The sequence below is a fragment of the Channa argus genome, chromosome 14 (genome assembly GCF_033026475.1).
Source record: "Channa argus isolate prfri chromosome 14, Channa argus male v1.0, whole genome shotgun sequence".
In the NCBI taxonomy this organism is placed as follows: domain Eukaryota; kingdom Metazoa; phylum Chordata; class Actinopteri; order Anabantiformes; family Channidae; genus Channa; species Channa argus.
Genome location: NC_090210.1, coordinates 2,841,801 through 2,913,889, shown reverse-complemented (window position 1 = coordinate 2,913,889; position 72,089 = coordinate 2,841,801). Strand labels below are relative to the sequence as shown.

General features: G+C 39.6%; 2 protein-coding genes across 5 annotated transcripts; one reads left to right on the top strand and one right to left on the bottom strand.

Moving 5' to 3' along the window:
- Positions 1-42,711: 42,711 nt before the first annotated feature.
- mylk4a (myosin light chain kinase family, member 4a) lies at positions 42,712-51,881 on the bottom strand. Of its 2 annotated transcripts, XM_067475362.1 has the most exons (14): positions 51,038-51,880; positions 48,684-48,821; positions 48,142-48,238; positions 47,578-47,983; positions 47,113-47,411; positions 46,580-46,685; positions 45,995-46,088; positions 45,543-45,652; positions 45,195-45,336; positions 45,027-45,097; positions 44,785-44,913; positions 44,548-44,700; positions 44,350-44,428; positions 42,712-44,244 (listed from the first exon to the last, which is right to left on the bottom strand). In XM_067475362.1, exons 1-14 carry the CDS (start codon positions 51,542-51,544, stop codon positions 44,191-44,193), a joined length of 2,385 nt encoding a protein of 794 aa, XP_067331463.1. In that variant the 5' UTR covers positions 51,545-51,880; the 3' UTR covers positions 42,712-44,190. The 2 variants fall into 2 exon arrangements, with proteins under 2 accessions (XP_067331463.1, XP_067331464.1); XM_067475363.1 differs by lacking the exon at positions 48,684-48,821 and having other exon boundaries at positions 51,038-51,881.
- A 9,311-nt stretch (positions 51,882-61,192) lies between these two features.
- On the top strand, positions 61,193-70,583 carry wrnip1 (WRN helicase interacting protein 1). 3 transcript variants are annotated; one of them, XR_010910630.1, is made up of 9 exons: positions 61,193-61,892; positions 62,428-62,622; positions 62,874-63,112; positions 64,201-64,424; positions 65,030-65,185; positions 65,711-65,754; positions 66,326-66,387; positions 67,200-67,279; positions 67,399-67,456. XR_010910630.1 is itself a non-coding variant. In XM_067475124.1 (7 exons), the coding sequence occupies exons 1-7, from the start codon at positions 61,197-61,199 to the stop codon at positions 67,690-67,692; spliced, it is 1,884 nt and encodes a 627-aa protein (XP_067331225.1). In that variant the 5' UTR covers positions 61,193-61,196; the 3' UTR covers positions 67,693-70,583. The 3 variants fall into 3 exon arrangements, 1 of the variants encoding a protein (XP_067331225.1); XR_010910629.1 differs by having other exon boundaries at positions 65,711-66,128; XM_067475124.1 differs by lacking the exons at positions 65,711-65,754; positions 66,326-66,387 and having other exon boundaries at positions 67,399-70,583.
- The last annotated feature ends 1,506 nt before the right edge of the window (positions 70,584-72,089 follow it).

Here is a 72,089-nt window from a genome sequence, read left to right as displayed (position 1 = left end):
GTGCTCACTGGGTCCCCAAGCTCAAATCCGTCTACCATGACGGTAGACGGATTTGAGCTTTTTAAACCATTTTTAAATTCACTCTCACTCGTAAAGACGCAAAGCCTGTGGGCGAGCTGCACATTGGTTACATGGGTTTCTGTACCTTGCCAGTCAGTTATTAATAGAACAAGAACAAATAGGAAGGAGGGGTAGTGGTTTGGGTAGGAGGCAGGTTAAACCCTCTGTCCATATACCAAGGAAGACATCTCTCCCTTGGTATGATCAGAATCTACTCCAGGGGTGGTGTTACTTCCCTGGTAGTCAAAGAGGTGGCATGCTAGTCATAACAGAGCTGCAGACGGGGGGGAGTGAAGAACCTCATGCAAACCCAGTCTCCCATATCATCAAGTAAAGTACATCCTCCAAATATTCACCTGACTCCTCACTAATTTATAGTGTTCCTGAACGGGGGGTGAGACCGAGCAAAAAGGGCAACGTGTGAGAGGTGTGAAAGGAGGCTTAGTTCTTTACATATTTTTACCATTTACAGTTACTGTTTTTGAGATGAATGTGTATTTTGGGCACATAGAGAAAACTTAGTCATAGTCTAACTAATATTTACCCATTATTGTCTGTTGTTTTTAAAAAAAATCGTACATCGTGAAGCCAAACTTACAATAGATATGAATACGAGTTTATTATTGAATTATTGGTCAGTCGCATAAGGTCTTCTCAGGACCAGAACACAACAAACCTGAAGAGATGTGTTTGCATGTGTGTGTGCGTGTGAGGCTTGAAGTCTCTGTTTAGTCTGTCTGCGTCAGAGATGCTTCATTACACGCTCATAAATTCAACCACGCTGACACCCCCAGTCTGGCCTCTCACTCTCTATTTCTCTAACTCTTTCTGATGTGCACAAACACACACACACACACACACACACACACACACACACACACAGATCCACTCAAACACACATATGGCAGGACATGGTCAACTTATTTTCTAACATTTTTGCAATTTTAATAGGCCTATACTTACAGCCACAATGCACATCATTTAACAATCTCTTTAATGGCTAAAAAACCCCACTATATTAAACATTCAACATAGAGGACAGTCAAACAAAGATTGTATTTTTTGATAAAAAGTAATAATATTTCAATCAGCAAATTTACCAATTGTATTTATTTGAATTTTTGATTTATAAACAAACAACTTTTAAATAAATGGTAACTGTAACTTACATTCTTAATAATTGGAATCGTCACTGCATACATTTTTCAAGATACATTTTTATAAATTTTTTTTTTTTTTTTTCAATTTATCAAATCTTCAGCTGATCCTGTTGTCACCTGTCCGCAGCCCAGAGCCTTAAGGTGCGCATGTTTACGTAGGCCTCTGGAACAAGCGTCGATCTGAGAAACTTATTTACCTCCAATATGTTAGTGTTGCTTCTGAGAATCTCAGCATATAATAGTATGTACAAGTATAGAAGGTGATAAATCGGAGTGCACCATATAATAACAACAAAACAAATTAATTTGCTATTTCGTAAATCAAAATAAATAAATCAGCGATAGATTTTGACATATTATTTGTAGAGCTCAATTGCCAATTTTCAAAGGGGGTTAAATTACCTATAGTCTTCATAAAAAATCTGCTCTTCACAACAATCTACACAGAAAGACACAATATTTTAGACTTTATATATTTGCGTAATTATATATTCAGCAAACTTCAGCAAAGTTTTTTATATATAATAATAATTTATCGTTCCTCTAAAACTTCTTTTTAAGGTGTAATATTATATATAATATCTGTTATATAATATCTGTTTTTTGAAGCTGTTGCATTGCTGCACTGATGATAATGAACATAGGACATTTAATTGCTGTGCAATAAAAATCAAAATTAGGGACCAATTTAACGTTTCATTTTATTTATCATAAAATTCCCACAATACCGAGCCTGACATGGTTAATCGTTAAAAACTCAAATCAACTATTCGTTGAAAATGTGTCTGTACTGCATTAAAATAATACAGGGTGACTTTAAAAGTTAGCCTCGATTGCGTGATACATCTTCGAAAAAATATTATACCAGTCAGTTTTTATGTAAACAACACAACTTACCGTTTGATATTTGTATGAACGGGATGCTGAAGAAATAAGAAAATACTTTTCCCTACAAAAATAATACATCGCTACAACCACTTCAAGCAGGTAATGTAGCAGCTTTCAGAGAGTTTATTTTGTCTGCTGTTCATCCTTATCCTTACTTATGCTACAATGCATGAATGAGAAAGTAAACACACCAGGGGCACGGGAAAGGAAAAAAACTCGATTAATATTAACTGTTTGTTAAAAAACCCCAAAAAATCAAGAAGCTCTCGTAATAATTTTGTGCAATTACTGCGGCATTGAGCGTTTGAAATGTTATTTTTAATTTTGTAAAATGCAGGATATTAAAAAATAAAGTCGTGACATGTCTATAAAAATCTTTATTTATTTGTGGTAGAAATGAGTGTTTAAGTCGAACGAGCAGACAGTTAAACCAGTTTCCGGCGTTATTTATTGTTGTCAGGGGGGAGGAAATTCGTTTTAATTGTTCTTGTACCGCAAACCAATCTCCAGTTGCGTCACGCTTACAACCGTCTGCAATATTTCCCATCACAGAGCCATTACACATAGCTACTGTACATCCTGTAACTCCCCAGGCAAAAATTATAAAAGGTTTCTGAGGGGTCACAAATGCAGTGCATCCTGGAAAGTGCATCAAGACAGCAGTGTGTGTTATTCACTTGTTTTCAGTGCGTGGACTTCAGCCATCAATTAAATTAATTAATTCATCAATTTTACAAAACAAGGGCAGAATCACATGTCTATAAGGTTCACTTTATTGTGCCTAGTCTTTATGAACAGCAAATGTCGTCAGTTTCTTAAATGTGCACCAAGTGTTTAATATTTGCAAAGAAAATAAAAAATAAGAGGAAGCTGCTAATTTTATTAAATTTCATTAGATTATTATTTATTAAATGTGATTAAGTTTTATCTAATTTTATTAGAAACAATGTTTAATATTGGGTTTAACTTGGTGTATATTTACACTGCATCATAAATCAGCATATCATAGAAAGAGAAAAGTTGAGTTGTCAAATGCCTGTGCAGGAAAGGAATCCCCTATAATTACATTTAAGAGCAGAGGAAGCTTTAGAGCTGAACCCCATCATTTAGTCAGCATTAAATAAACACGAGTCCCATCTGCGTCAGATATGCCCTCACACAGTTGCACTGTAAATAATGACTTTCATGGCCCTGATTAAAATCCAGGGTCATGATCAGGGTAGGAACACTCAGTGTGATTGAAAGCTGATATTAAACCGGGGTTAATCACTACAACACCCAAAATGCACTGCATTCTGTGTGTTTAATGTGTCATAATTAAACATTGAACCTCTTGTTAAGGAAAAAAAAATAAAATAAAATCAGTCAGTATGCCAATTATTCAGCGTGAGGAAAGATCAGGAAGGAGCGTGTTTTAACTCGTCCATGGGCTCAACACAATCCAGTGTCAATAGACTGTGAATTCAGTAGCTTTCTTACAACCGACAGTTACACAAGAAAACCATCGTATAAAGAAATATTTTTACTGGTCAAACACAATGGTATATTAATCAAAGAGAACCCTGTGTTATATACAGGGACATTTGTAGGATTTCTACAGAGCTGAAATGTGATATCTAACACATGTCATGGAATTTCTATTCTTCATCTGCCCCCGCTCGCCTTTGATGCCGAGCCAAAAATGTCAGTGTAATAAGCCTTTAAGAATCTATGAAGATATGCGTTAAAGAAAGGATTACGCTGATTCAGTGACAAACAATTACTGTGCGTGAATTTAAGATCAAAAGCAAAAATGTGTTGGACAGTTAAAGAATTGTCAGACTGTGATTCGTCGGTGTCGGTGTCAGTGTAAACGGCCCCTGCAATTTCAAGTCCAACTCGTTTTTCAAAAGTGGTTGACAAACTTGTATGTACATTTTTGTACTTGATCTATTGAATTTCGAATTATTAAAATAAATTGTCAACAATATTGGTATTATTTTAGCGGGCAAAAAAAGTCTGTCTAAAACCCACATTTATAACAAGCCATTTGGAGCATGGAAAATCCTGGTTTCAAAGCAAAGATGATTTTTTTTCCCCCCAATCTTTAATGTTGATTTACAGCTCAATCAAATAGACATAACATGCCCCTGACGGGCTCTGTCCCTCTCCAGTTGTAGCTTAGTGATTCAGGTTGACCTCAAGGTCAACGTCAACATTGTTTCAAGGTGCTATAGCGCGGCCGAGCAATGCAAATGCTGTATGACACAATAAAGCATTCGAAAACACAGGATCTGCCCATTGAATTGAAAATACGACTGGCCTTAAAATATTTCTCAGAAACTTGTCATAAATTATCCCTTTATCTACTGAGTCCCACTTAAAAAAGAAAAAAGAAAAAAAAATCTCTGCCCAGTGTAGAAAATTAAATCACTGCAAGCGTTCAAAAAATATAGATTGGGCTAGAATTATGACAATATTACCAGAAGTGACATTAATAAGTACATTTAGACTTGTTTTCAATTTTCCACCCACTAATGTGCCTCCACAGATCCCACACTCAGCTGTGCAACGCAACAAATATTTAGACTAATAGTTGGTTACTGTGCTATCTCTGCCACTACAAGCTGTCAATCTCTGCCCTCCGGCTAATTAAAAAGGCCCCAGTGCTTTATTTGTTTGCACACACTCTGAGGGCAGACTGGAACAGTCAGGCGTGGGGGCATGACAAGCACGCCATGCCCCCTTAAATCACTCCCCTGTGCCAAAACGCTGACACCACACCAAGAAGCCTGACAAAACATTCTCCACGTCCCTAGTGTGAGTGAGACACACACACACACACACACACACACACACAGACAAAATCATGATAGGGGTGTTTTGTGGCTACTTTGTTCAACAAGTAATTATGCAGAAAACTCCGTACTTCTTTATTATTATTTCCTCCTGCTTTAGCTGCAATTTTCCCTGTTTTTGTGCTTTTTTTTTCTCCCCCTATAATCACGCGCAGATTTCGACCTTGCTTGCAGCCCATCTCTACATTAAGTATGGAAGAATTTTGGCAAGGCAAAAATGATATGAAATAGCGTCTAATTACTTACCGTATTGACTCAGGCCTGCACCTCATCATCAAAGCAGCTGGCCTCACGCTTTCTTCCCCTACTTTTCTTTTTCTCCGTGGATCATTGCTGCTGCCCCTGAAGCGCTGCCTTCTGGAATTTGGATGTCCTGAGAAGTGACACTAAGATGGAGCTGGCACTGAATAAAAGACACAGACATACATTTTAATTGTTTTGCAGAGGACCCTGGGGCATGGGCTGCTGTGGCCTCATGGCTCTCTGCTGCCACCTGTCTGCCTGTGCAGGAGCATATGAGGAGCAGATGGACCACCAGAACGTGCTGAGTAATGCTCCGCATCATGTAGAAATGGCTAAACTCTGTCTTAATAATGTTATGTTTTGTTTCCAGTAATTTAAATGTTACTGGTTATTTTTTCCCCCCGACTGATACAAAGGGAATATGTTCAGACCATTCTGTTAAACATTTGGTTTCACTGTGTCATGAAAACTGACACAAGGTTTTCTTACATTAGAAGTACAGCACGAGGGCAGCAGCAATCATCTTGTTTCTGATTAAATCTCTGTAAATGGGTGAACCCCTACCTTGCGTGATTTGATAGCTCAACAGGAAGCTGTTGAAACTCTAACATAAATAGCAATCAGGACATGAGTAAACCAATCAGCAGCTTTGTTTCAATATATTCATCAATCAATTAGCAAATGGGTCTCCTTCCAAATGAACACAGCGAATCAAACCATCTCAGGAAACACATTACCGACAATCTACAGTTTGTTTTGCTTCATTGAGGACCTTGGGGCAATTCGTACTCTCAACTTTCTACACTTTATTCTTTACTTTAATTATTGAATCGATCATCCCTATATTCTGTTTAATGAGCATCTTTAAAACGTTTTATTTTGTTGATTTTGATTTCAATGTTACCTTCGTGGCACAAATTTGTAGTACAGTACACTGTGTGGACTGTAAACAATAGCTGCTTTTTTTCTTGGTCATTACTACGCCTGAATGACTTTTCCTGCCTTACAAGGTTTTTCTGACTTTTAAAGACAGCCTGTTGGCCTCGCATGTACTCCAGTCCTACTCAGACAGTTCCACAGCTGTCTTCCAGGCTATAAGCAGAGCTCCATCACCTGCATCCAGCTGCAAACCGCAAACAGATTGAAGTATTCCCCTAAAGGGGGATTTTGTACAGTCAGCCAGGCTCAGAAGATGAAGAAGCAAAAAAATGTCTTCACTGCCGATCAACAGGGGACATTTTGCGCAACCTTAATCTTGTATGCCAATAGGGGGCTGATACATAGTAGCTGGGAATGTTTTCTGAGCATATGACAACATTTGCTCCGCCGCTAAACCTTGAAAACAGACCAACGATGCAACATATTGCACCGATTTAGTCATTTGACAAATAGCTTTGGAATGAGTCTCCACATCCATTCATTCATGGGCAGTTACAATATAAGTAGTGGATCAAGGAAACATGGTTTCTTATTTTAAGGACAGGAAATGAAACAATGACAGGACACAAACTTATCACATATTGAGATGATTGTGGTAACTGTGGTAAGACATGCTGTGTGCATATGTCTTTATTGTCTCTCTATGCTGAAATGCTGCTGTGGTCATCCCATTGACAAGATTTTCATTGTATCTGTTGAACGGCTACAGCTCATGTTTGCATGTCTACAGGACCAGAACATGAAACCCTATATGACTGGGGGCATTGTTCCTGAGATTTATAATTTAGCACTTAAAGCACTTTTTTATTTTGTATTTTTTTTACTGTGGTTTACCATGTTTTTATACGTGAGACCTTTGCCAAATCTCTCTCTTGGTATTAGACGGACAGGATCGGTCTTCTTTGGCAGCAAGCGTTTGAATTCTAAAGTTACGAAGCTTTTCTTAATTCTTGGGACTCAGGTGTGCAGCCAAGCCTGTAAAGCGAATCGCCCAGATCCATTGCGTTCCCAAAAGTCAGTTTGTAAGAATCTTGGTAGTGTTTTTAATTTTTTGCCCCCCACTATGGAGAAACTACTGATCTTTAATTAGTTTCCCACTGTGCGTTGGATTATATAGGAAATATTTCAACTTTGTAAACATCCCATATTTGAAAGTTGTTAATTGGACAGATTTCCATATGGATCTTCACACACTTGCTCTAAAGTACAGCATTCGATGTAAGAACAGCTCTTCTGTGTTTTGGACAATTAGCACCCAACAGCTATGGAGGCTTGTTAAAACAACAGAGTGATTGCCCTCCATTTAAATTTTCCTAAACCCGGCAAACTCCAGTGTGGAACGTCTGTCTGCAAAAGCAGCACAGTTGAGAAAACAGGATTACTCACTATGGCAACACCTGGAAGTAGCATGTGAATGCAAGAGAGAAAAACGATTCTGGTTAACTGCCACAGATAATGGCACTGGTATATTTTGTCTTTGTCAAGGGATAACACAGTTATTCCACTATTAACCACAACCAGCTCGTTTTTTTTTCCCTTTTTTTTGGGGGGGGGGGGGGTCTACTAGCGAAACTTTTGACACGGTGTTAGAGTGAAGTGTAACACAAGAGTTTCCAAACACTAACAGGGTCAATGGTGTGGAGTGACTTATGAGTCCTCAGAGTTTTTAATTACTCGAAGAAGCACAGCATGTCAGTGAGCCCAAGCAATAATGTGATTGTAAAAGGAAAGACATGAAAGGTGAAGACAGTTGGAAGTGTTTCATTATAATAGTGACATGCTGATTAGTCCATGCATTCTTCTGTGGAAACATATTAAAGACACATTGCTTGAACATGTTCTAGGCCAAACTCACTCTTTGGGTAAAAAGAAAGACCTGACAGACATTAATTTGAATTAGAATTTGCTCCAGCTAAAGAAAAGCTCAAAGTCCAGTGTGTTGCCACAGAGACCGAACACAACCTGATGCACTGACACATGCAGGATGGAGAACACAAATGCATTAGTTGCATGTCTAAAGCAATAATATCCCAGGCACAGTGGTGACGTGTGCTTCCCGATGATAGATTATTTCCTCATGTATTAAAATTGTTAATAAATGACAAATTCACAATGTTGCCCTGCTAATGTAATCATTCAATACAAGAGGTAAAGTGTGTGATAGAGGTGTTTTGACAGTTTGTAGGTCAATAACATAGGGAACTCTGGCAAATATGTTTACTTGAATAAACTGGAGATACCACTAAAAAGTTGGGTGGGATCTGTAGGGTCTGCAGTGTACAACTATTCCAACATTTTACAGAACCATATTTGGAAGCACACAGTACTGCAGTGTTGTGTACATTGTGTACCAGTGTCCAAGCCCTTAAAGACAAGACAGGCATTATTTGCTGCAGTTTAAAAGTTGGAAAAGTGTCGTATTAGTTTTATGTCCATGGAAAATCCATATTTCTCATGTTGCCACAGGCTTTTTGAAGAGGATGACCCTCTTGATTTATCCATCATTCCCCCAGGCTGCGGGTCACATTCAGGTGGAGCTTCTGTTTGACGCCACAGGGCCACGATCCCAAGTCAGCAGTCCTCTTTTTTTAATAACTCTGTGACCCAAAGGTCCCAGACAGTACGCCAGCCTGTGTACTGGAGCATGTGCTGCTTTCAAAGAGGCTTTCCGGTCCATCACTGGACGCGTTGTGCCAAAACGACTGCAACTATCAAAAGAGACGGCGAGTCTGAGGTGAGAAAGGGCAAAGAGATGTACAAACAAAGCGAGCAATGAAAGATAAGGTGTCAGACAAAGAGATAGTGAGAGCGACAGAGTGAAAAATTAGTTATCGCCTGGTCTATTCATCACACACTCAGGTCAGAGGGGTGTGAGACGTAAGTTGGCAAGGCTAAGAGCAGAGGCTAGTTGGAATATGTGTGGGGCCATAGGAAGTGCTGTGTTGGGAAGATAACAGTGTGTGATTGTATATGTGTGTGTGTGTGTGTGGGATGGAGGGGACAGGAGGCAGTGGAGGTGGGGAGGGGTTGAGAGAGTAACAGTGTCCTCAGCCCTGCCCTGCTTTCCTCTATTCACTACCCACATCCTGTCCGTGTGCGGCTTCTTAATGGCTTTTAATGAGCCACCGATGAATCTCCCTCTTCCTGCATTCGCACCATATGCCAAGCCAGCAAGCAAGTGAAAGGAAAAGAGAGGGAAAGATGGACAGAGAGAGCTAGAGGAGTTGAGTTAGCGGGGATGAAATTCCACGGGATGATGACCGAGGGAGCGCGTTATGATGGAGGAGTCTCACACTACTGCAAATACTGTGCAATTCACCAATACCAAAAGTCATCTTTGGTAAATTATACATAACAATTTGAATCTTTATATTGGTAGAGAAAAGTATCCAGTGGTTAAGTGTATTCCACCTCACTCAAACAAATATTTCACAGAGACATTTTTAAAAGACCACCTGAAGAGCTGTGCAAATTGTGGCAGAGTGCAAATGGTCTCTAGCTTGTTTAGAGTTATGAAAGTCTTAATAGCATTTCTTGGTAACCACTTAAAAGCTTGTGTGCTGTCTCTTTCCTTACTTTTATTGCAGTATATCTTGGTTGGGTTGGTTGTGTCTCGTCATTGCGATAGATGACAGGTGAGATGGTTTCTTTGATCCCACTGACACTAATTGAGTTAATGCTACTGAATTTTGAAATGGGCTGACATCAGGTTTTGACTTTGCCTGTTGTGTGTGTGTGCGGGGCTTCAGACGGCAAGAAAAAGGCCTGATGTCATTGATTGCAGGAATGCGTGTGTGCATCTGAGAGAGAGATAGAAGAATAGAGACAGAGGCAGTTATACGACTTGTGGGGCCTCGAGGCTGCTCGGGGGAATAAAAATTAAGCTTTCAACAAAGTAGAACTGACTGTTCACTAAGCTCAAAGACAGTGTTGTTGTACCTGTTGAGCTCTCACAGGGTTTATGATTTACAGTACTATTTGTTTCCATTGGCAGTTTTTTAAACAATATCCCCTCGACTTCACACTGAGTCAATGCTAATTATAGAAAAATAGAAAGAAGCGGGCTGCACAGTGGTTAGAATAATAATGTTATTATGTTCTTCACATATCTTAACTATTATTTACTGGCAACTTTTTTAAGTTTTATACTGTATTTGTTTCTTTAAGAACATAAATGCGTGTGGAAAAGCCTGAAGCCTGCCAGGTCACCCCTTGGTTGTTTATGGTTTCTAAGTCATGACTGAACCATCCCTCTGCTATGTGATCACACGCCATTTCCGACCAAATGCAGACCATCTAATGCAGTTAACCGCGCATCAAATTCCTTGTAAATGCATTTAAATTCCTCTGTCAAATAATCGATCACAAAGGAAGATAGAAAAACCACCTCTGCAGGTAAATGTGTAGACTACAATTGAAATGCTGAAAGATGGAATTTTATAATAAAAGATTTCAAACGCTTATGTGAAACAGCTACCATTTTTAACTTACGGCACAAGTTTTATTATTACGGTTGCAGTTTAAGTTCGGGCTTTTGTTGTTTTGCGTCATTTCAGGTGTTTTGGTTGGAGTTTCTGTGATACCACAGTTGTCTTGAAACTATAGCAGTTGGAGAGGTTAGAGTTGCAAACTGTGCACTAGTAATTTATCCTTAACGGCAACATTTGTAGTGACAGCAGACGTCCTTCCAAAGGTCCCAGACAACTTCTCACAATGAGAGGTTGAGGCAAGCAAAGTATGTTTTACCAGAACAAGGTGATGCACGGTGAAATGTTGTTGTTGAAAAGTTGTCAGGCAGTTACAGTTGCCTTGAAACTGCCCCCCAGCCCCTGTTCTGAAAAACATCCACTGTAGACTCTCCATCAATGTAGGAAAGCATCATATTATAAAGTATGATATCTTTTAGGTAAGAAAAAGGTTTAGGAGATTTCTAGTAAGTCTACGACTACAAATGTAAAGCACACAAATGCTTGTGTGCTAAAATTAACCCACTGAGTTTTCAGCGTTTAGTGCTTTTAGCAGAAGATGAGTAATAGAAGAAACAGTTGCTTTTTCATTCCTTAAAAATCTGCAATCATTTCTTTGGGAATAACTATAGTGGTGACAGCACCCAACAGATGGTGGTTAGTTTAACATTAGTCATAATAGTCACAGCAGCAATGATGTGTATTAAAATACAATATAATAGCTCCAGCAGCAGACAAGTACAGATTCAGGTGGGGAAACAAGGAGAAGGAAATGTGTGTGTGTGTGTGTGTGTGTGTGTGTGTGTGTGTGTGTGTGTGTGTGTGTGTGTGTGTGTGTGTGTGTGTGTCCATGCACCTGAGTGTCTTGGCAACCCTCAGAGGAAGGGTCCCGGTCATCGGACATCCCTGTTGCATGGCCCACTCCCTGCAGCACACCCCCTAATCAGAGGGAACAAAGGGGGGAGGGCGTGTTGCTGCTCTAAAATAGCACGAGGGGGAGGAAGACTGGAAGGATGTAGCTTTGTGGTGCACATATTAGTTACTATCAACTGAAGAAGCAGTAAACCAAAATAATATGGCTGCTGTCCTATAAATGCAAATTCCTCATCTACAGGAAGGCAAGAGAGTAAAAGAGGACAGAACGTAAAGCTTGAAATGTTGTTCATAATGCTGGAGCATTCATAGTAATAATATCCTAATCTGTCTTATTATTATTATCACTATTCGGATTCTGTCTTCTGTACATTTTTTGGCGCCTAACTGCTTCTGCATACTTTTAACTGAAACACCGTTCAAACTTCAAAAACATTCAACGTATGAAGGACATTATTGCTTATATACAGCTTTTTAAATATCGTTTATCCTTTTTAAGATTTCTATACTTTTAAAAAACCGATGACGTTACCGATGACATCATCAACGACGTAACATAATTACCATTGAAGCGATGATGACATTGATGACAGCGTCGATGACGTCATATAATTGCCTTTGACGTGTTTGCCCTTTTTTTAAGGCTATCTAGCACTGAAGTTTGCCTGGCATATATGGAAGCCATCGTTCGGTTCTCTTCAGGAATGCATTTCTAGTTTTTTTTATACTTCATAATAAAACCGCTGAAAGGAATTTCTGTTTATGTCATCAAGAAAAAACTAAAGAATCCACTCAGTCGAGCAAAGATCCTTACTAATAAGGTGTTTTAAGTAATCTGTTAACAGTATACGTTCATTTGCTAGCTTTTGAGCAGATTCATTCTTGTTTATTAATGTATATCTGAAGGGTAATTTTGTGTGTTTGTCTGCGTGAGCATGTGTGTGTGTGTGTGTGTGTGTTCCGTTCTGTGCAACTTCCTTAGCTTTTCATTAAGAAGTGACAGCCCGATAAACTGTGGCTCTAGTCATTGCATCTACTTCCTGACCCTACAAGCGAGTGTTTTCCCTGATCGACTTTTCCTCTTAGACACCACACAACATGGGAGAAGAATGGACATAAAGCGACATAGTTTCTGGGGAGGACTGATTCACTGACATGAATCTGTTGCATTAACTGCAGTAAAAGCACAATAAATGTGTCCTTAAGCATGTTTCCGCAGTGATTTGTATTTGCAACCCTTGCTGTGATGTATCTGTTGCATGTTGTAAAAGTTATTGCCCTTGGATGCTCGCAGGATTTTCCATCTCGACGACACGTGCAAGCTTTGTTGTAACTTACTCTGAGCAGCCTTCTTCTGTCTCCTGTTGCTCTTTGTCATGATAAGTCACTACCATATGGAATATGGAAAAAAGGCCATCAAAAGCAAGAGATGATAAACTGGACAATAAGCGGGGGCCACGTGGTCCCCCTCCTCTGTGGGCTACAGATTAGGCCTCCTGCACTTCCTTTGGAAAACAGGCACCGGACCCAAAGGAAGCTCCTGTCATCTGCGCTCCCTCACCTTCATGGCCTCTCCTGTTCCAATTCCTAACTCCCTTTCTCTACCAATTTCTATCTCCCTCTTTCTCTATCTCCCGCTCCCTCTCTTTCGCTCTCTCAGTCTCGGAGATGAAACACAGGCCTCTCCATCCACAATTTGCCACTATACTCCACCCAGATACCACAGGCCAAGATTCATCAGGCTACTGCCGCATGTCACGCCGACACTTTTTTTCCTCCTTTTTAATACCACGTGCTAGATGGTAAATGGATTTTTAAAAGAACCGTCTTTGTGGATAGACTTAATGTATGACATGTGTGTAGGAGGGCGCACTGTAATTAAGAGGAACAAATCTGTGCACAGCACAGCTCCTGCTGAGAATATCCTACCTTCTGCTTCCAGGGCCGATCGGTCAGTCAGTGAAAGGTGGTGGGGGTCATGTGTTCAACAGTGATTGAGCATGGACACTCCCTCGACTCCACAGCCAAATCACAGTTAAAGTCATCGCACAGATAGTCTTTTTGTTGCCTCCACCCTTCTGCTGTCTTGGGGTAAATCCAGACTATTATTTTAGGGCTTTTAATATCAGAGTAGTACTGTGTGTGTGGTTGCATCACACATAGACTGTGATACACTGAAATGTTTCATTCGGCAAATTTGTTGCTATGTAACTTTGAATTGTCAAATTGGCTCTAGCTGCTGCAGATGGCTTCAAGCAGCAATCACAAGGTCATAAGGCAAAATCCTCTTTTGACACAGCTAAATGCAGCATTTTCTGCTGCCTCGATGCCTTGGCTTTTCAAATACTCACAAGCCTGAATTCCATTTCTAAATTGATCACAGTTTTCCTTGCAATTCTCAATATAAATAATTGCTCCTTTTCCAAAGTTCTAATGCTGTATCTTGTGTCATAATATCATTTTATTAAGTCATATGCTGTGTTATGGTGATTGATGGACCTTCAGATCTGTTACTTAATCTAGACTTCCTGGACTGTTATTCTGAACATCCACTTGCTTGCTTTGTGACCAGTTGCTTTTAGTGGTTAAATATCCGTGGTGCCATTTCAGTCAGTCAGAAATCTGACAGCAACTGACACAAGAGGAAGTAAAGAAATGGAGCTACCATCCTGTAGTTACTTCTTTTGGCCACAACGCTTCTGTGCAGCAAGCAATACGATGTCTCAGGACGTAAGATTGGTCTCAAAGATTTCTCTTGTGCATTTCAAATGTGTTTTTCATAGTTTTGCTTTTCATATCTGTCACATCAATGCTGGTCTCACCAAATTGCTGAACTCTAATAACAGACGGGATCATCGCTCACATACAGATCAGTCGGATTAAAGACGGTAAATCTATTTTTAGTTTAACTTTGGCCTACTGTACTAAACATAGCAGTTGCCACCCACATTTTCCTGCAATGAGAAATTAATAGCCACATTTTGGGTGGCCGCATGCTGGCTATTGGACCATTGGCTTATTTTCAGTCCATTACTATGTTGTTAAAAAAAACATAGTTTTCCTATAATCATTTGAAACAGTCTTCATTTTGTTGAATTTGCACAGTATTTTCAAATGTACTCATGAACAGGCTTTCACTGATTCATGTGACCGTACTTGAGGCTATATCCTGTCTGGCATACACAACGCCAAAAATCATGCTGCAGTCACAGACCAATAGTGATTGACATGCTTAGTGTCACATGTGTGGTTATTATTCCATCCAGGGGTTGCATTCTGGTCTTTGTAGACATGACAGGCATTTCAGAAGACTGCAGTACAGTGGGCTCTATTTCCAGTAGAACCGCCACAGACAATTTTCATCTCCCGCTGGCCAAGTAGTGCGCCTGGTGTGGGTGCACATGGAAAGCCTAAGTAGGTAACTCTGTCAGGCTTCCCTGCAGACCCAGTGGCCACTAAAGACTGGCACAAAGTGCCCCCTTTACCACAAACACTGCCACAGGTAATGTTTTCCTGAAGTCATGCCAGTGTTTTAAGAATTTCCATGCCTTGAGGGAAAAATCCCAGTTCCTCAGTCCCGAAATACAAGCAGTCTTTTCAGCCAAGACCAGCACTAATGTAGTCCGGCTTTACAGACAGCAAGCAGACTAAAGCCCTCCTGTCTTAGAACCAAAGAGGTGAGAGGATTAGGGCTTGCCACAACATTTAACGACACTGAAGCCTGTTTGATTCAATCAGGTTTGGTAAAAAGCAGGCACCGAGGACTCTGATCTTGCCACACAATGTGTAGTTGTGTTCATGTGTACAGGCGTCCATGACTGATCGGGTAGGGCTTGCTTGCATTGGTGTGTCTGCAGGGACCCTTCTGGCACCTTGCCACACATCAGCAAGTAGACAAGACAGATTGATCTTGAAGCAAATGTCAAAATGTCATCATGTTTTCCCCTGACAAATTTGACAAATTAACAGGAAAAGCCCATCATTTGTAATTAACCTGCACCTCTGATGAGATTAAAGGTGATGTAGTGGCTCTTTCTCAGAAGAACTTACATAATGTCTAAAAACGCCGAACCACCCTTTATTAACATATACGCTACATGAACAAAGCTGTTTCAAAAAGTTCAGACCTTGGTGTCCCTGACTGGAATATCACACATGCAAATATCTACTGTATATGTTTAAGAGTAAATAAAACTTCTCACTAAGATGTGTCTTGCTATCATTCCTTCCATTTCTAATGAGGCAAAAACCAGACCTCAGCCAGACACCTATACACCCTATCCATGTGGAACAGGTTCCATAATTTGACAGGGTCTGGGCCTCAATCTGGTCAGGCCAGAGCGGAGAGCAACGTCATGTGATAAATGGGTCTTATCTGGAGGTTGTGCCATTGGGAAGCTGACTCTGTTTCCCTCCGATTACATTAGCAGGCAGGAAAATGGGACGAAGGGGGAATGGCTGGAATTCCATAGAACGAGGGGCAGACGCTGATTTTCACTTGTTTGCCGACTGATAAAGAGACCACAAGGAGGCAAGGGAGAGGTGCGATACATACAACCTGGGTACATTTGAGGTAGGATTTTAGTTGATTTTAGTTTTTGCTGACTATGCATAGTACCAAGCACATTGTTGAAAGATAAGGTCCAGTTTATCCGAGGATACACAACCTATTCACTTTTATTTACTAAAGCGGGGTTTGTATTCCTACCACTGAAAAGGAGATACAAAATGTGCTGCCATCCCCTGGCCTTTGACCCTGGGATAACACCCTGGAGTGTTTCAAGCCAACATCCTGGTGACAGCAAGAATTCCTTCTGTTGATTCATTGCCAGGCACCAAATATATTGTAAGTAGCATTCACCCAGGTTCATATTATTAAGACTTGAATCAACATTACTGGACTAGAGCAGCTATTGTCAACAGCTTATTTGCACCAAATTATGTTTAGCAGAATGTTAAACTGTTGCTAAAACTAGCAAAAAAGCATCAAACGCCAAACAATTTTGACTGACTTACAGAAATGTTACTGGACTTTAATGAAAGCATAGTTTTATTTATATGTTTTAGTAACAATCTTGTCCAAAGTCATGAGCATGGTGGTCATGTTAACCACCCTCTGGCACTGCTTTTCCTATCCTCACTTCCTCAAACATTGCCTACGACCTCGTCTGCCTCCTTTACCCAATGGCTGTAGGTTTCGACATGCTATACATGGATGTACTGCAAAAATACTGAGCTATGCAGCGTTGTGCAGTTATTATAAAATGTCTAAGTGACATGACTCCAAACTTCCTTAGTCCAGTACAAGAGAATCTAGGCAGGCTGTGGATTTGGCAGAGAAGCCGTTTACAGTTATTGTAAAAAATAAGATAAGATAAGATGTATGAGCCTATAGCAGCAAGCCTACTTAATACCATTAACATTTTCAGAACTGGTAAAAATTGAGCATGTGGGGCCCTATATCTGGGCTTGCCTGGACCCCCAAATCACTAATTCTGCCCCTGTTGACATGGTAGTATGGGCAAAAAAAGTAAAAAGCAAAAATAAAAGGGAAAAAAACTTTGCATTTAGTATAACTAGTATTTATTTTAAACACAATCATGCTTTAAACTGTGGCACCATGTGATCCCATCTGCACTGCTAACATCTACATTACTACTCTTTCAACCATACATATAGAAAAGGAGAAAGACGTATGTTTAGAGCTTTTTGTTTAGTTTTTTTTTTTTTTTAGGAAGATTGTCTCGTACATACTTGACTGTTGTTGTCACTACGGTTTATTGCAGCCTTTTTGCTGCTCTCTGAGAAGTCCTCCTGCTTTTTTAAGACTTTGGACAGATCTAGAGATATACACAGAGATATCATTTGATACTGAGAGACAGGGAGAAGAAGGAAGAGAGCGATTGTGATAAGAAGTAGCCAGCAGCCCAGACAAACATGGTGCAGCCCTTCCTTGCTGACATCCTGAGGAGGAAGCTGCGGTTCTCTGGCCCCTCTTCTTCAATCCCTCAGAGACCCGCTCCTCCAACAGGTCATCAAAATGAGACAGGATCAGCTCTTATTAACACTTTCCCTTCCTCTTTTTTCCTCTTTCTCTGACTGACTCTCATGTAGTCATTTTTCTATTGAACTCAAGCTTAAATCAACATCGGTGTGCTGTAAGCCTCCGTCTGTAGTAGTAGATATGCTGAACTTTTTTCTCCCAACATTGTCTTTCTGCAAAAACTTCAACATACCCCCATTCCTTTCCTTTCCTTTCCCGTCTCCACATCACTTATTTTCCACACCTGCTTGTCATGATTCTAAGTGTAAACCATCTACCATATAACAGCAGATAACCACCAGACACACAGGAGAGGAAGCAGAGGGAAAATCTTAGTCCCAGTTCCATAAATCACCCTTCAGACAATCAAGTTAATTGCCGCTCAAATGGCTCCTAACGAAGTTCTAATTGAATAAGGTGGCTGGTGCATTTTAGCAGTGCAGTAAACTGAACTCTGGAAAGGATATCTTGGAGTGTGTGTGTTTAAGCAAGGCAGGCTTGCTGGCACCAGAGACACAGTGGTAAACGGCTCAGTTTAGCATTACGATGGTGGCTCCCTGTGGGCCTGTCCTCCACTGTAGCAGCAACCTGAGGAATTGCAGGCACACAGAGAAAAAGGCTGGAAAATAATGAGTGAGACCAGAAAAGAACCAGGTTGTGCCAGTAAAATATGTACACCACAAACACCCAAGAGTAAGCAATTTAGACACAAACTCGCAAGTGCATTTTTTTTTTCCTGCACAATACAAACGTGTCTGTGCAGTTTATGTCATAAATGTTTATAGATTTCTTTATTTATTACATATTTCTTTTTGCTTTGAGAGAAACAAAAATTTAGCTTTCAAACAGTGAAGGGTTGATAGACATGTTTTTGAACAAGGCATAACCGGCCAAAACATAGAATAGATCAAAAAACAATGACCAAACCTTTTTATTTTTTTTTTATTTTTTTTATGTTGGGGAGGTATGACGGCCATGTGTTGTTTTTCTCCCTTCATTTCGTTCCCACATCTAATGTATTTGTCCTCAGGCATGGTTATCTGCCCTTTGCATGCCTGTCCAACACAGCAGGGGTCCCCCGGGAGAACAAACCCACACAGGCGAGTATGGACCAGTCCCTTTCCCTCCCCATTCCCTCTCCCTCTCTGTCTGCCTCCTCCTGTCCCACCATGTTCCTGCCTGTATGCCCTGCCAGTCTGCCTTATGACCTGGTCACTGATAAGACTAGAGGCCCCGCAATGCCCAGCGCCCGGTGCCAGCATTTTCGTCTCATACAAAGCCAGTCATGCTGTGTCACAGGTGACATCAGCGATCAAAAACAGCAGCCTAGCTGAAAAAAAAAAAAAAAAGAGTAACAATTGAGAAAAGGTAGTACAGTCCACTTAACCCTGTCTGTGGCTTATTTCTTACCACAAAAGACTTTTTTAAGATAGGCGGTGGTTCTAATGCAGTGCAAATCGTCTTCCTGGCTTACAGAGGGTAAATCTTTTAAAATATCTTCACTTTTCCTCGTGTACCACCATCACATTCATATTTGTGGTTTTAAATGAAATGTGTTAACAGTTAATAAATGGATTTTGGCGCCTACATTTATGCCACCCCAGAATGAATTATATTAGTTTTCCTTAACTGTCCCTTTAGCACTGTCAGGTCAATACGCACTCCAACGGCAAAACTAATGGTTGCAGGGTTGGCTGAAGCCTATTTTGCTCTAACTAAACAGTGGCATGCTAACATGCTAACCTACAATAAACACTGGTGCATTGATGTGTTTGAAGAGATATGGTGCTGTAACTTTTATCCATGTGACGTCTTCCCAATGTGAAGTCTGGATTGTGGAGCTGGAGTGTGGAGACAGGGCTCACGCAGAAACACTAGTGCACGTGCAGGCCACGCAATGCAGAAGCAAATCTGGGAGCCAGAAACATTTGTAGGTTAGGCACCAGGTGATCAACATTGGTCCGAGTGACTTGATGACTTGATGACTCCCAGTTCCCGGTTTCTCATAATACACCCATGACTTATACAGTACCTGCTAATGTTGGCATTGTTAGTTGGATTATATTAGTATGCTGATGTTAGCATTTTAGAGCCACTGGCCTGGCTGTAGATTTTTGTTTTTTCTCCCTTTCTCAGTGATGTCATTGTGACATACGTAGCACTTGTCTGCTGCAGAGCGACACCTATACAAGCAGACACACACTCTTACTCAGACATGTTAACATACAACCCTTTATTCTCTCCCTCACTCAATCACTCAATGGTTCGCTCAAGCGCACACCTATTAAGAGAAAGAGTGTGTGGTGTACATCTGGTACAGTTAAGTGTAGTCCCTGTTACTATTTGGCTGGACGCATATAACAAGGATCATCAATCTTCTTCAGGGACTATTCAAAATTTGGATTAAAAACACCTGGGCTGACTCATGAGGTGGAAACACGCTCCGAGCCTGTCAGAACAATGAAGAGTGGCCAGTCTAACACAACCTCAGACTGATAGAAAGGGAGACCTGGGCAAGGTACAGATACAGGCTGGTGCTGCAGTGCTCTGGGAGCTGTCTGAAACTTTATCCCTTCTTGCAGAGCACCACTGGAAAGGAAAAGAGGAAACGGGATAGCACATGAACCTCTTAATTTAAACCCATAATGATTCTGTTGGAAAGGGAAGTAATAATTGTGCGCCAGCAGTCAAATATGCACAATTATTGATGATAAGGCTGTATTTACTGTGCTCCCTGCTGTTCCACAGTCGAAGCAAAACATAAAAAAGCAGTGAAAAGGATATTGCCATCATTTGTGGTCTATATTTGCCTTCCACCCTGAGCTGTTCTTGGCTCTCGCAATCACTAAATCAACTGCAGAAACAAGAAAGGTGAGACCTGAGTTAGAGTTTAAACTGTGCCCATGTTGAAAGGCTGGTATGATCCACAGAGGAAGGAAGAACAGGCAAGGTGTTTCATGTCAACCCTGTCGCCCAAAAATTGCGTTTCTATACCACTAAGCTGTATTCTTCATTAGGTTTTCTAAAGTCAACATAAAGTTAGCCGGTAAAATGGCCACGTCTCACTTCTTCTTCTTCCCTTCTGCATGTTTATCACCACCAACCAAAGAGTAGTGACACCATGAGTGTCTTATGGTTGCTGGTTGCAAGTTTCAGGCTTTCAGCTAGTGATGGGAGGTCTTTTTCAAGATTTGGCTTTTGACTCGGCTCCTTTAAAGAGCCGGCTCATTCGTCTCCAAAATGGCTCCCAAAAAGCTCTTAATTTAGTGTCACTCTGATCCTTATATTTTAGACTAATTTAATAAGTATGAACGTGTGTTGTTAAGCAATGATTTATTCAGCGTTTTCATAAAAGCCTTATATTTATTCTTTTTTTTGTTGTTGTTGTTATAAAAAATATTACGATTATTAAACATTTTAACCAAACCTTAAATGAACAACTGAACACAGAACCACAGCAAATAAATATATAATTTACGTAATGGTATGATCCTGGTCCGGTCCTCACATGTGATTGGCCGCATGGTGTGAACATCAAAATAAAGTCCCGTCCGGATGGATTATCAGCATGGCTGAGCAGGAGCAGCTGAAGATTTGGCCCTCCCCGACGGCTCACGCACAACACATCAATACTTTAAGCTTTGTTCAGCACAAGACCCTTTTAAAGGTGTTTCAGTGTCATCTCCAACTGTGACTCAAGGTTAGGAACTTTAACAGTCACAAAGGTTCGATATGTGTCCTTGAGCAAGACACTGAACCCCAACTTAGCTGCTCCCGGTGAGTGTAGGCCAGATGCACAGCAGCTCCCCCATCGGTTTGTGATTGTGTGTGTGATTGTGAGTGCGAATGGGTGAATGAGAACCAATGTAAAGCACTTTGAGTGCCAAAAAAGTGCTTTGCATTAAGTGCAGACCATTTACCATTTATCATGCCCATTAACTGTTAGAACATTTGGAGACGCAGATTGTGTCCCAATTGAAAGCAATGACAAACTGCAATTCTCTGCTCAGCCGGAGAAATAATGACGGAAATGATCAGAAACAAAACCCATTGATTCAGAGTCAGTGAGCTTTTCCGAGCATTCACAGAGAAATCCAGAGCCTTAACGTGAGACAGAACCAGCGCTGTCTGTCTGACATTTTTGATTCTGATCACAAATGTTTACTCTTAGTACAATTGGACAAAAGTAAACCTGAAAAATATCAATGCATCTATAGAACTAAATGTACCTTAAAACATCTTTGAGACTGGTATCGGTGCAAGTTCCGCTTCTTCTTCAAGTTACATCCGTGCACATAATCTGTTATCATGTCGGTATGACCTGAAACACATTGGTTCTCTTTTTAGCCCATAATTAAAAAACAATGAGGCACAGGAAAAACATGAAGATTAGGAAATCTGCCTATCACTTGCTTTAGACATGTAGTTTGTGGTTGTTGCCACACGAGACAGGTAAGAAAAGATACTGTACTTTATCTTTTTTAAGTTCAAATTGTCATAAAATGTAATATACCTGCCTTAATTACATTGTTTGTTAAAGCGCCTGGCTTTCTGAAAATGGACAGTGTGTGTTAGCAACATGCACGCTACAAGGTTTCACAGAGACTTTTCAAACATATTCTTTCAACAATAAATATAATAACCCTATAAGGTTGTTACAGTGCCAAGTGCTGGGACAACTTTGGCTTATACTGCATCCTCTGTAGTTCCTCCTTCAGTCCCTGGCATCTCATACTCTTTCTTCTTGATTTTCCTGTCACTTGGAACAGTTAAGTCTATCATCACTGCCATTTTTTGTATCTTATCTACTACCACAACGTCCAGTTTATTTGCCAGTACTTTCCTGTCCATCTGGATCTGGGAGTCCCACAGGATTTTTGCCTTGTTGTTCTCTACAACCTCCTTAAGAGTCTCTCATCTGGACTTGGAAGGGTCTGGCCTATACTTGGTCTTGGTGTTCCTGCACACAATGCCAGCCACTTGGTTGTGCCATTCTTTATATGTTTTTCCTGTCAGCATCTTGCAGCCAGCCACTATGTTTTGGAATGTCACTGAGGCTTTTTTGCACAGTCTGCACCTGGGGGGTCCTGTCTGGTGTGGTAGACCCCTGCTTTTGTGGCTTTGCCTCATGGTGCCCTTTCTTCTGTTGCTATAATCAGTACCTCAGTGCTGTCTGTTAGTCCATCTTTTTATAGCGCCCGGTACGATTTCTTTTCGTCAGCCACCTCAGCTATCTGTTGATGGTACGTCCCATGCTGGCCCTGTCCGCCTGTCTCTGGGTGTTGGACTACAGAGAGATAGATAGATAACACAAAATCTCTCTCTCAGAGAGACAGAGCTAGAGGAAGTGAAGAGGATCAAGATGAGGACAGACACAACATCCAAGTCTTCAAAGTCAGAGGTGTATATTTCAGAAAAGAGCTACTTGTATTCACTAGAAACAAACAACAATAATACTTTAATCTAGTTTTAATTATTATTCTCATAACACTAAAAGTACATGTTAATACTAATTTTTTGAAAAATGCTATAAAACCAAAGGCCTGATACTTGTTAAAACTAATAATTAACTTGTTTTTATTGTATTAGAAAACAATTATACATATGTGTTTACTGTAGTATTCGCAATGTACAATACAAAATGTCAACAAAGGCATCAATTTCACACAGAGTATTTTTTTATGCAAAGTGAACATCAGCCAGACTCTCTACTCTTCTACTCCTGATATGTTGCGCACATTTCTTACTAGGGACATCGTTAGTAAACATGTATCTTATATTGCACAATACTCATAAAAAGAGCAGTTAACTTTCTATCACATCTAAATGCATTATAATGTAATAATTTTTTTTTTGTTTCTCCAAAGATCAGGGAGAAATTTTTTTTGTCATGCTCGACCTCTGTGACTTTGGATGAGACAAATACATAAAAGATGGACAACACACTCAATGCAGATGGACAACCAGAGCAAGGTATGATATTACATTAAGGTGTAGCTGAAAAAGACATAAGCACAGTTGATATTACGGGGACTAAAAACTCTTGGAAACAGAGAGAAGAAGCACCTAAGAATATAGGTGTATTTTTTTTAATAAAAGGATTTCATTATGAAATGCTACACTTCATAACTTTAAAAATTGAAAAGCCAAGTGAAAGTTAATAGATTTTTAAAATCATACTTATCATACTACATATTGTAACCAGTGTTTTTGCAGAATACCAACAGCTGGATATCAAAGGGTTTAATGCAATAGAGTCATCAAGTAATGCCATGGAAGATCTTGGACAGTTTTTTTTTTTAATTTATTTTTATTTTTCAAATAAAGCTGAAATACTGTAGTTATTTCAATCTTTACATTTTAGCAAAAAGTCTTAAGCAGGTTATGGAGGTGAGGAATAAGACAGAGTCAGCTGACATGTCTCATTAAAGACACAGAAAACCACTCTTCTGGATTGTACTTTTATTTGTAATAAAATTATTGTTACAGTGACGGACACTATGAAAGCTGAAATGAAATTTCCTCTGAATGTTTTGTAGGGCCATGGTATGGAAGCTTTGTGGACGCAGCGGGGCAAGGTTTGCATTCTGTCATAAAAAGTCAGGACAGTAACAGTTTGAAATACAGCATTTTCAGCGAACTGTCAACACTAACGAACAAAAATACATCTAACTTTGTTCGTTTCACTAATCTGAAATACCCAGTGAAGTTTGCCATTAGCTAAATATATGTAAAGCTTTCAGCTTTTCTCTTTATCAAATTGCAGCATTGCATCTTAACCCAATGATAAAATCTTTTTTAATCGAAGCTGTGGAATTCATTTTTGGAAATGACAGAACCTGCATGGTTAACACTTATTCTATAAATCTATCCTATTTTAAGTGTAGCTCCCATAAGGAACATGGAAGGATTCGCACAAGCCTGTCTTGATCAAGAATGGAAGTAAGGGTTCAAAGAGGAAAAGGGAAAAGAAAAAAGGAAAAATCAACTTCCAGGTAAATTTTAAACTTATTCCAATTTTAACTTTATTAAATGTAATAATGAAGGATTATTATGAACAGAATGTGTATGTTTGAGTATTATAGAGAATATATTGCTCCACATTGGTTTGTTACACGGTATTGTTTAAACCTTATAAGCAGCTTTTCCATTTTAAAGAAAAACATTTGGATCACACAGTTATTTCTTAGCTTTTGCTTTAGTGTGGAAGGATGGTATGTAGATGACCTAAAAGTACATTTACAAGTACTGACATACTCCATCGAGATATTTTATTCAGTAAAGGAAACAACACAAATAACTACAACATTTTCAAAATATGAAACCTTCAGGCATTTGTAGATATAGCAAGTTATGGTTAAACAATTATCCCAAACAGGTTCAACCCAAATCATGAAATTGAACAGACAGAGCTAAACTAAGACGTTGAGGTTTCTGCAGGACACATAAATCATATTAAGTTTGATCTTACAGCAGGACAGATGCTATGTAGATTCATTTATTCCCCACCATGCAGCACTACTGTCATGATCTGACCCTCACATTCACTTCCTGCCCTGGACTTTTATTTTGTTCCCCTTTTCTCCACATCCTTTGCCCAGTTTATTTCTGCAGCTTTATCAGTCATCATCAGTCGCAATTGTTTTCACCTGCTCCCCTGCCTATTTAAACCCAGCTCTCCCTCTGTTCATGTTTGGATCATTATCTTTGTTTGCCATTTCCCTCCATGCAACATGCTGTCTTCTAGTTTACCTCACTCCCTGTTTTTGTGGACTCTGTTTGGTTTGAGGTCTGATTTTTAGTTCTCATTCTGTGTTAGTCCTTTCCTTTGTGTGGGTTTTGATTGGGGGTGTAATTTGTTCCTAGTGTTCATTGGTTTAGTTTATAGAGTTACGTGAATGTTTAGCCTTTCCAGTGTTTTTGTTATTTCCCAGTGTCGTCGTTTTAATCCCCGTTTAGATCACTTTCTCCCTCCTTCAATTCCTAGTCTGAGTTTATTCCTCGTTTTCTAGTTTTTGAAGTATTCTCTCCGAGTTTTGTCCTCTGTTATAGGAGCAAGTTTTTGTTAGTGGTTTTTCACTGCCTTGTTTGATAATCTTAAATATAACTAATTCTTCTAACAGAACCCCTCTCGCCTCGTTGCTCTCGGCCCCACCTAAAAAAACTAACCCCTACAAATAAATCTACGAAACTAACAATCCACTTGATGTTTCAAGTGGATTTGGAGAAGTCGTCAACAACAATGCTCATTTATCACCACAAGCACAGTACTGAAACATGAACATTTAGTTGACAATTGTTCAGGATGCACCAACAACTTGAGATTTTAATGAAGACCGGAGTATTTTGTTTTAAATCGAGTTGCTCAATGTGTGAAATTGTAGGGGGGAAAAGTGGATAGGACTGATGAGGATAAAATGACCAAATGGGATCACACAGTGGATCATACAGTGGCCTTCCAATAAATTCATTCAGAAATTGAATAGTTATAAAGTATATTTCAAAAATGTCTTATTTACATTATACATAAACTTTTCACTTATAAAGTCACATTGATTTCAGCATTTTAATTTCCCACTGTCTAAAACTACGAGCTTCAACTCAAAAAAAACAAAAAAACAAAAAAAAAAGTCACTATATTTGCTGCTTTGGAGCTTTGAGTGTCTAAAAGAAACGGACACTTTTCTAGGAATAGTCTCCTACATGAAAGAAAGAGGTCTAGTACTGGTATGCCACTGACTAGGTCAATGTATTTATACTTTAATACAAATAATCTAGTGTAATCTTGGAAAGTCTTTAATTGTCCGTTGGACTGGGAAGCCAACATATGCACTGTGAGTTCAGACATTTTATAAGTGCTTTTTGAAAGTGCCTGTCATAAATACAGGGTGTACAATGAATTGCGTCAGATGGGGAAAAAGGATTGTTTAATCCAAGGACAATAGTAGCTTGGAATGACTGGTAATAGAAAAACTGGTTTTATAGACGATGGAGTCTAATGGGACATTTGGTTGCCTTGTATGGAGAATTTGTTTTTGAGGTCACGTCGTGCCGAATGTTTGTTTTTGTGTGGCATGTTGTGAGGATCCCCTGCCTTTCTATTGGGGAGTTGGAGTCTTGGCTTTGACTTTCTTTCACAATTCAGAAAAAATCCACCACAGTAGGTCCATGCTGCCACCAATTTAAATAACATTTTAGCCAAAGCAAACAAAATGCAGGTAACCCATTATAACCACTGTAGCAGGATAAGCACACACCTCACAACATGGTTCCTCTGGCCCTCAACAGTCAACATGGTGTAACAAACTGTCACAGTCTCAGTGCAGTGATTATCATTAATGCTATGCACATGTCTCTGAATGCAGACCATTAATATTGCTTTTCTTAATACTGCAGAAAATGTGCATCTTGCTCACATTGTTGCCCTGCAGACAGGACTTTATTTTGATGGGCACACCAAGCGGCCAATCACATGCGAGGACAGAATAGGATCGTACCATTAAGTGAAAGTAGGAAGGGGGGGGGCTGACATGTCATACTGTTACGACTTTGGCCTTTATTTATTTGATTTGTTTGCTGTGGTTCTGTGTTCAGTTGTTCAATTAAGGTTTGATTCAAATGTCTAACAATAGCAAATGTGTATTTTTTTGTAACAAAAAAATGCATAAAAATAAAGCTTTTATGATAACACTGAATAACATATAATCATAATTGCTAAACTAAGCTAAAATATAAGGCTCAGAATGCTACTAAATTTAGTGCCAACTGGGAGCCATTTTGGAGCCGTAAGAGCCGGGGCTTTTAAGGAAGCCGAGCCAAAAGAGCTGAATCTTTGAATCAATTCCCCCTGAAAGCAAGATGATGGTGGAAAAACAGTCATTAGATATACAAGTAGTGGGGAAGCTAGATGCAAACGTACGTGTGTGTGTGGGGTTGAGAGACATGCTTTGACCCCGGTCAAGTCACTTGACTTCCCGACACCTCTGCCTACCCCAGCTGTATCAACACATTGCTGTGGCAGTGGGCCGGGGGTGTGTCAGGAGGCTGGCTTTAGCCCATCACACAGAGGCTGGACTGACTGTTTGTGTGAGTATGGGTGGAGGGGATCGAGGGTGGTCGAAAAGGACCTGCACCCCTCTTGACAACACCGCTCTATGGAATTCAAATTATTCCTCTCCACACCTACAGCCCCCACTGGCAACTGTGCCCTGAGACAACAAGCATCTGGGGTCAAGGGCAAAGCAATCATGACCACTGCATAGCTCTTAATGGGTTGCTGTGTTTGGTAACAGGTGGAATGGTGCTGCCTCTAAATTGACATCAGAGCAGGTCTTTAATGTGCAAGGTTGTAATGCAATATTACAGCAAGCTGATGTTGCTTTCTTCTTCTGGACAAAGTTCTGGTCTTTAGGCAAGTAAATAAATTCTAGGTAGGGGATTTCACTGAGTTACAGATGGAATCAGTAGCTACCCGAAAGGTGACTGCATGGCAGCTCTGTATAATTTGTGCTCAATTGCTTAGTTTTTAATGCTCAATTTATGCTTATTAATACTTGCTAATCATACATTCTTTGCATCAGCATTGGCAGGTAATATGTTGCATGACCATAATTCTGTGAACTCTAAATCATAGATAAAAGGCTGCGGATATTATTTGTCCCTTATTGGAAAAAAATGTGCATAAATTTGCACTTAGTACTTGAACACTCAAACAAAAAGCTGGAAAGTAAAATGACAGCTAATTTCGAGTGAATGATTTGGAACATAAATCATAATTTTCCTCTTACCCATCTGAGACCTGAGCAGTTTATAGTATTCTTTGCATCCCGCTTTCATGCCAGACTCACTGTGGACAGTAGCTGGAAGAGGATGTGGATATGGGTGGAGGAAGAGAGTGGAAGAAGTGGACTCTGGAAGGGAGGGTGTTTGTCTAGACATATAATATGAACACCAGATATCTGTGGCATATGGTGTATCTCGCCTTTGGATGACAGTGAGGAAAGACACAATGTCACGGCTGGTTTGGTTAAATACTGAGATTTAAAAGGAGCTACGCCATTTAATAATCCAACTACCTCGTCTGACCTGCCCATGGAATAACTCCTCTGTCGTTTTTTATAAACAGATTAGTTAAGATGATAAGACTTTGCCTTTAGTTCCAAGGGTGTCACAAATGTGACACCACTCAAAGACTTTCTGTACAGGCAGCTCTGCTTGAGCAGCTGTTAAAGACATGATGTGTGTTTGATTTCTATCCACTGGGTCCCTTTTCAGATGGATTTAAGAATGTTGGATGCCCTCAGCTGTGACATTTAAAGAAACGAAAAAAAAAATCTGCTACTTTGCTAATCCTCTCTGAAACTCTAATATCATTACTGCAGTAAATTCATCTTGGGGGAGGAGGAATGAATGGGCCTCTTTGTTTTATTATTATTATTTCTGGCATTGAGAGCCACACACATGTCTGTGCAGCGCTGACCAAAGGTCTATACCCAGATGGCAAAGGTGCTACAACTTATTGTACAACAAACACATCTTTCAGGCTTTTCAGCCAGCGCTGGCCTTACTACGGGCTGGGACAAGGGCCAAATAATGCATTACCTCTCACCGCCTAACCTCCACCGCTTCCATCCCACACAGTTAGCCCTCCTCTGAACAGGAGCATCCTAATTCCAGTGATTTACTGTTTAAGGGATACTACAGGTTTCCTTGTCCAGAGTACACAGAAGCCACAGTGGGACACAGACCTACTGTGGATAAATGCTATAATGCAATAGCACAATGTGTAGGGAAAAGGGAGCATTCAAACTTATAGTTGCTTATCAAATATTGCTGTTGGGTGACAAATGACTATTTGGACTTGAAAGCGCTGGTGGGGCCTTGAGTTCTTGGGTGTGTGGTTCTTTACAGTCTGTGTTCTGACATCTGGCAGAGTGAGAAATTAACCTGGCAAAAACCCGCTCTGCACAAAAAAGCAGTCAATAACAGGAACTCAATCAAACTGCCCTGGTTTCCGGTAAGCTATGCACTCTGGACTGCCTGGTCTGACAGAGGCTGGCTTGCTGAAAGACTGTTTGGCTGCTGGTCGCCCCCCACCACAGCACAGAGAGCTCTCAGTCGGCTCCATTGTACCACATTCATTTATACGTCATCTTATTGAGGTTTTCTTTTATTCAACTTGTTAAAAAAAAAAGCTGCAATGTTTTGCCAAAGAAAGTACTAAGCCCCAACACAACATAAAGATTCAAGTAATCCTGTGCTTTGCTTTTTCAGACATGAGAAGTGATTAAAAATAGAAGATTTTTGGAAAAAGCTTCCTGCTTTGTATGTCATAAAAAATACGTTGGTGGAAGTGCTCACTGTTAAAGTGATATTCAATCTTTTTTTAAATCCTAAATCTTTTTGTGTGTTTGAAAATTGCTTTCACAAAGAACAGAAGTCGTGGTCAGAGTCAATTCCCAGCAATTACAACGAATTCACAGAAAGAAAACATTCATAGAAACTTTTCAAACCACTCCCGTTACGTGATTCTCTTCCATTTTCAATTTATTTCAGAATTTTCCAAACTGCATTGTGGCTTTAGTTTAAGTTTGTTAGGATCCTCCTCTTGTCAATGGTCAAGACATCTGAACTGTTGAACTGTGAGCTGCGATTGATTCCTACTGAACTGTTTGGAATGTAATGTAGATGTACTCTTGATGGCTTTGAAGTCATTTTGCCATCTGCTTTCCAATACGACTTCAGTTATTCCTGTGTAGTTGTTGATATTATCGCTTTCATAAATCCCACACAGTTTTTTTTCCCCACACTACAGTTTGCAATCATTGGGTGAGCAATGAAATAAAAAAAACGTAAGGAGCTCAATGTTGATACAGATACAGAAACAGATACAAAAACATTAAAACACAATGGTGGTGGGGAAAGAGTTTGAGGGGGAAGTAGTGGTACACATGGTACCTAATGTCAGTCATTAAACCTCCAGAGTGACGAGCAGTGTCAGCAGGCTGGGCCTTCCCAGCTTGGATTCCACAGGTCTTGTCATCACCTATTCCATGTTTAGTCTAAATGTCACTGACTATCAGCTTAGCAAAACACAGAAATATTCATCTTTTTCCCCCACAGACAAAAGAGGGGACAGTGATGTGAAAATCAAATCCAGAAGTGAGAAAAAAAAAAAACGTAACAGAGACGTTTACTGGAATGTTGTATATATTGTAGAGATTTGTGTCAGTTTTAAAAAAAAACTGGCTTCCTTGTGGCCAATGTTGCTCACAACCTGTCAAGACGTTCTTTGAATTTGCTCTGAAATGCAGTGTATATTTATTTTTTACTCTAAATTTATATTATATTTAGTCACTGTAAATTGAAAGACGGAGTTTATATTGTTTAACACTACAGACAATGTTTTGTCATTTGTAAAATGGTCACAGATTCTACAGTACAAATAGCATTTTACATTATTAATAAGTTTTTCTTCGTTTCGATTCAGCAACAGTACATTTCTGACATGTTTCAGTGTCTTTTGTTGACATGCTTCAATATAAATAATATGTTAACAATAGTAATAAATATTTACCTTTCACCTTTACATTTTTACTATTGGAATAGCATGTGTCAACTTGTAAACGCAATAGTTGATTTGCTGCGTGCATGAACGTGCACGTGCATGACTATACTGATATCATTTGTATCAAGTACACAAGTACTATACAGTATGTTGTTGCATTTCAAATGTAAAAATTGAAATTCATTTTGGTTCATTCTTTATCTCAACAATTTAAAGACACATTTGAAATGTCGCTGACATCGAACCTGTCAAAAACATGTTAGGTTGGAGATTGAATTTTTTGCTGCCTTTAGCATGTTTAGTTTGTGTTCACCACCTTAAAGAAAATCTATTACAAGTGTGCAATTTTGCTGATTTTGTACAGAAGAGGAAAAGCGTAATGGCTTTGCGTGGAACTGAATTTGAGAGCTGCTGAGCAGAGGTTCAGGTAACTAGACAGCTGCATCAGAGTGTGCGGTTTTGGGCCTCAAGCTTAGCCATGACCCCTCTGGAATGGTCTGCAGCCTCTCATGTCCTTTTTATCAAGCTCCCAGAGTTATTAACACCTACTTATTAGATGTCATAGAGGCGCCACCCGCTGGTAGGAAACCTAATCTACGTTTAGTACCATCGACGCATCCAAAATGTATTCAGTGTCCTTTTATATTCTATGTATAGTGACAGAAACAGAGCTGGTGTCTAAATACTTCACTGAATAACATGCAGTTTCCATAAAAGCCCCACCTCGTTACCTCGAACACTACCACACACACGCACACACACGCACATACATACAGACCACCACCCTCTCTCTGTAAACTTTCTCACACTCTTTCTTGCCCTACCATGTTTAGAGCCACGGCTTCGGACTAATTGAATAAGCAGCGACCCTCAGGGCTGCCTCTCTGAGGGATTAGGATATGATCTCCAAAGAGCACTCCTCTGAGGGCAAACACAGCCAATTTAGAGCCATTTCATGCTCTGCGCTCCAGCACACGAGAGGCCATCATGGTGGCCCCACACACACACACACACACACACACACACACACACACAAACACACACACCAGAGAAAAGTAATTCATGGGCTCTCAAATCAAGCTTGCTTTAAATTCTGGTCTTTCTCTTATGAGACACAGCTGCTTTTTTCTTCTCTTTTTGTGCCTCTCGTTCTCAAAATACCACAGAGAAGATTACGTATCGAAAACCAAATCTACCTGTATAAGTATATGCAAAACACTTGAATTGAACGAGTTGATCTTACATCGATTAATTATAGAGTTATTATTGAACGTAAGATCTCAAAGGTAATGTGTTATAAAACAATGACTTGTAAACATATTATAATTTTGAACATTTCTGTCTTTTCATAGACTGTACTTCAAACTTGTAGTATTGTTGGAGTCACCCAGCAGTGACCCCTCCGATGCTTTCATCCCTCTGGCTCCACACCAAAACTTTGTTTCCTCAAATTAATTGTCTGAACCCTTTTGTAATGATGCTTGCTTCCAGTGCATTTATTAAAGGTCTATCTATGAGCTCTTGTAGTAATGGTAACAAGTACAATGATTTCATTTTCAGATAAGAATCTCTGGAGATCTTATGACTCACTATTTGATTATCGAAAAAACAAAACAAAAAAAAAAAAACCCTGCAGTCCACAGTATGCAGCACAGCAGAAAAAGTCTCAACATTTGCTTCATCTGGAAATCTTGTTTTGTTTTTTTATATATCAAAGTTGTTTCAAACATTTAATTCTTCTTTTATGCAGTTTTTAAACATACAGTGAGAAAAGTCTTTTGATTTACTCGTCCTTTAGTGTTTCCTGCCTGCTCTGGCTTTTTACTCCCTTTCCTAAATATGAAATTCATAAGAATTCACATCACCTGAAACACCATTTCTAGGGGCTCTAGGGTTCAGAGGAAGCAAGTCAAACAGTGTGTGTTTTATTACATGCCTCAGTAATCCAGGAAAGGGGAAGCACATGTCTCAGTGAAATATGATCGAATTCAGATTATCTGTGGATATTTTGCCCCGTTTTAACCTCTCACATAAAATGAATCATATAAAAGTCTCTTTAAATTCGCTATACATTATTTGTTATGCCTTTAGTCATCATCTTTCCAGGGCACCCAGCACAGTAGTTCATGTCTGTCTTTCTTTTTCCAGCAGCCTATTAGGATCGCAGCTTCCCCCTGTGGTGGTATATTTCTCCCCCTGGCAGAAAGAGAAGTATGCCATTAGTTCACCAGATCTGCCATTGCTGTCAAAATATGTGCGGGGAGTAGATCTATTAGATACCTATATTTCCTGGTAGAGCAGCCTCCATCTCTGCCTTTCCCCTTGGCAGATTAAATATAGAGACAAAACCCAGATGACTGGTTCTGAATCTAAGAAAACATGGACTAAGTACACTGCTTTGGATGTGGATTCTAAAAGAAAATAATGAAAAAGCCACTGGTGGAAAAAATCTTCCTCAAAGGACAATTCAATTGAGAAGAAGCAGTTTGCTGTCATGGTTTGCTGTGATGCCAATTTTAGATTTTTTTTTTTTTTTTTTCTACATCTACTGTTGAGTTTTATTTGTTTTTCGCCCTTTGTAACATTTTTGTAGGAATTCAATTTTACAGTAAATTCTTTTTTTAGTGACAGAACCAGTTGCAAATCCTTTGTGCAATGTCACCTCATCTATGTCAAGAGAGCAGAACAGTTGGAAGCCATCTCTGATATTTAGTACCAGGTTTCAGTTCCACAATGAAGCAAGCCTGATTCCTTAAGTAGCTGAGGGAATGGTGCAAGAAAGATTTGTAATAAAAGCCCGCTCAGGTAAATCACTTTTCAACCTGTCATCACCCGCAAGGGTAATATTATTGGAAACAGACGGTGTGTATAACATGTGGATATTGGCTACTCGTTTCACGGTCCCTTAAGACTTGGGCACCGGTGAATTCCACACTTCTTTGTGAATTATCTTTAAGCCCCATTTTGGCAGACATCTAAATGTCTTTTTTCCTCTGACAAATTTTTATAGTTAACTCTTTTGTGTATAAACTTAAATCAAATTGTATAATTTTGATTATCCATTGTCAGTTATGACAGAACAATTCAGATTATTTATTTAAGTAAAAGTAACTAAACCACACTGCAGAAATATGTTTTACTAATGTGAGTCTGCACTAAGCGAAAGTAAACATAATGTTTTGCAAGAAAGACTCAATGCAGAAAATGTTTAATAGTATCACCTATTACTGGATTATTGTTACTAAGGCCTAGTAGCATTTTCCAGTTGCAGGTGTTAAGAAGTTTAATCAAAGCCGTGGAAAAATTACAGGTTTTTAAGTGACCCAGTTTCAGTCAACAGTGCCATTACAATACTGAACTTCTTATTTTGACCCAGTGTTAAAGACAAGTTAAAGGTGTGTGTTACAAACTGATGAGAAACTAAAACAGCAACAGAAAAGAAATGACATGCAAAACAACACATTACAGTCACTGCCAATGAGGCGCTGAAGTGGATTTTAACATTTTCCAATCAGTCATGTAAAAATAACACTGATAGTGTGTGACAACAGCCATATCAACCAAAATGGGTAAGAAAATCAATTATTTATCTATGTTATTTCTTTATTATTTAGTGCCTCCAATTTGTAATTTAGTAGAATATATGTTCTTAGTTACATTGTACCACTGTCCAAACACTAAGTTTGTCAGGTGAAGGAAATAAATAATTATCTAATTTCAATGCTACATTTTAACAAGTTTCACAAACCTAAAATAATCAAATGTAATTAAGTGGCTTCTTGTTTGTGCTCTTACAAAATGAGTTCAGCCCTCTGTCTGGCCACAGCCTTATGCACTAAGCTGAGTCCCAGGGCGGTCTGCTGTTTGTGTGAGCTCTGAATCTACAGGCTTTACAGGCTTTCCTCTTCCCCAGGCAGGGTGGAGAGGCTGCTGACTCCACATTCTCATCTCTCTGTCCGTCTTCCTTCATCCCGCCATCCCCCAGTGTCCTGTTTACTCTCTGCAGCCCTGCGGCCGTGCCACCTCGGAGACACTCCAGACCACCAAGGCCCTGGCGGCCGCCTCGGATTGGCCAGTGGCGGCCCTCACCATGGGAACATGGGTGAGAAGTTCTGCAGTGTGTGGGGGAGTGGCGCTGACAATGGCTTAGTGGTGGGGAGGAAGGAGGATCAAGGTATGATTAAATGTGGCCGTGTCTTGACATTGAAAATTGTAGAGAAGATGTGGGCCAGGTGAGCTGTTGCACAGCTGATCTGCAGCAGTGGATTTTTGTATTTTTGACTTTCGATGTCGATGACCATTAAAAAAAACATGAAAAAGAAATGACATTTAACTGTGACTGCCCAGAGAGAACTGATGTCTCAATTATAGACTCACACAGTATGAACTCGTTCTTTTTGCAGATCATACTGTTACATTTTTTCTTAGCTAGGGCTGGCAGGAGGTTTTTATACCATCCTACTTAAATTTCCTCTATAGCCATGCATGTAATAAGAGATGTTATTTTTGACACTGAGAAATTGAGAGGGAAGGTCATGTTGGCCTAATAATGTTCTGGGATGCTCTCCAGAGCTTTAGTCGCCCTCTGCTGGGCGCATTCTGCACCGTTCCCTCTTTTCTCATCAGCAATAATGTGGTGTGTTTGCCCAGAACTGAGGCCTGCCACAAAAGCAACCACAGCAAGCTCCATCATGACATCTATTTTTACATGGGTGGTCCCCTTTACATTGTTGAACTCAGTGACAGCAGAATGTAAAAAGAAAACGCTGTTTCAATTTCGGGCAGTAAAATGAGTTCTGCTTAGGTCAGTCTGTCAGCAACCCATCAAAGCAAACAGCACTGGCCAAGCTGTGCATGCAGTTATTGAAGGGTTTTCTCAAAACACTCACTGGCAGGACATTGTATTCTCTGGAAGGCTGGCACTGCGGAATATGAGGGAGTAAAGGGGATATTGGGTTCTTTGTTGGAAGCATTGTAAATGAGTAGTACAAGAGCTGTTGGGGGGCAGAGATCCAGATTGGGATAGTAAGCAACTGCCGGAGAAAAGGGAAATGGGGAGGGGAAGACTGGGGGGATACAGGTGTGTATGCATTAGCTTTAGTGTGGAGCCATTAGGCACTTTTTTTTTGCTGAGTTCCTGGAAAGTGGGTTCCTGCTCTGAGGTAATCAGCATAGTGTATTCCCCCCCTTATAGACTACGGGGAAGGGGTCTGCTGAGACAGCATATAGAGAGAAACCGTGAGGTTACAAAGGGTCCAAGCGTTTTTGTGTGTTTTTTTTTTTTAATAAGATGGACCACTATGCAACGTGCGGCCTCCTAAAACGAATTACTGGACTATGATTTTCATGTTTTCTGCTGCTCATAAACCTTTGCCCATAAAAGGAGCTTCCCAGACCAGGCAACAATGTAGCTTTCACTTCCGATGTTCTGTCTCCACCAAGACAGGGCAACAGACAACAAAAACAAGCTTTGAAAAAAAAAGTGCATTTGTATTTCAGCAGAAAAAAGTGGAAAAATGCAACTGCAACAAAACCTGGAACCTAGAGGGAAAGGAGGGGGACCGTGACTCCAAGTGTTTGTGTAGGGTCTTCAACATTTTGACAGCCACAGGATATGTGTGGGCCATTGTTAGTCACTCCAAGTGCTACCTCAGTGGTACAATTTCCTCCTCTCCCACCAACCTCTATGCCCACACACACACACACACTCACACACACACACAGTACAACACACTCTTTTTTGCATCATAATAGTGTAATTTGTTTAAGAGAATTAAAAAATACATTTAATTTGAATACCAAAATATCATTTAAAACTTCTAAGTCATTTTTGTAATTTTTCTGCATTTGCTGCAGTCACTGGACACTTACTTTAAATTTCTTAAATATATGCTCAACTTTTTTAAATAAAAGTTTTATAAAAGTAAGATTTTTACCTTGAATTGGTTTGACTAATAAATTAGTACACAATACATTAAGAATAAAATGAATTAAAAAATGTACTAATATAAATAATTCTGTTCACCAAAATGATATCTAACACTTCTTATATTTTTTTTTTCATTAATTTAAACTCCCAATACTTTACCATGATAATGCGTTTGTTACATAGATATTAAAATTTTGTCTTAACAGTTTAAAATGTAGCTTACTTTGTAGAATATTAAAAGCAGAACTGCACTTACGATTAGACATCAATAATTTGTGGTGAATTTAACTGGTATAACCAACCTGTGGTCAGAAACATCTACCTGTATTTCCCAGCTGCACAAAAATCCCCAGCCTCTACCAGTAAGAGCATGAATATTATCCAAAACACCCCTGAATAGACACAGACATAGTAGATCTTTTTAGCCTGCGCTGGTTACCACACAACACATAAAAACCTCCCCCCTTAAAATGGGCTCTTTGTGTGGTCAAGTGAATATGTCCTGAAGAATGAACCGCAGCACTGTGGCGCTTTTCCTGTTTCCCCTGTCTAAAAGCAGCCGGGCCTGAAATGAAGGGCAAACCAAGAACAAACCAGGCAATGAATTTTTAGCTTAAATATGGTCAAATATCAGTGACTCTCCCCCCCCCCCCCCCCCCCCCCCCCCCCTTTCCCTTTGGTGTAGTCCAACTTAATATAATTGATGTTGATTGACAGTGACACAAATAAAGTCATTTGATTTCTTCGGGTGTATCATGTTCCTCAAAACATGTCGAAACCACATAGAAATAATCGGGACAGAAATTAAACGGTCAGATCTTCTGCATCACCTCAGGCTGACCCGTGTCTCTTAATATCAGGGCTTTGTCATCCATTGTATCCTCCTCTCCTCTGTTGAGCTCCATCGTGGGAAACATTACACACTACAATAGCAGCAGCAGCCCTGGTTGCCATTTGGGTGCCTTGTGCTGTGTTTTTGTTGGCCATGCGAGCAGTTGTTGGGAGTTAGACAGAGAACAGGCTAAGGGGTCTTTTCCCCTCAGAGCAGACCCTGCTGCAGAGTGACTGAGGTTCAGCTCATCGATCACTGTGCACTAGGAGGGAGGACAGACGCTGTGGGTGGTGATGGGAGATCACAACTGAGAGCTGTACAGTATAGATATGTATGATGTTTAAGTATGTCGACCATTTGTTATTCTGTATCGCATTAGCATTCTGCAACCATGTGTGTGTGTGGGCGAGGGTGACGTTGTGGGAGTAGATAAAGGGCGTACAGTAAAACATGACAAGGGTATGTTGTGGACAGGAAATCAGACGTTTGCACGGCTAAGGGGTCTTGATGGAATTCATCTGTCTGGCAGAAAAGATCTGCTGTGATAAAATATGTACACAAGCAATACGTTTGTAACTGCACACAGCTTGTCTTAAGAGACTAACCTCAGACACAGAGCACATGCTCCCTTAGTATGTTTGAAGAAGATGCTTGGCTCCATTAAGTTCCCTCAGCAAAGACTCCTCAGCAAGAGCTAAAGCATTAAAGAGCGAAGCACGTACACGCACACACAGATCTGATGGATTATGGCTCTTTCGACCACAGAGGCCTCTCAGCAGGGTGGGCAGACTGAACAGAGACCCCGTGCAAGCCATGAGGTGAGCCAGAGGGATGAGTAAATACAAAGTTGATGGAAAGGGCCCCATTGTGGGATGGCCTGACCAGCAGTAGGGCCCAACGTGGAGATGATATGGAGCCAAGCAGATGACCCAACAGCAGGGAACCTCCAAGATCATTAAAGGCTTCAGCTTGGCCATTTGATCAGTGTTGAAACCACCGTCTGTAAACACAGCAAGCTGCTGTGTTTCCCCCTTGTCTGGAAATCAATCTGCGTGTGGGTGGAAGATGACTGTTTTCATTCCGAAACTCATGTTGTACTGTTACTGAAAAAGTGGTCACAGTATGCAGCAATATATGCTTCAATTTTCGGATTACGGTTGAACATCGGCAAATAGATATTTTTTAGCAATTATAGAATTTAATGAAAAGCCGATAACCCCTCGCAAAGAGAAAAGTTGCTTTGAACTTTGCTTTGAAACTGTGATAAAGCTTTTCTGGCAAGGTGAGAGCAACGAGAATAAAAATGCAAACACAACACTGAAATTATAAGACTTGACTTCCAGTTGACTGATGATGTGCTTTTTAGCAAGCAATTAAATGTTCATGCATCCAGCAGTTACAGAGCATGAACATTATCATTCATGTGGTGGATCCTCCTGTGATCATTCTCCCTTATTTAGCAGAGCTGTAGCATCAGGAGATGCAAACCAGGCAAATGTTTGGGCCCCCCAAAATATTTAGAACAAGGGGCCTCAACTCATACTGCCATGTTTTGCAATGACAACTACAAAAACCCTTAAACCTTGAATAAAGACTGCTGCTGTTCCAAGAGCTCCAGAAGTGGAGGATCTTGCAGCTGTGTGACAGCTGGATACTGTTAGTTAGAACGGTCAGTTGGTTACCAATGTCTATCATACTTACACAATGAGAACTTTTCTGGTCACCAAAAGCTAAAGACAAAATGTGAAGAAGAGGAAAAAGGCTGCAAAATAGACCCATAATCTATTATTACTGTTTGTAGGTTTTGGTTTCCACTAGCTCCTGAGGAAAATATCTGTTACTTCATTTGCAAATGCTCCAAAATGTTCCCCAGCTAGTTGCTTACCTACCAACTTTGGCCAGTTGATGAGTCAGTGAGATGAACAACTGCTGATTAGAGGCAGGAGAACGAAGCAAAACTGTAGAGTTACAAGTTATCTAGCACTTGCTCTAAAGTTCTGTAAATACAAGAGGGCTGCCACATTTTAACACTAGTTCTCTGTACACCAAGAATTACAAGAAGCCCCTTTCACACTGTCACTAAAATCTCAATGGATTTGCACTTAATCAGTAATATCCACAATGTAAGAAAGTCATAAAAGGATTATTGGACACTGGGTTCTTATTGGTGGCAAAGCTGAGCGCTGTTCAAAACAGATCACTCACCCAGCAGGTTCCCAGTGCTGGACGTGACGACACATGTACTGACATTAACTGAAGATAAATGTGGTCTGTCCTCCCCTCTAAGCAAATCAGAACCACCTGCCCCCAGGCCCTGAGAAGTGGCTGGTCCTCTCACTGGACTTCCAGAGTGAGAGAGAGAGTGAAAAAGGGAGAGAGAGAGCGGCTCTTGTTTGGACAAACGTCAGGGCCAGCTCCAGGGCTCAAACATGAAACAAAGAATAGAGTCGGGGATCTTACCCTTCACATAGCCTCCTACAAGCTCGGGCCCCATCCCCTCCCTTCTCAGCGTGGCCTAATATTTTTTAATTACGTTCAGGAAACTCCTGTTACAAAGGACACTTTCTTACTGAATCTGCAGGGAAACTGTGAGGAGATCTGGGGTCACCCTCCACTTTTTTCTCCCTTAGTCTTTACTTACAGAGTTGGTTGTAGCTGTATCGACTAGCAAGCTGGAGTGCACGCCACCCAGAGAGTGGGGTCCCTGTTGACAACCTACTTTCCCAAAGCCAAGATGGTACCTGATTCTTAAATGTCAGCCCCCTTTTTATAGCACCAAAACTACAACCAGCATCCTTAGCCCTTATAGGCTCCTAAACCAACATCAATAGCAGCTTCTGCCTTGGTTTCATTTCCATATATCTTATAGCAATGGCAAAGATTTAGAGAAATCAGTAACCTTTTTTTTTTTAGCCTTAGTTCTTTGCTCCGGTGGTCTCTAACTGACAGGAACTCAGGCACTATTTGTTATCTTTGGGACCAATAAGTCCATCTGGTTTTAGTTTGGCTTCTCGGGATTGCCCCTGGAGATGTGGATGGAGGGGACTTTAGATGGTGGAGGGGCAGCCTTCAGGAGATTTTGTATTTTTTTTTTCTCCACTAAATTGAATTTCTCACCATTCCAACTTGGGACTTGGACCGGGAGTATAGCGAGAGCTTACGTTCAGCTTCCAATGTTCAGGCTCCTGAAAGGCTATGCAAAAAAAACTGAGAAAGAGTGAGAAAAAAAACTCTTGGAAGAAATCAGTATCACCTGTTTTGTTAAATGACTCTCATATTTGCAGTAATGGCTATTACCTGACTCCGATTGTGTTTTTAATGGAAGAATGTATGAACTCTCTCTGAACCATTCCTCATATGAAGCCTTTTTTTTTTTTTTTTTTGTCTGATAAAATCAAGTGTGAAAAATAAAGCAGTGTTCAAATTCATGTTTAGAATGTTGTATTCACTTACAGCATAAAAATGTTTATGGTTAATAACTATACATTAGATTAATGCTCAAGAGTAGTCATAGCAGTTTTGATTTAGGGAACTTTAAAGAAATAGTGTAGGTTTAAAAAAAAAAACGCAAATCAAACTCTGGTTACCTGATCTGATAGAACCCAAACCCTGTTATTATCCCTTATTTACTTTCTATGCCAGTTTTTTATATATAATGTTCTGGACATTTTCCTAAGGTGGTTTTGCCCTTTTAGCCGCACGTCTCGGTTCTTGTCCATTTTCTAAAAAACGATACTCCACAAATGAAGACCAAGCTCACATCGCATTCAAGTTTTCACACAGACTGCGTCTCGTTAATCCATCTTTCTTGTCGCTGTCCAGTGCCTGCGACATAAATTTAAGGGAATGAAATTGTAAATAACCCAAAACTGTCAAGTATTATATTGACCCTTACAATTGTATGGCCATGATAGTCTCAAACAACTGGGTGTAAATGGGTTTGGTGGTATTTCTGTACAATTAAACACATGTTTCCCATGGTACTCGCCCTTAAAGTCTGCCCTTAACCCCACGCTAACTCTGTGGGTTCACTAAAATAACACCTTAGGGTCTTTTAAGGGATAGAGCAGGCTGAAAGTAAAGGTTTACTTTGTAGACATGTAGCTTGAAAAGGAAACACACTCTTTAAACTCACATTACCTTTTCCTCACTTTCATTCTTCTTAATTTTTTGGTTTCACTTGTATAAAAATTCCTCCGTATACACTTTCCTCTCTTCAGTAACAGTCACTCAAGCCCCCACTCCCTTGGGCCTAACATCAGTCCAATCATTCAGTTTATTTTCTCAGGTGAACAAAACAGTTTTGCTCCCTCCGAAGCTCTTTATTAGGCTCCTGGAATCAGCTGTACTTTCATCTTGAAAGTACAGCTGATTCCAGTGCACTCACGTGTTTGTGTGTTTAAGGGTTAACTAGAGCCAAGTTAAGATTGTTACGTTCTAACAAAAATAGCTTGTCGCATTGTCATAGATATAAAACCATGTTTTAAAAAGACTGTATCTAATCACACAGAGCTTTTCCCTCCAATAAGCCAACAAGGATTTAAAAATGTGAAAAATCTTAACTGGCTATCTCCGACCTGATATCCCCCGGAGTAAACTGAGATTCCTGCTGAAAACATTTGGCCGCGTTTAGACTTGCATTAAGCATTGGGAAGCGAATATTAAAACATTAAAACTGTTCTTGTTTACAGATTATTTCAAGATTGTCAATGCCTGAGAATAGCAAAAGGGCAAAAATTTAAATCCCTGTGGTCAAATCGAGAGTGAAAATCTCCACTCTTAATCCATTTGAATTACAAATTCAGGTCACACAGAATGTTTTTAATTCCTCGACCTGTACTGTATCATGTAAAACCAATAAAAATAAACAAACCCTGATTTCATTTTGGTTTAATAGCATATATACTTTCAAAAATACATGCTGGATTTGAAATAGTCAACACTATATCAGGACATCTTAGCACTCTGTGTTCAACAACAGTTACCTTAAAAATCTATCATAAAGTTCAATTAACACAACTTAATTAACTTAATTAACACAACAACACTTTACAGGCAAGGTTAGGAAATGAGTGTATTACTTTTATATATTGTATAGTGAACCTTCACAGAAGGTATTTCAAAGAAAAGCATCTACGGTAACATGAATGTGCAGCCTGAGTGGCAGTAGAACAATATGACAGATTGAACATACAGTACAATTAAAAAAAGGTTTTAAAATGTATTATTCTGTGTGTCAAGTTTAATTTCTATGGCGGATTAAGCACAAACACACAAGACATGCAACAATTACAATAATACACTTGATAAGACATTACCTGTGTCACTGAAGTGTTAGTTATAACGTGAAAACAGAAGATGTTTGGATAGAATAAATGGATATATACCGTAAATATATATATATATATAAACACAAGGCTAAAGTAGATGTTGTAGGCATGAGGAGATCTGACCACACAATCCTTGTGCATGGAACTAAATGTGTAATCTATGCTTAAATAAATTATATTTTAAAGTGCACGTACAGTACCGCAGCTCATGACACACAAATTCTGTTCTCCATACATGCAGCATACATCCACATTTTTGTAGAGTCAACCTCATAATATATGAGGAAATATTCATTTAATCTACAGTTTAGCATCTATTTATAACACAGATTAAAACAGTCACATACTATGGGTCATGCTGTAGCAGTTAGGATACTTTATGTATCTAAACATATACGTTCTTATCAAACCTAAAAGTAAAACAGCAGCAAACAATGACAGTAGCAATGTGTGTGAGGGGGAAGCACTCACTGGATATTTGAAGGTGAAGTATACGATACAATGTTTTATTTTAATTTTCTTCATCTGTTTTACTAGCACTACAGTTTTCCTACTTATTAAAGGCAAAAGCAGCAAAGTATAATGTTCAGTGGAATTAATCACTCTTATCTTCTAAATAAATGAAATTTGACATTGCATTTTTGCTTTAGTGATGTAAATTGGTTACATGAAACAGGGGATCACATGTCAGGAAAATGGGTGACGAGGTAGCCAGAATTTCAGCCCACTGACTAATAATTTGGGTCATTTATATGGACATGAGGCTTGGTCCAAACTAGAGCCGTCACAACACACCAAAATCAAAAGACAGAGCCGGACGGTTGATTCTCAGATGACTATTATTGTATGTAGGCAGGTGCTGAATCCCTTGTTTCTGCTGCTACTCTGCAGAAAATTTAACACATGCTTCCCCCTTGTGGATGTTTTAACCTGATTCCCACGTAGGATTGAATGTGATACTTTCATCTCTTCTGAGGAGCTTAAAGACTTAAGTTGGCCACAACCGGGAAACACAGACCATCCTCAGCTATCAGTCGTAGGGACACATGATGATCGCCGTGATCGGCACATAGTTTTCTGTAAGAATACTACAGGTAAATAATAGTACTTCAACAAACGATCACAGGAAGAGAAAGGTTACAAACAAGTATTCAGAAACATTACACAATTTGAGTGTTTTACCTTTGTGTGAAGTTGATGATGAAGCATTGGGTTAGCGAGCCAAGGATGTCTTAAGGCCTCCGACGCACTCGTTCTCCAACTGAAGACAAACACAGTAAATACTTTTCAATGTACATTGTAGGCTGTATGTCGCTGGTAAGTGTCACCAGGCCTTACTCTCAGTTTGTGACAATAATACAGACAGACACAAAGACACACCATTTGTTTGCAACAAGTAGCCTGGAGATGAAATCTTTGGCTTCTTCAGACGTATCCACGAACTCTTGTTCCTCAAAGTTCCACTGACAGGCCAAGATGTTGTTGAGAGTCTCGTTGTCGTCATCGCCGAGGAAGGGGGACAGGCCGCTCAGACTAACAGGAAGAGGCAAAAAACTTATCAACAGAGGTCTTTAAAAACACGTGTGTGTGGGTGTGTGTGTGTGTGTGTTTACTTACAGCATGTAGGTGATGACGCCAAGGCTCCACATGTCCGTGTTGAAAGACACAAAATCATAGTTGATAACTTCGGGAGCGAGAAACTCTGGAGTTCCAAAATTCACTCGCAGCTTCTCCCTTGGTTTATATCTATGTGAGGACATAATTTCAATTTGTATATTTAATGTACATTTTATTGTGTATAATTACAGCAGTCGATAAAACTATCACCAAGTAAAAGAGAGGCTATTTGCAGTACTTACATCCTGGCAAGACCAAAGTCGATAATTTTGATCTTGTTTGTGACTCTGCTCACACAGAGAATGTTTTCTGGCTGAAATGTGTAACAAAGCCAAAAAAAGAACATTTTGTTTTACAAAAGGCCATAAAATACAATACGGTGATGACCCCAGTGTGAGTGACCATGTTACCTTTAAGTCCAAATGGAGGATGTACATTTTGTGCATGTACTGCAGTCCCTCACAGATCTGCTTGATGAATACAACAGCATCCAGCTCCATTAAAGTGTAGTTTTCATCAATGATCCTGTCAAAAAGCTCCCCTCCACCAACACTAAGGTTGAAAAAAAAAAAAAATGCATTCAATCAAGCATCTCATAGTATAAACTCTTAGTATACTCTCTTTGTTAAGAAAATTTAATTTATGTGACCAGAAATTCTGCCGGACTTCAGTTACGTACGTCTTCAATCAGTGATTAAAGATATTCATCAAGGTGTTTGCAAGTTAAAACATGCTGAAAATATAAAGAAGGATCATACTATTCAAGCACAAGGATGATGTCATTCCTTGACTCATAAGCTGCGTAGAGCTGAATCAGGTTGGCATGATCCAGGTTATTCATGACCTGGATCTCATTTTTCACCACGTCCTACCAAAAACACAGGTGCGGACAGACAGAAAGACAGATGGATGGAGACAAACGCGGACACCATAGATACACAGACGTGCGAGCGAACACACACAGATAGAATCGAGAGGTGTCAGCTGTTCTCTGATATGAGACAATGCATCTTCTGTTCAAGGTCGAATATTTCTCGCCTAGGTGAGAAATATTCCTTCTGCTCCTGTTCTAAGTGTAGCTTTGCAGTAAACTGGTTTCTGAAAAGTTGTAACTAGGCCCCTCTCCTGCTTTTTATATCACGTTTCTCTAACTGCAATATTCAAACTATGACTAATTCATATACAATTACACTGTGCACTGGTGCTGTACCTTTTCTTTCTGATTCTTGGCTTTGATGACTTTTGCTGCCAAAGTGAGACCTGAGGAGTTTTCGACACATTTGTGCACCTGGCCGAAACGGCCCCTACGACAGAAAGAGAAAGAAATTGGAAAAGCCAACATCTGATAATATACATCCAAGAAGACTCGATGCTGATGTGAAACAGGACAGAGATGGTGTTTTATGTAATTTTCCATGACAAAGCAAATATCAATAATGCTTCAAACAGGATGTTTTAGGAGAGTGGTGTGGCTTTTCTGCTATTTCATTAAACCTGAGCTCGCCTGTGTCTCCTCTTTGAAGACTTGGATTAACACTTAGTGATTAGCTACCAGCTGGCACAGGGGATACAGTTTCACATGCTGTGCAGTCCTAAAGTAAAAATAGCTGCCACGACTCTGAAGTTATGAACCAGTGGACAGGAGAGAAGACAAGGGGAGGGTTACACAATTAGGCTTTGTGGAGAATGAGAGTCTCTTTCTCAGGGCCTTTAAACTGTTTCAGATCAACTAAGCATCACTTCCATTTTGTTATTTTTTTACACTGAAGAGAGAGCTGAAAAGTAAAGCACTCACCCCCCCAGGACCTCCTGCCAACTGATGGTGTAAAAGTTGGAGATCTGGTTGGGTTTGGCTGACACAATGCGATGATTGAAAGGAGCCACTGGAGGAGGAGTGGTGTCTAAAGTAGGATTGGGGGGACAAGAGTAAAGATATAATCTGTCTAAAAGACGGGGAGGAATGTGAGAACACACAAGCTTGAGTGAAGCTTGTCAAAGCATACGTGGCAGCCACAGTCACATTTCCATTAGATAAGAACATTAGATTATTTACTGCTATTATTAATGCACTGGGTATGTTCTATAATTCTTCATTAAGAAAAAAAGGCTTTTGTTCAGGCAAGTTTTACTTTAGGAGTTTACTCATATTTATGATCATTGACAGGCAATTACTGCAGTTAATATCAAGATAAAATTTAAAAATCACAATGACATTTTGACTGATACTAATATGTTTTTAGTACAAAAGCTTACCAACATATTCACGAATACTGTGTGAACGTAGATATAAGATAACTATAGGTTGGAAGTGGATGAGCTTCGACTTACCAATAAAGTATTGCTCAGCGATGTCATCATCCTCTTTTTTTACATCATTTTCTTTCCACTCTACCATTTGGTTTTGGTTTAACTCAATTTCCACTCCATTTGCTGTGAAGATGGCCCAGCCCTCAGACTCAAGCTTCTGCTCGTCCTCCTCACCGTCTTGCTTCCTGTCTTCCTTCTCTCCCTGCTCCAGCACCACATGGCTCATTATTTGCTCCTCCACTACAAAGTGTTCCTCAGTCACAAACGTCGTGATAGCTGGGCTGTTGACCTTGGTTGTTTGATCTTTCTGTTCTTTGGTGCTGAAAAATAATTGATGGATTTCATTATCCGTATTCATGTAGAATCCCATGGCAAATTTTTCCTAGTATGTCTTTTAACATTCTGTATTTTTGTTTTGAAAATAATCAAAACTGTAAATTGTCACTTTAATAATCTGGGGCATCTGAGGGGTTAAACACAGACTACCTTGTAGGAATTGGCTCTTTCTTGTCATCACAGGCAGGTACTTCAGCTGCTTCTTTGTCCTTCTTTTCCATTTTTAACTTTTCTTCCTCTATCTCTTTCACTGCATCCTTCAGATTTAGTTTGGGTTCCTTCTCAGTAATCACGTCAGGTGCTGTTTCTCCACATCCCTCTTCACTAACCTGCCCGGCAACCTCGTGTTTTTCAGTCGCAGCCACTTGGGACTCTTTAGGCAAGTAGTCCGCCAAGGTGCAAGCAGGAGCATCAGTTTGGTGATGTTTAGGGGACTTTCCAGCCTCCAGATCCACATAACCAGAGGTGAGCTGGTGACCTGATTTCTCTGCATTTTGCTTGTTGAGTTTCTGCACCTTTTCAAGAAGTAAAGTCTGCTTCTTCAAGGAGATAGTGTCTATAAAACAGAATTTGGATTTTAAACATTTCTCATCATTTGTATTGTGTGTGCATGTACTGTAGCTGCTGCTGTTTGTCACTGATTCCATTAGCTGGCAAAAAAAGGTAAAATAAGCAGTAACATACTGTGGTTCTCATGCAGTTTTCAGTACCCACCAGCTGTGTCTGGTGGCTTTGTCTTCTTTTGAACTTTCAGGCCCTTAGAGCTCAAACAAGGTTTCTCTGCTCCATCGTTGCCTTTGTGGTCTTTCAACTGAGAAATGCAAATGACAACAGTGAAAACAAACTCTGGACACTTTCATAATATTAATGTTTTTTTCCATTACTAAATTATTTCATGGAATGTGTTATAGAAGTTAAATATAGGGTTTTCTTCTTGATTTGGACTTTGACTTACTCCTGTCTAAAATAAACAATTGTGCTTATTCACATGGTGCTATTTACTATTCCAAAGCTAACATGACAAGCAGCAATGTATTTTCAGTTGCCAGTGTAATTTGGCACGGGTCCGTTGTGATCATGTAAGAAAATTGTACATGTTGGGTATGTAGATATTTCTCACAATATTATTCACAGTAGGATCCTGATGCATTAGCTAAAACTTAAGAAGCAGGTGCCAGCCTGAGGCAAGAAATGCAGAAGTTGGTAAAGTATACATATATTATTAATCAAAGACACATTAGGCACAAACATCCTACCTGATTGCCACTTTTGCAAGAGGCGAGGAAATGCATTGGTCCATGGAAATGTATCTTGTGAGAGGGCTTCAGAGTGCTGGGCACACATGCAGAGGTTATGTCTTGAGTCCCTTTATTGGCTTTATTAGGGGCGGTATGCTAGTAAAAAGACAAGATGGTAATGTTTAGTAGTGTTATATGAATGCACATGGAATACAAGTAACACTTGATGGAAAGGATGAATGTCAATGATGCACGATGATGGAGTAAGGTTTGCACATAATGCACAGAACAGATGGACTGACAGCAGCAGGGCAGTGAATATATAGCTCATCACTTGTCACACTCTACAGTGGAATGCAATGCTGACCCTGAGCGGAAAATTACACAAGCGACAGGAGGCTGTTGTTCAAATTTCTCAGCTGAGGAAACTCCCTAAACACTCTCTGATCAGGTTTAACATGGAAAATACTGTCTTGAACCCCCCCCTGGGGGTCTCACATTTGCTCTCTGAATGATGTCGTGAGGTAAACAGCCCGTGAGATATTTTAAGTGCAATGTGACAGCCGTGTTTTAGAGCGTCCAGATCTCCGATTGGCACAGTGGGCGAGACGAGAAGAGGGGGAGCACAGTCAAGACAAAATGCTTGTAAGGTATCTCAAACCTTTGGAGGAGGAGACAGATCGAGCAAACACCTGATGGCAAAGTTAGTAAAATGGGAATTATGTCATAGCCATTCCATTAATTTGGGGCCATTATTCAGTATAATCTAGCCATAAATGTATAAACTGAACACTTAATTTGATCGATTTCAATAAGTGATGACTTAATTGGACACAAAAGAGGGTTGTACTACTGCACACTGTGCATTATGACATGTGTAAATATGTGACAACATTATCACATGATGCCACAACTACTCATGCAAGTGCATTCTTTGCTTGGTGATCAAAGAGGAAAAAATGATCTGCAGTTACGCAAATGATAGCTGTGTGGTGATGTCTGTAAGTGCAACTCACCTCTGATACCAAGCAGCACAACTGGCCTATAAACAATGTTATGGTCTGTCTTATGCTGAGAAAAAGACAAAGGTCTCATGTTTAATTTTAAGTGGCTTTTGTGTCACGAGGAGGCTTTTAAGTTTAACAGGCTTCAAGAATATATACACTTTTGGAGCTTTTTTGCTGCGGGCAATCCAACCATGCCAAAGTCACAATTCTAGAAATTAGGTTAAAACTGAAATGAAAAAAAAAAAAAATGAAAAAAAAAAAAACTGTATGCAGTATTGAACGTCAGTCTTTAATGTAATCTGTAAATCAAAAAGAATTTGAGTCGAAATAAAACTTTATGAAGAGCTATTTTGCATTGCAGGAAGTTCCTCAATTTGCCAAGTATTAACATATCTGAGTCTTTATAACACGCACTTTCAGACAGAGGTGTAACCACTGGAAAGTTGTGATGAGATAAATCCCAAATAACTAGCAGAGAATGGAAACTGAGAGGAACAACACTGCAGCTGATCCACAAACGCGCCGAGCTTGTGAGAGAAACAAACAGCGAAAGGGAGAAGGGGAGAAAGACTGACTCATTAAAATTTGATGACACCTGACTCCTGGAGAGCTGAAAGGGTTGAAGCCCCTTTAAGATCAAAAACACGGCAGCCCTGATCCAAAAACGGCATTTCTAAACTGGGCCGCTCACATTTCACCCCTGACTTTACACCGGCTCTCTCGTGCTCTGCCCGGGGGCTCCCAGACCGAGCCCCATGCCAAGGAACGCATGTTTCCCTGAGCGGGGGCAGATATCCGAGAAGTATAAATTTGAGTTAAATCGGGACTTTATATTAGTTACAAGTGATATCATGACTGTGCAGTAAGTTCCTAATTACTTTACCTTCAATCAGCAGTTGGCAGGTGTAAACATGCCCAGACAGTACCTGTTAACCCCTGACTCATTAATGGAGAATTACACACACACAAGCCAAATTCCACTCATAGGCGAGAGAAGAGTTTGAGTGGTCAGCTTTGGTGCTATGATCATTTTCACATGTTCTGCCAAGAACTGCAAACTCATAGTAAGACCTAAGGAATCACAGTCATCACGATAAATACACTGCATAGTGTCTTTTGCAATGCTGACAAGGTGTAGATTGAGTTTTAATAGTGACGGATGAGCTGCGGTAGCCGCCAGCACTTTTGGATGCCTCAAAATGATAAACGCGCTCTTTTAGATATCAAATACAGTTTTCCGAATGTGCAGTGTTTTAAACTTCAGACGCTAAACTTTATAAAACAACAACACAATATGGCCCCTTCACTGCACACAGAAAATATATTTTAGATGTTGAACATGTTACTTCGGGATCTTAATCTCACCTTATCAGAGGATTTCCTCTTAATTGCTTGCTTTCCTTTACTGTCTTTGGGTTTGGAGCTCTTCTGAGCTGCAGGGCCTTTGAACATCAGCTCCATCACCTTTGAGCTCTTCACTGTCTTGCCAATAAAGCTGATCACTTGCTGCATGCTGAGGACCAGCTTTTCCATCCCTTCGATCTTCTTGGCCTGTAGCTCAGATCTCTGATTCACTACCGACATGATGGTGCTCATCTCCTGGCATATCCCCCTCACCTCTCCCCCTATGACCTGAGTGTGGTTCACTACCCTGGGTGATAGACGAACGTCCTCTTTGTCAATCTTCAGATTCTCCATATCGCTTTCAATGTCATCAATCTCCTGAGACATCCCATCTAGTCGACTGAGGACCTTTTGTTGAATGTTGATCAGTTTGTCCATTTTGCTGCTCAACGACTCAATTTGAGTTTGGATGAGGTCAAAGCTTGTGCTGTTGCCATCTACTTCAGTGTTGATCACCAAGGCACTCATGGCTTCAAGTGATATAGAAAAATGACTTCAAGACACCAACTTGAGACAAAAAAAAATTACCAATAAAGTCTGTGAAACAGATAAAAAAAACGTTTACAAAAATCGCAGCCAGCTCTGTCCTTCAGTGCTCATTAAATACAGAAATGTGAAACCGACTTCAAAAATAAAATAGTCAGGATCAAAAACCAACCAACTACCAGCAATGGAGCTGAATATTTTAAACCTCAAAAACCATAAAGCTGAAGTTTACTGAGCTCTGACTTGATTTAAGACAAAAATCTTCTCTATGTGTCACTTTTTCCCTGGCTCCTGGTTCTCTCCACAGTTGAAGTGACATTAAGAATGGAGTGGGCCAGTGTAAATGGACAGCCTGAATGTAAATGGACAACCTACGTCAGCAGGGGTCAAGTGTTGAGAGTGGGGGCTTGGCACTGAGTGGGTTATGAGACATTTGAGAGCCTTAAAGTGTTACGCTCACCACTGTCTCACCTGCTGACTGTCAAAATGATTCCTGTACACAGTTCATCTTCATCATATCAGGTTATGGGGGATAATGCTTAATTATAAATGTTTCCACCCACAACAGCATCTGTTCCACATTCTTGAGTGGACTGTGCACAGGTGCGCAGAGGAAACATTTGGCATTTAAAAGAACTCATTCAAATCGCTGTCGTAGCACTGAAGAGTCCGAAGGATTCGGCTGCAGGTTATTTTGTACACTGGCTGTTTGTGTACAATTGTGAATGAGAACCATGCTGCAATGCAAATACACTCCTTATCGCTTGGATGCCTGTAACTTACACTCAGCATCAGGGGAAATGTACGAAAGGCTGTGGTTTTTTTGCTGAGAGAACCTATAGCAAGTTGTTTAGCCATTCTGCTAGAAGAGATGGGCGATGATACCAACAAAACCTCCACTGATAACCTCCTTAACTTAGATCATGTAGTATGATTATAATGCATGTTCCCTGTATGACTTATTCTACAGTACAAACAAGTATTACATTCCTAAGAAAGCACTGAACTACATCAGGGAATACATGCTATAGTCCAAATTATTAAAAAACGTAGATGTTGCAAAATAAATGTGGTTGCTTGAATCAAGCTGTTTCCTGATAGTTCTACGAACTTTTATTTTCTTTACCTTCACAAACTTCCCTAACTAATTTTGCCTCCGATAATTCACAGATGATAGACCTGAGAAGGAATCCAGCTTTGCTCAAGCCAGCATGAAATACTTTTGACAGAGGCAAACAGAGGCACAGACTGGAAACCAAGCCAGTGTGACCCCAGCCAATCTTGCCTCACTACAGTCACCCAAGCCAAGATCTGGTTTCATGGGTGCAGGGACACGGAGGGATGTGAACTTGGCAGAGACGATGTATTGGAACTGAGTGGGGGAAGGTGGTAGGAGGAAGTAAAGGGAATAAGTTTACCTGTCAGCTCCTATTTCATGACAAGTAATCATTGCATATTATAGGTTCTCTTTCCTATTCAGATAACAATCAGTGCTGTGTTGCACAAAGGCGTTTTTTTTTATTTTCTTATACTGGGGGGCTGGGTGACCCACAACATTCCCTTGTAAATGTATTCACATTTGAGTTCACTTGCACATGTTGGCTACAGTAAAAAAGATATAGTAGCTCTGACAGGGCAGAAACAGACAGGAGCGAACCAACCATCAATCAATGTGGGAGAGACAGGGACACCCACACCTGCCCTTGGATGCTAACAGATGACAGACGATGTACTATGGGTCATTTGCAGCTTGTCATGTCACTGGCTCACGCAGTATCGTGCAAGGCAGACAGTGTTTTTTTTAATGCTGGAAGAGAGAAAAAGACACGGATTCTGCAACAGAGCAGTGTTAAAGCCAGTTTGCATTGTCTCAGTGTACATGGGTGCCTTAAGGTTATAAAACCCTGCAGGGGATATAAACACCCCTCGGGCCTCTGAGGTTTATGACATAAAGCAAATATCAAGTTTATATCACTTACACTTTACAGCGAAGCTAATGCCAAGAAAAGTAACAGCAATATGACCAGTACTAATAGTCCTCTCTCACCTTCTCTGCCAAGTCCAAGCATGTGTACACACAGCTGAGAAATCACTGCCCTGTCTACTGCTGCGTGATGGAAATGTTACTCAGTAAATGTCACAGCAAAGTTATCAGGATGATTGGAGACATTGTCAGCTGCAAGAACGCTCAGAGCCTCTGTGTAATATATATATATATTGAATAATTCTAAGTTTCTGGATGTGTGGAAAACATTTAAAAATAAATTGATATACAGCAGAACACACAACAAAATAAAAATAAAGGCCTTCGGGAAATTTTAATTCTGAACTTGAATGAAAATGCAGTGTTTTTGTATTTTAAAAAGAACATAGCTAAGTACTCTACTGTATATGCATTTAGAGTATATGTAGTAAGAGAAACAAGGCACGTTACTAAATAATATGACCTGCATGACCCTATGTGTTTGTCTGGAATTCAGGGTAAGGTGACTCATTAAAAGTGGTACAGCACCTCAGTTTCAGAGAACACAATGTCCTGTGTGATGTGGCTGCTCTCCAGTCACCTCTCCAGTGTCCACTTACACATTGCACAGGCTGCCAGTTCTGGCTACGCTTTCTCTTAGAAACTCGAGGGCTTAAACCATGTGTGGCAGACAGGAAACTTCACTCCTCGTGCTAATGTCTAAGACATAGTAAATGGTCTGCACTTATATGGTGCTTTTCTACCATTTGGCACTCAAAGTGCTTTACACTGCTTCTTATTCACAATCACACACACACACACACACACACACGTCAAGCTGCTATGCAGCTGGCCAACACTCACAGGGAGTTGGGGCTTAGTGTCTTGCTCAAGGACACTTGAGACACGTGACCTGGAGGAGCCAGGGATTGAACCAACAACCCCGCGATTGGTGGACGACCACTCTACCTCCCTGCGCAACAGTTGAACACATCTCTTGTGTTGTTCTCCACATCATCTCAGCTTTTTCTATTTCACGAATACATTTCAATGATGCATTTTGACAGACTATTTGTTTTGTTTATACAGAGCAGGGTTATGGAACTGCAGGTTACATTAGGCTGAGTAGGAAACTATCAATAAAAAAATTCTCACAAAGGAATAAAAAGAAATTCCCCCGACCACAAGAGGAGCAGGTGTTTGTCTTTGTAAGCAAGCAGAAAATAATTGCATCGCAGGGCCAGTGTTATCTGTAACGACTGCCCTAATTATTATGTTCTCCACAATTATGTGGTTCATGACTGATCCAAAAATAGTTTGAAAAAAGCTGACATGTTGTTTTGTTGGACCAATTCCTTACCATGGACATGACTAACTGTTTCCTATTAGACATGGTTTGAGTAAGGACGTCACATTGAATCTTATGTCACTACGTACTGCTCAGAGCATATTCAAACAAGCTGTAGTATTTTTGTTTCCTTCTCGACTAAGTAATCTAGATGTGCTAGTACTTAAATCTGAGTCCCTCTGGGTTAGGAATATATTCATAGATGCACTATTATGAGTATGGAAGGAGCGATTTACAGTCAATTAAGAGTTACTAACAGAATGCAAAGAACTCTTAGCTGGATACTCATGGACCCTCTCCGATAAATGTCAGTGCTGATCTCCTAAATACCAAGAAAGGAATGGAAACAAGAGATGGTGAAATAACTTCAGCTTATCTGAGGTAGACTATCAAAGTATTAAAGACAACTACAGAATGTGTCTATTTATACCATAATGCTAACATAGTATATAATAAATAGGCAGAATTGTGTCTGTATAAATAACAAGCATCTTACAGTGAAATAGCATTCAGTCATTTCTCGTGGTTTGAAGGTAACAAATGTGAGATGCAGACATTAAATGGCAAAAAGCTTTTTGCATCAGTCGATTACAATTTCAGGTCTCTTGCATTTCCAGCTTCATGCTGTTTGACACTAATGTCACCACTGAAGCAATGTTACATTAATGTTACAGTATTAGCAGCCATGTGAAATGTTCGTCACTAGATGGCAGCAAAAGCAAGATTTTTCAGCCTGTCTTTATGAAAACACTGCAGAATTCCTGCCATATCTGCCTCAAGAGCTCCCAGCTTTCTAAACTCATAACCACCACCCAACCTTTAACTCATATAATCTATCCTGCTATTCATAACATGACAAAGAATACATGCATCATTACTACTAGTCTTTTACTCACATACTAAGAATCACATTACTGCTGAAAGGATAATCCAGCATATGTTGAACTACTAATTGAAAAAAATGTGGTACTTAGCAGGAGGGAATATGAGCAAAAAGCAAATCCTTAATTACACAGATTAAAAAGTACTGTAAATATAACACAGAATGACTCCATATGAACATTAAGATAGAAAAATACCAGGCCAATTCCATAAAAGCTGGGAAGACGTGAAAACGTAAATAAAAACAGAAGACAATGATTTGCAAATCTCATCAACCCACATTCACAATATAACATAACAAACGTAAAACAGATGTCGAAACCGAGAAATTTGACCATTTCATGGAAAATATTAGCTGAGCAGAGCACATGATTAATAGAGTGTTGTGCATCAGTTATGAACAACGGCTGTACATCATAGCTTCTTTCAAGGCACCTTAAAATAATAGTCATGAAACTAAAACTAAATGAATTGCAAGCAAGGACACTAATATTAGAACTCTAGGTACATCTGATCGGTGATACATTAAATTATAGTAATAGCATAAATTATGCTAGACAGTAAAAATTATATTCTGCTTAAAATGCAGAGCAGAAGACCAAGAAACAAGGGCAATAGTCCTAATAAAATGATTATTTCTCCTGCCTCATAGGACATTCCTAGAACAGTTAAAGTTACCAGGTAAGGAAGGTTATTATATGTTCATGCTCAAGGCTGCTGCTGCCATTACAACTTAACACAATAAAACACACAGCATCTATAGCTTGATTAAGTGACCATTGCGTGTTGTGTTTCCAGTAAAAGGGAAACATATTATATTGTTTTGTATTGTAAGACAAAATACTCACATTCTAATGGAAACATGCCCCGTATACTTTTCCTAAATGCGATTAATGCTCACAAGCTGTGTAAGACCTACACTGATAATATCATGATATAGTTAGAAGGATTCTTTGTCAATACACCATGTAAAATTTAAGCGGTAAAATATTGATAGCTGTACTAAACCAACAAGTTTAAACTAGGTAAAACTTCCTGCTTCATTCCTTTTCTAAAAAAAAATATGATTGTGTTCCTTAGCTTTCATTATTTTTTAACACGTCAAGTATCCTTGAATATACCTGTACGGTAGGTGGAGTGGACGCTCTGCACCTCCTCCTGTAGCAGAGTAAATTATAAAGCCTGCACCAGAGGTAAGAGGCAGCCAGACACATGCTGTTGACAAGCCAAATATCCCAGCCTGCAACAGAGGTCTCCCTGGCTTTCACTTTATTCTTCATGCTTCTTCCAGAGGCTTGTGTTTCCTATCTTTAACTACAAAGAACCTCTTGTCTCAAGTGTTAGAGGAGATGACAGCTCCTTCACCGGCTTCGGTCCGCCCAACCACTAATACCACATCATCCACTACCAGCATCTGTTAATTCAGTCAACCCTCCATTCCATCAGTGCTACAGGACAGCCAGTTTGTCCTCATGACAAGAGTGACAGGTGCTAGCAAAAGGTGTTTGAGATAAAGTTGAAACCAGATGTTTACACAGACTGTTTAAAAAGACACATAACCTTTTTTTTTCTCACGGTCTGACTTTAAATCAAACTAAACTTTTCCTGTTTTCATTATTATTTTATTATTTCTATTTGCTAAATGCCTGAATGATGAAAGAGAGAATTTTTTATTACTTTCTCTTCAAATTCAGAAGTTTACATACTACTACACTAAGATCACTAGGCCTTTAAACAATTTGGAAAAAAACCCAGATGATGATGTCATGGCTTTGGAAGCTTCTGAATTGTGGACCTCCACAAGTCTGGTTCAACCTTGGGAACAATTTCCAGCCTGAAGGTGCCATATTCATCTTTTTAAACTATTATTCGCAAGCATAAACACCATGGGAATGTCCAGCCATCATACCATGGGTTCTGTGTCCCAGCGATGAACATGCACATCGCATTTGGTGTGTAATGTGTGTATCCACCCCAGAACAAAAGCAAAACAACCCGTGAAGATGCTGGGTGAAGCTGGTAAAAGAGTATCATTACCCACAGTGAAACGAATCCTGTTCAGACACAGGCTGAAAGGCCACTCAGAGAGGAAGAAGCCATAATGATAATGTTCCATAATGTTCTGAGTCGGTGTCTCATAATAACAGTGCATTACAGAGTGAGTGTAGAAAATTGGTTTCCAAAGTCACAATTAGTTAAATGAAGATCACCCAAGTGCAGTGAGTGTATTTGAAAGATAGTATAAATGCACCTTGCAGGTCCAGTTACTGATGATTCAGTATCCCGGACAAAAACCACACAGGAAAGCAAAAGAACACTTCAGTCAACTCGGGGAAAAGATTATTGAAAAGCAGAACTAAGGATATGGATACAAAAAAATGTCCTAGTCAGTATAGATCTTGTAGAGTGCAGTTATTACATCAATGAGAAATGTTTCTTTGTTGGTCTCAGCAGATCTTAGAAACTTCTTTCACTTAACTTCAGAGTCTTCGCCATAATTTTTTCTCTTTGCCACCCTCCCATATGGCTTTGCAGCTGATGAACCCCCCTCAGCTAGTGAAGCTTGCAACTGCTTCAGAGGAGCTGTAAGTGTCTGGGTGGTCTCCTTATATAGGCTCCTTCTGCACAGTTACTCAGTTTTTTAAAGAAGGTCTGCTCTGGGCAGGATTACCTACAATTCCACTTCCTTTATTTAATGATGAATTTATTGTCTTTCAAGAGATAATTAATGACTAGGAAATGTTCTTTTATCCACCCCCCACTGGGTTGGTTGGGATACTTACTTTGTCTCCATTTCCTAGTTTTTGGCCAGGGTACTTAACAATAACTGGACCTTCCAGAGACCCGTGTCTTTATGTCCTATTTTTACTTATTCTTCTCTCAGAAACTGTTTGTATAAACTATATGAACTACAGCCTACATGAATCAAGATTCATCTTCAGCACAGTGCTGACATTAAAAAGTGTAAAGAGGGGTTTTAGTCTCACTGTCAACATACACACTTGGATGTGGTGTATAAATAAACAGGCTGTGCTATTGAATTACTGCAAATGTCATAGCCAGTATCACGTGGAGACTCACAGTGAGTGTTCACAGCGAAGGTAATTTCATATCAACTTGTTTGCAAACCTCTTGGAGCAGCCAGTGTAAACACAAGGGTATTTCAAGCAAAGACATTTAATTGAATGCCAAATTTGTGTGCATTATTTATTTAATAAATAATTACAATTACGTACTTTATTAAGTAAGAGCTAGATATCTGTAAACTCAACAACACACAGTATGCTGTGCATCAATCACACACTTTGGTTGTGAAAGCCAAATGGTCACAAGGCCAAGAATGCATTATCTGTCCGTCAGTGACCACACAGAGCAATGTCCAACATATCTGAAAACCTCCCAGGCCTCTTCTGGCTTCACCACTGGCTCTGCTAAGCACAATAATGACCTCACTTTTCGATGGGAGTTGTGCTGCCACTACTTAAAAATAATCTGTTGGAGAACAAATGCAAAACTTGATTTACTCACAATCCCTCACTATGTGTTGCAGTAGACTGTTTACAGTTTGGATCATCAACAATAATTGCATACATTGACATTTCCGACTACAAATGTTTGATAAAATAGATGTATCCAAAGCTATTTGGTGGAAACATGGTGGAGTGGTTTCTGTATAAATTTGGTAATCTTCACTGTAGTGAGCTAGTAGTGTGGTAAAGTTTAGGAGCCTTAGTGGTAAGTAAACTTGTATATTCTAGGAGCCTTTGTACTATTTAAATATTTCAGCATCCTCTAATTCCTAAATCCAAAAGGTTTATTCTTAAAAAAGATACCTATCAGTACACCCTCTTATAATATAAATATAATTACTAACAAATTCATAAACTTCTTGGATGCCTCTCTTTCAAATTTCATCTTCTTGAGCAAGACACTGAACTCCAACTTAGTTGCTCCCGGTGAGCGTTGGCCAGCCGCTCCGCCATCGGTGTGTGTGTGTGTGAGTGCAAATGGGTGAATAAGAAGCAGTGTAAAGAGCTTAGAGTACCAGTAGGTAAAAAAGCACTTTATAAGTGCAGACCATTTACCATTTACATGGTTTTCACTTTCCACAATTAAGGGAATAAAGCTTTGTCGTATTTCAGCCGTTGGCACATTGATGAAATGACTTCTGCAGGGGCATTCTCTCCGGGAGGGTGACACTTGGACACCAGCCTGTTCCTTATGAGCTTTTGCTCCATCCTCCCACCCCGGTTGACCTCTGTAGTGTTTCTCTTGGCTGGACATTTTATCCGAGATGGAAAGCAAGACAGAAAGAGGTGGCACCAAAGTACCAATAAAGGAAGAAAAAACAGAAGCATTAAATCATTTCAGATCTTTGTTTTCTTTTTAAATTTTTACTTTCCAGTATCATTTTTTACTTGGTCAGTATCATATGGACATCTACTCAATAAGACTCAATCTCAATCTAATGAGAATGAATGTCTTTTTTTACTATATTGTTATTTTTTGTGTATTTATGTATTAATAAATCTTTTTTTTTTTTACTTAGTTGTCCCAGCATCACACAGAAGACACCAAGCAAAACTCTTCAGCTCTGTGATCCTACAATAATTGAATGAGCTATCAAACTCCTGACGCTCAGCAACCTCACTCCCAATACTCAAAAAAACGGCTGATAACAGCTCTTCCTACTGCTCTTTCTTGCACTTGCATCTCATGAGACAGAAACACTTCTTCTGAAAGCACTTTGCTTTAATGTTTTTTTCTTGACTTAGATTTATACTTGCCTTATAACTAACTTCTAATTCAGTTTGGATAACAGTGTCTGCCAAATGACTCAATTTAAATGTAAATGGTTAACATATTAAATTGTGTAGTTATTTTTTTCAATTTTTATCTTTCATGTACGGTAAATATCAATTAATAAACATTACATTTAAAAAAGAGAACAACAGAGGTTGTTATGATGCTGGTCAAATATGCAGCTGTTACTAGACACGTGCTGCATTCACGTACCACAAGCTACAGGAAAAAACACGTGTACCTTCACCCAATTTAACTTTCGAGAAAACACTTGCAGTCATGTTTAAGTGACAAAGATCACCAGACATTACCATTTTACCTATTATAAAATCCAAAATTAAATGGTGTATCATTACGTGTTTATCATTTCTTACGCACAAAAACTTTCGGAATGACAGGAAAATTCATAATGTTGGAACGTCCCATCAGCACTTAAACGCACACAGGAAGTAAAGAAATCAGAGAGGCCACAAAAAAGTAAAATGTATTAAAGAATAAAGTTCATATAGGATAGTAAAGATTGAAAGTCGCATACGATCGTAGCGTTTAACTAGACAAAACACAAATATTCCAAAAAAGGAATCGCTAAACTTTGTTTGGTCACGTGATTAAAGGTCAAATGTTTCGCGGGAATTAACATGGCGAACGAGATGACAACTACAGCACAGGACCTGGTCCAATGTCCTGTTTGTTGTAAAGACTTCAGATCCACCGCAATTAACGGACACCTCGATATATGTCTGCTGGAAAGCGTTACCGACATTAACCCATCCACAGCCGAAGACAGCGGACCTCCTCTGAAGAAATCTCGCATTAGTAGTGCGGAGGCAGCACCGCCCAGCTCCAGTGTCCACAAACCTGTGAGCAGCTCTTCCTCAGTGGCAGGGACGCAGCCGTCTTCGGTCTTTTCTCTGTTTCAGACAAACAAGAGTAAAGTTTCGGCCCAGATTGAACGGAGTGGTTTGTTTAATAATAACCAAAGCGTTGCCATCGCTGCCAACAAGGGGATTAAGCGAAGTTTTCAGAATGAGGCTGAAACTGGTCCAGGCGGCATTTCCGAGACTGTTCAGAGCCAAACATCAGTGTCCTGTTCACAGTCTTTGAAGACGTCAAAGGAAGTGTCCTGTTCACAGACTTTGAAGACATCGAAGGATTTATCAGCGCGAGCACTGCTAACGATGGACAAGCCTTTGGCGGAAACACTGAGACCAAACACCCTGGAGGAATATTTTGGTCAAAGCAAAGTTGTAGGCCAGCAAACACTCATCCGGTCACTTCTGGACTCCCAGGAAATACCATCTCTGATTCTCTGGGGACCACCTGGATGTGGAAAAGTGTGTGGTTATAATGTATAAAATACATGGTGCATTCCTCTTTCCCCTTGTCTTATATAAATTACTTTATCATGAAACAATAAAGGGTCAATTTCTCAGTATAACAGACAGATCTATTATCCCTTTCTAAGCAATTAACAATGCAGATCGTTTCATTTTTAATTGCTGGTGTTTTAATATGTACGTCTTTCCTGAAATTGAGCTGCAGCCCAAAACAATGTAGCTAAATAACTACAGTAGAACATGAACTACTGTTTCTTTCTTACATGCACATGTTGTGTTCTTACCTCTGGTGCATCTGATAAAGAAATAGACAAATGTTCAATCTGCGGGAGCAGGGTTGGCGTTTGCTGGGGTTCTTTTTGTCAGGCCTGAAAACAGCATATTAATTACTTTTTAGATATGTCAAGCTAAAATCACTATACAGCACTTGGTCAAGATGTTTTGATATTTATTCTCTTTGATCCCTTTGTCTGTGTTCATGTTTCCAGCTGGTTATAAGGATTTACACTGAAAGCTCTCTCTGTTTCTTCAGACTACTCTAGCTCACATAATTGCCAGTGCTAGCAAAAGGAGTTGCACGGCTCGTTTTGTTACTCTTTCTGCAACCAGTGCGTCCACCAATGACGTGCGAGAGGTGATCAAACAGGCGCAGAATGAACTCCGATTGTGCAAGAGGAAGACCATCCTGTTTATTGATGAGATTCACCGTTTTAACAAATCCCAGCAGGTACAGCACTGATTCAGACAGATGTGTCCTGATCAAAGTTTGTAAAAACATGTAAATACCTTATGAAACAACAGTATATAATGCCACTGGTTCTTAAGCTAATATTTGTATTTATCCTCCATTTCTGTATCAAGTCCCAGTGTCTGAATGCAAAATTAATAATACACACAAATTAAGTTTTCCATTCATCATCCATTTAGACTTCATTGCTTTTACCTTTTCCTTCACTCAGTATGTGTATGTCTCTGTAGGACACCTTCCTTCCCCATGTGGAGTGTGGAACGGTAACGCTGATTGGGGCAACTACAGAGAATCCATCCTTCCAGGTGAATTCTGCGCTGCTGAGCAGGTGCAGGGTCCTGGTCCTAGAGAAGCTCTCTGCGGAGGCAATGGGCTTCATTCTGGAGAGGGCTGTGGCCAAACTGGGGATCAGAGTCGTCGGAAAAGATCCAGCAAATCCTAAAGATCATGACCAAAAAGACGGACATGAGTAAGTGCTTCTCTGGAGACTGAGCCCTCAGTGTCACACACATTATGACCCAGTGTCACAATACAGTTCAAAATCTTTCTCCCCCCTCCTTTTCTTGGTTTAGTGAATTCAGTTAGATCATATATAGGAGGACTCTACTAGTAGATGTTAAAAACAATGCAATCTCTCAGACTCTGGTCTGTGCTGATATGTTGACAGAAAATATTCCATGAGTGGTAGATAGTCAGACAACTGCTACTGTTAACTGTTGGCAGCAGATTGTGAGCCTCAGGGAGATTAGATCAAGTATCTGATATCAGCAGGCTGTAACACGAATTGCGATTAGGGATTGACTTAAGTTGAAGCCTTAACCAGAATCAAGCTGGCTCACTTTTAACCAGGGTAAAATAATATGCTAACATGAGATACATAGCCAAAATGCTGAAGCAGTTCAGAGGATTAAATCAAAACAGATAAACAATTTTCCTGTAAACCAATATATTCTGGAAACTTCTATTATAATTACTAAATGTTTCAGACATAAATGAAAAGAATGCATTTATTTTAAATGGATATTTAATAAGTAGTATCAAATTCTTTTTAGTGATTATTATATCAGTGATTTAAGATATTTTTAGTGGCAATATGATTTATTGTATTCATCATTGAACTAAATATTCAATAATTTTTGGTAATAAACAATAAGCGAAATTTGCTTCTTTATTTATATATTAGTATAGATAGGTTATACGTATGTTTTGTGGGGACCTGGTGGATCCATGGGTAGAGCATCAGGTGGGGATGCAGGATCATCCCCACCAGATCAAATCCCAATCCACCAGGTGTAGCCCTGCCCAGCCTTGGTGGGCCACCCGAGCTCAGATAAAATGAGAGGGTTACGACAGGGAAGTGCATCCGGCATGAAAACACCAAATCAGCGTGTGGAATAGGTTCTGCTGTAGTGACCCCTGAAGGGAGGGAAAGCTGTTGATCTTTGAGGTTATATGTGTGTTTTAGCATTTGTTACCATTCATTCACTTTTAATCCTTTACTGATTATAGCAAGTAATTACCATAGCCCAAACTATTGTGATTTCTACTTTTTCTTAGGCCAACAATTTGCATTGAGCAGAAAGCTCTGGACACCATAGCTTACCTCTGCGACGGGGATGCACGAACAGGACTCAATAGTCTGCAATTGGCTGTTCAGGCTCAGGTGAGCTTGACCCGGTCTGCAATGTTACAACAAGATGGTACTACTCAAGAAATTCTGGTTAAGGAGGAGCATGTCAAGGAAGGTCTTCAAAGGTCCCATATTCTCTATGATAAAGCAGGTAAGGCCATAAAATCCTTCTAGTGTTGGTACAGGGATCTTATCATATTTTATCATATTTTTACCATATTGATTATAACAGCTACTCTAGTAGCTTCCACTCAAGTCTTTTTCTGAAGTATTACTAAAGAGGAAACACTGTTGAAGAGCAAAAAAGTAGACTAACTTTTCTAGACTATCGTAATTAATTAATGCATAAATAAATGACATAATCGCTAACAGAACTGTGTTTGCTTGTAGTTTCGGCCTCTCCACTTATTCATACCTGCATACCCAGCCTCCCTCCTTTAGGGTCACTGGACAACTCCCATCATAATCCCTTCAATACTGCCCTGTTACATAACACATCAGCTGTCCGATTTAGATTTACTGTTCCGGGTTTCATGAGGTGATGAAACTGTCCCTTACCTTGAATGATAACCTTAATGGACAGTATTCATCCCTTCATTAAGACTTTTCTTACTCTTCATTTATTATATTTTTCACTGGATTATATTAGGGCAGCTTGGTTTTATGAGTTGGACCATGGTGAAGGCTCAGAAAATGGCTGACGTAATGTCCTCTCTTCTTTTTGTACACATTTGTGTGTGCATGTGTTATTCAAAGGGGAGGAGCATTACAACTGTATCTCTGCTTTGCACAAGTCTATGAGAGGCTCCCACGAGAATGCCTCTCTGTACTGGCTGGGCCGCATGTTGGAGGGTGGTGAGGACCCCCTCTATGTGGCACGTAGACTGGTCCGATTTGCCAGCGAGGACGTTGGTAAGTGAAATGAAATCACACGTCAGGATTTGTAAATTCATATTTTTCAGTCAGTTTGCGGCTGCCGTGTTGCAGCCATTCTCACCTAGTCCTATAACACTGTTTGCCTGTGAGGTTATGATTAGATATTACTGATGATATTTCCATATTTATTTAGTTGTGGTCCTGTCAAAAATCTGTAAATGTTTTATAAACTAATAACTTATTTATTATACATTTTTGGCCACATCGTGTTATTTTATGACCCCAATTCCAAAAAAGATGGGACGATGTGTAAAACCTAAATAAAAACAGAAATGATTTAAAAATCTCTTCAACCCATATTTTATTCCCAATAAAACAAACAACATATCAAATATTGAAACTGAGACATTTTACCATTTCATGGAAAATATTAGCTCTTGTGAATTTGATGGCGGTAACACGTCTCAAAAAAGTTGGAACAGGGTGACATTTACCATTGTGTAGCATCCCATCTGTACAGCATCAGCATATGTTGCTCTAAACCCTCTATGTACTTTTCAGCATTGATGGAGCCTTTCCAGATGTGTAAGCTGCCCACACCATAGGTACAAATGCACTTCCACATCATCAGAGATGCAGGATTTTGAGCTGTCCGCCGATAAGATTCTGGATGGTCCCTCTTTAGTCCACATCCATGGTTTCCCAAAATAGTTGAACATTTTGGTATATCTGCCCACGGGACAGTTTTTGTATTTTGCCTCAGACCATTTTAAATGACACGCCAGCGTTTCTGGATGGTTCACAAATGGCCCTTTCTTCACATGATACGGCTTTAACTTATATGTGGATTGCACAGCAAACCATGTTCACAGACAGTGATTTCTGGAAGTTTTCCTGAGCCCATGCAATAATGTCCAATTGAGAATTGTGCCTGTTTTTAATGCAGCGCTGCCTTAGGATGAAGATCACATGCTTCCAGGTTTGACCTTTGGCCTTGTCCCTTGAACACAGATAATCGTCCTGGTTCTCTGAATTCTTTGATATTGTTATATACTGTAGATGTTGGGGTCTTAGCAATTTTACTTCAGGGTCGCCACAGCGGAACATTGTCTGCATGTTGATTTGCATGTTGACGCTCCTACATTGGTTTTTGATTTGCAGTAATTACTTTTCCAGCCTTTTGTTGCCCCTGTTCCAACTTTTTTGAGATGTGATGCTGCCATCAAATTCAAAATGAGGTAATATTTTAATAATGTCTCAGTTTCAACATCTAAAATACGGTTTATGTTCTATTATAAATAAATTATTGGTTGATAAGATTGCATTCAGTTTTATTTAGGCTTTGCACATTATCCTAACTTTTTTGAATAGAGGTTGTATAATTTAAAGCTTTGCTTTAACATTTTACTATTTTGTGTGTTGTTTTTATTATGCCAATATTTTTACTATGTTATTATGTGCAGCCCACTCTTTTATTTGGTGCAGAAGCTCTTTGTGAGGAAAGTGAAATACCACATAAAGTACAAGAAAAGTCATAATAGTTTAGTAGAGTTTAATAATTTAGTAGTGATTACAGTGTTTTCTTACTGTACCGATAAAATTTCTTTCTTTTTTATTGTAATGAGCCCAGTCAGTTTCCCCCTTTTAAGATTTTACCTCCATAGTGCAGATTTTGGTCAGGGCTCTGATTCACCAATATGTAGATCTTCAAGATACAGGTGTAGTTATACTACCATCCTTTAAACACATTCACTGCTCTCAGCTAGTTTCCATTTAACCAACTGTGTGACTTTTGAAACCAACTGGCTGTACCAGTGATGATTTGGGAGTTATTTTAAACTCTGTACAGATCTGTTTGCACTTTGACATGTTCTTTAAAAAATATCAATTAAACCAATTTAATACAACTGCAAATCAATGTTTTAAAAAAAGTAAAAACATTTAGCATATACTACCTTTTATGGGCACTGTTTATGGAACCATGGAAATGTACTATTAATTGATAAAATAGAAATTTGAGTGGATACTGGCTGTCTCATATCTCTTATAGGTTTGGCAGATCCCGCTGCCCTTCCTCAAGCTGTGTCCACTTTTCAGGCCTGTCACTTCATTGGGATGCCTGAATGTGAGGTAGGCTAACCTGTCCAATCAGTGATGCTTCTCAGTCTTTGATCGAGACGTGTATCCAGTCATATGTTAGTTACATTCTACTTCTGCTTAGCTCCTTCTTTTCTTCTTTTGGCCAACAGGTGATCCTGGCTCAGTGTGTGGTCTATTTGGCACGAGCACCTAAATCTGTAGAAATCTACCAGGCCTATAAAAATGTGAAAGCATGTGTGAGGAACCACAAAGGCCCCTTGCCTCCTGTCCCCCTGCACCTCCGCAATGCCCCCACCAGGCTGATGAAACAACTGGACTACGGTAAAGGCTACAAATACAACCCAGCCTTCAGCGGCCCTGTGGAGCAGGAGTACTTACCTGAGGAGCTGCAGGGCATTGATTTCTTCACCAGGACACCCTCAGAACCTCAGTTCCTCTTGTAAGGGTTTTTAGTATAAATGTTTTGAAACAATGATTATGATCAGTTCCTGGGTTATGATGCCAGTTACTGTAGCTTCAGATTTACATTTGAAAATTTAATAGGCATTTTTATAAAAGGTATACAAATTACAATCTCACCAGTCATGTAATCTTTAAAGATGTGCACAGTTTTACTCAGCCTTATTGTTAAGTACATTATAAAGGACACACTGGAGAATACACATTATATAGTTTAATTTCTTGTAGATACTGTATATTCCAGATAACTTCTTTAATCTGTTCAAATGAATAACAAAGTAATTACAGTATTCTGAAAATAGTATGCCTCTGTCTTTCCATAACTGATACTGCATGTAGATAAACAATTTTTTCCTGTGCCCTTGTATAATGTTGCTAAGTTGTTCAAACTGATTAAAATGTTTCTTTATACAAATTATATAATATTTCTAATATCATCTGTATATATTTTGATAAAGTACATTCTGCATATGTCTTACGAAGGGTATCCGACGTAAAGCTTTCTTTACGTCTTCAGGACAGGAACGTAGAAGGACAGATAGTAGTAGACTTTGCAAAGAGGATGGAAATGGCTGTAGTGAACACTTTCTTCCAGAAGAGGCAGGAACATAGGGTGACGTATAAGAGCGGAGGTAGAAGCTCTCAGGTGGACGACATCTTGTGTCAACATCATAACCTGAAAGAGTGACAAAGGAGTTCAAGTTGGAGGTGGGTCTGCATCAAGGATCGGCTCTGAGCCCCTTCTTGTTTTCTCTGGTGATGGACAGGCTGACAGATGAGGTTAGACAGGAATCTCCATGGACTATGATGTTTGCAGATGACATTGTGATTTGTAGTGAGAGCAGGGAGCAGGTGAAGGAAAATCTAGAGAGGTGGAGGTCTGCTCTGGAAAACAGAGGAATGAAGCTTAGCCGCAGCAAGACAGACTACATGTGTGAATGAGAGGGACCCAGGTGGAACGGTGAGGTTACAGGGAGCAGACGTGAAGAAGATGCAGGACTTTAAGTACTTAAGATGTCGAGATTCTCTTTGGAAGTGACGAGGATGGACAGGATCAGGAATGAGGACATCAGAGGGACAGCTCATGTTAGAGGTTTTGTAGATAAAGTCAGAGAGAGGTGGTTTGGACATGTTCAATTGAAAGATTGTGAATATATCGGTAGAAGGATGCTGAGGTTGGAGCTGCCAGGCAGGAGGTCTAGAGGAAGACAAAAGAGGAGATTTATGGATGTAGTTAGAGAGGACATGAAGTTCGGTGGTGTGAGAGATGGATGCAGAGGACAGGGTTAGATGGAGGCACATGATTCATTGTGGCGACTCCTGAAAGGGAACGGCCGAAAGGAAAAGAAGTAAATTTTGATAAAGGATTTTTTCATGTCTTGTACTTTAACAGTTTATTAATCACTCACCTCTTCAATTATGTAAAGTTTTGGGCCATTGTCTGAAAGTGGGGGAAGAAGAGGAAGTTGATACATTTCACCATTGTCGTTTCTGCTTGCGTTTGTATTTTTAGTCGTTTATGTGGTTTCCCTCACCTCACTGATCCAGGGAATGAAAGGCCACATGGCTGAAGACGGTGGGCTTCTGAGACGTATTACAACTGTGTCCACCTACAAAACTGGCCCCTCCTTCAACGTACCATCTACTGTTCCTCCGTTTACAGTTCAGAAGGCCACTGGAGTCACCCTGGAAGATGATACCGTGTACTGGAGACCTGGAATTTGGTATTGTTTATTTCACACAGAGGACGGGGCCTGTAATATGGCACCATGCTGTGACAGACAAGGCACTTAAAGCTTTTCAATTATGACAAAACTCTGTGCCAAATGTTTTCTATTGGTGAAAGGTCTTGACTCCAGGCAGACCAGTTCAGCCCCTGGACTCTTCCCTATGTTAAGCTATGTTGTGATGGATGCAGTATGTGGGTTTAGCATTGTCTTGCTGAAATATGCAAGTCCTTCCCTGAAAGAGACGTTGTCCTGATGGGAACATACGTTGCTCTTAAAGCTCTATGTACTTTTCAGCATTGATGGAGCCTTTTCAGATGTGTAAGCTGCCCACTCCATAGGCACTAATGCACCTCCATACCATCAGAGCTTCAAAGTCTTTGCAATTTTAAGTTGAGGAAGATTTTTCTGAGATTATTTAGTTTGTTTTTAGATGCAGTTTGACACAGATTGGTGAGCCTCTGCCTACCTTTACATTCGACAGGCTCTGCCTCTCTGAAATGCTCCATGTAACATACCTGTTGCCTATTAACCTAATTAGCTCTCAAATGCTCCTCCATTTGTTTTTGTTTTTTATTTGCAGCAATTACTTTTCCAACCTTTTGTTGTCCCTGTTCCAACTTTAATGAGATTTAATGAGATTTTCATGAAATGGTAAAATGACTCAGTTTCAACATTAGATATATTCTTTATATTTTATTGTAATTAAAATATACCAAAGATAAGCTTTTCCTCCAGAAGTGGAGAAGAAGAATATTATACATAGATCAGACGAGTAAATTTGTGGTGCATTTTGGTAAGTTATATCTTTTTAAATGAATGTACCCGGTGTTCATTTACTGGATCAACTATATGCACATGTAGATACTATAACAAAACTAGCAAAATGCACAAAAACAAACATTCCTAACAATGCAATGTATCACATATATGATACTTAAACACCCAGGTCACAATAAAGCACAGTAAACTGATAAACAACAGGTTACATTTTTTTTGGGAGAAACTGCTTAATTACTTAACATTTAATACAAAATTAAGATGTAGACCATTTACACAATCTCTAAATAATATATTATGATTTTTATTACAGCATTTGCTACTTTGTTATTTCAGAAATAAATGAGGGATAAACTGAGGAAAAACAATTGTGTGTTTTTGTTTTTTTTTTTTGGTCCTTTCAGCTTTATCCTGTGAGTTCAGTGTCGCCACAGCAGATCATTGTCTGCATGTTGGTTTGGCACAGTTTTTACACCGGATGCCCTTCCTGATGCAGCCCTCCCCAATTTCTACTGACCGGCACTGCACAGCTGGGGAGGGGAATGGGGCGCTAGGGGTTCAGTGTCTTGCCCAGGGACACTTTGACATATAGCCAGGGCTCAGGGATCAAACCACTCACCCTGTGGTCCGTGGACGACTGCCTTTACCAACTGAGCTACAGCCGCCCTCCTAAACAATTGTGTGTGAATAACATTATACATTTTTTTATTTTGAGAACTTTGTTTTACTCCCTCATGTTACATCAGTCATGTTTAAAACAAAATTCTAATCAAGAAAAACACCAATTGGCCATAACATTAATACTAGTAGTCTTGATGAGATCTTGAAGGTCAGCATGGCCACTTTGAGCAGTCTGGAGCTACACAGTCCTATACACAGTTAAATGTGATTAGCTGTGTGCAGAGGTGGTAAAGATACACAATTTTAAATCGCAAGTAAAAATGCAAGTGGCTGAAATGGCTGAAAAACGTTCTCCACTATAAGTCCTACTTCAAAACTTGTACTGAAGTAAACGTACCAAGCAGATTATCTAAATTTTACAGTACAAAAGTAAAAGTACTCCACTAAGAAAGCAACGTATATTACTCAATAATAATTATCGTAATTGTGATAAAGCAGGTATTTAATATAAAATAAATATAAATAGGGGTCAAAGATCAGTGCTTGTAAAGTTGTAGCTGATTTTGACTAATTTATGTGCCACCCATCATTATGGGTGGTTAACTCATAATGATCCATCAGCATTTATTAGTTCATTTTATTAAAATAACAAAAAAATAAAATGAACACTATTTTATATTAAAACCACCAGGTTGCGTAAATGTTGTGGCTAATCAGTGTAGGATGTAATCATAAACGGCATAGTACCCTTCCCATGACAGAAAATAAGTAAAGAAAAACGATAAATTCATTTGTTAAAAGAGATATCGATACACCGTAATATATTTACAATTAAGTAATTTTTACTATTCACATTTTGTTTTCTTTTGTAAAAACAAACAAATTTTGAAAACAATTCAAAATTATTTTGTAAAATATCCCTTAGAATTTTAACGTGTTTATATTTTTGAGAATTCCTTAAATAACTTAATCCTGACTTGTTCAAGAAATTCGAAATTTTTCAAAATCACGCACTTGTTAAATCTCAATCTTAATTTACATTCTTCATTCTGTAAATGTGGTTGTTTTCGGTGATTTTGTGTTTTGTTGACTGATTAAATACATTTTTACGACAAAAAAAAAAATTAAACTGATGATTAACAAACGAGACAATAGTGTTAAAGGGAAAGCTAAGGACTGCGATAGCTAAGCAAGGGGTAATTGTAAATTTAGAAGGTGTGTTTCAATAGTTCTTAATTCTTAAATTTAAACAA

Excerpts from the sequence above, each read along its gene's own strand:
- wrnip1 (XM_067475124.1), top strand. The coding sequence starts at position 61,197 with ATGGCGAACGAGATGACAACTACAGCACAGGACCTGGTCCAATGTCCT. Across the intron at positions 61,893-62,427 it reads GACCACCTGGATGTGGAAAA|ACTACTCTAGCTCACATAAT; the intron begins GTGTGTGGTTAT and ends CTGTTTCTTCAG. Across the intron at positions 64,425-65,029 it reads TATTCTCTATGATAAAGCAG|GGGAGGAGCATTACAACTGT; the intron begins GTAAGGCCATAA and ends TGTTATTCAAAG.
- mylk4a (XM_067475362.1), bottom strand. The coding sequence starts at position 51,544 with ATGAGTGCCTTGGTGATCAACACTGAAGTAGATGGCAACAGCACAAGC. Across the intron at positions 45,098-45,194 it reads TCCTCCATTTGGACTTAAAG|CCAGAAAACATTCTCTGTGT; the intron begins GTAACATGGTCA and ends TACACATTTCAG. Across the intron at positions 44,914-45,026 it reads GACTTTGGTCTTGCCAGGAT|ATATAAACCAAGGGAGAAGC; the intron begins GTAAGTACTGCA and ends GTCCTCACATAG.